The sequence below is a fragment of the Ammospiza caudacuta genome, chromosome 13 (assembly GCF_027887145.1).
Source record: "Ammospiza caudacuta isolate bAmmCau1 chromosome 13, bAmmCau1.pri, whole genome shotgun sequence".
NCBI lineage: Eukaryota > Metazoa > Chordata > Aves > Passeriformes > Passerellidae > Ammospiza > Ammospiza caudacuta.
The window spans coordinates 19,923,954-19,982,195 of NC_080605.1; the positions used below are offsets into that span (position 1 = coordinate 19,923,954).

At 52.5% G+C, this 58,242-nt stretch overlaps 4 protein-coding genes and 1 long non-coding RNA gene across 5 annotated transcripts; 3 read left to right on the forward strand and 2 right to left on the reverse strand.

Moving 5' to 3' along the window:
- Window positions 1-4,809: 4,809 nt before the first annotated feature.
- LOC131563541 (dual specificity protein phosphatase 22-A-like) lies at window positions 4,810-22,302 on the reverse strand. The gene is made up of 8 exons (XM_058813633.1): window positions 22,271-22,302; window positions 22,076-22,151; window positions 20,653-20,686; window positions 19,730-19,812; window positions 15,472-15,521; window positions 10,973-11,047; window positions 9,638-9,809; window positions 4,810-4,929 (listed from the first exon to the last, which is right to left on the reverse strand). Exons 2-8 carry the CDS (start codon window positions 22,094-22,096, stop codon window positions 4,831-4,833), a joined length of 534 nt encoding a protein of 177 aa, XP_058669616.1. The 5' UTR covers window positions 22,097-22,151; window positions 22,271-22,302; the 3' UTR covers window positions 4,810-4,830.
- Window positions 22,303-23,312: 1,010 nt separating this feature from the next.
- Window positions 23,313-29,155, reverse strand: LOC131563530 (cytochrome c oxidase subunit 4 isoform 1, mitochondrial). The gene is made up of 5 exons (XM_058813621.1): window positions 29,088-29,155; window positions 28,320-28,399; window positions 26,304-26,468; window positions 24,714-24,845; window positions 23,313-23,578 (listed from the first exon to the last, which is right to left on the reverse strand). Exons 2-5 carry the CDS (start codon window positions 28,396-28,398, stop codon window positions 23,442-23,444), a joined length of 513 nt encoding a protein of 170 aa, XP_058669604.1. The 5' UTR covers window position 28,399; window positions 29,088-29,155; the 3' UTR covers window positions 23,313-23,441.
- Window positions 29,156-31,658: 2,503 nt separating this feature from the next.
- Window positions 31,659-39,735, forward strand: EMC8 (ER membrane protein complex subunit 8). Its single transcript, XM_058813611.1, has 5 exons — window positions 31,659-31,954; window positions 35,856-35,932; window positions 37,370-37,439; window positions 37,906-38,000; window positions 38,902-39,735. Exons 1-5 carry the CDS (start codon window positions 31,757-31,759, stop codon window positions 39,059-39,061), a joined length of 600 nt encoding a protein of 199 aa, XP_058669594.1. The 5' UTR covers window positions 31,659-31,756; the 3' UTR covers window positions 39,062-39,735.
- Window positions 39,736-46,161: 6,426 nt separating this feature from the next.
- Window positions 46,162-49,650, forward strand: LOC131563664 (uncharacterized). The gene is made up of 3 exons (XR_009275310.1): window positions 46,162-46,283; window positions 47,941-48,029; window positions 49,318-49,650. It is a non-coding gene; the product is annotated as an uncharacterized LOC131563664 (long non-coding RNA).
- A 1,917-nt stretch (window positions 49,651-51,567) lies between these two features.
- On the forward strand, window positions 51,568-56,898 carry GINS2 (GINS complex subunit 2). The gene is made up of 5 exons (XM_058813717.1): window positions 51,568-51,715; window positions 52,736-52,850; window positions 53,411-53,510; window positions 54,731-54,857; window positions 55,238-56,898. Exons 1-5 carry the CDS (start codon window positions 51,626-51,628, stop codon window positions 55,361-55,363), a joined length of 558 nt encoding a protein of 185 aa, XP_058669700.1. The 5' UTR covers window positions 51,568-51,625; the 3' UTR covers window positions 55,364-56,898.
- The last annotated feature ends 1,344 nt before the right edge of the window (window positions 56,899-58,242 follow it).

Genomic DNA, 58,242 nt, shown 5'->3' on the forward strand with positions numbered 1-58,242 from the left:
GGCATCCCGCGACACGGGGACATCCCGCGACATGCCGGTAACGGGGAAGGGCTCGGGACCTGCCCCAGCCTTTCCCCGAGCGGTGCCGGTGCCTTCCCGGTGTCCTCTCACCGAGGATGCCGGTACAGGACGCGGTCCATGCGGCAGGTCCCTGCCCTCCCACAGGTGATGCCGGTGCCGGTCCCTGCCTTCTCCCCGGGATGCCGGTGCCGGTATCGGTCCCCCGACCGGTCCCTGCCCTCCCACACGTGATGCCGGTGCCGGTCCCTGCCTTCTCCCCGGGATGCCGGTGCCGGTATCGGTCCCCCGACCGGTCCCTGCCCTCCCACACGTGATGCCGGTGCCGGTCCCTGCCCTCCCACGGGTGATGCCGGCGCCGGTATCGGTCCCCCGACCGGTCCCTGCCCTCCCACGGGAGATTCAGGTCCCTGTCCCCGGCCGGTCGCTGCCCACCCACAGGAGGTGCTGCTGCGGGGATGCCGGTACCTGTCTGTTCCCCCGGCCGGTACCGTTCCCGTTTCTGCGCTCCCGGTGCCGCGCCCGCGGTTTCGCTGAGCTCATTATATATACCAGAGAGATAATGAGGTCACGCCCACTGCCACGCCCCCTCCGCGCTCCACCAATCACCGGCTTCTCGCTGCTCCCGCTCTACCCAATGAGGAGGCGGGGCCGTGCGGCGCTGACCAATGAGAATCGTCCCGGCGGGGCGCGCGCCGCAGTTTCTCTTAAAGCGCGGCTTTCCCCGAAATCAGCTGACCTGGGGGGCGGGGCCTGAGCGGGAGGGGGCGGAGCCTGAGCGGGAGTGGGCGGAGCCTGAGCGGGAGTGGGCGGAGCCTGAGCGGGAGTGGGCGTGGTTAACCCGCCCCTGTCCCGGGTTTATCCCGGGTCTGTCCGGGGTCGGTTCGGTGCCGTCGTTCCCAATCCCAAATTAATCCATTCCCAGTTCTAACCCAGCTTCCCCAGACCCAGAGCATCTGCCCAGAGCCAGACTGGGCCATTACCAGTCCCAGCCCAGTCCATTCCCAGTCTTGGACCAAAATCCCAGTCCCAGCCCAGTCCATTCCCAGTCTCAGACCAAAATCCCAGTCCCAGCCCAGTCCATTCCCAGTCTCGGACCAATATTCCCAGTCCAAGACCAATCCATCAGTATATCCCCAAATAAACCTCCCCAATTCCAGACCAGTCTCCCCAGTTCCAGATCAATCTAGTCCCTGACCAGTTTCTCCAATCCCAGACCAGTGTCCCCATTCCCAGATCAGTTTCCCCAGTCCCAGACCAGTTTCCCCAGTCCATTCCCACTCCCAGGCCACTTTTCCCAGTCCTAGACTGTCCATCCCCAGTCCCAGACCAGTTTCCCCAGTGCCAGACCAGCGTCCCCAGTCCCACACTGGTCCACCCCCAGTCCCAGTTTAGTGCAGGCAGTTCCCAGTTCCTTTCTGGCTCAGCCCCAGTCCTGGATCGTTCCCTCCCAGCAGCTCCCACTGTTCCCAGTCCGGATTTGGTGTCCCAACCCAGCCAGACCCAGCAGAGCATGAAGGACCATGTGCAGCCTGACTTCAGAGGGGGATTTTTTTGGGATTACCAGATTACACACACATTTCTTGGAAGAAAACCATAATTACTCCCACGTGGGTAATACAGAGAAATGGGAAATGTATGGACAGATGGTTCAATAAAAATAACACTCTGAGGTGCACAACCTTTCCTGTCATGTCTAATAAAGGATGGCTGGAATGGCCCCTGTTTTTAAACACCCCACTGATCCTCATTGGATCCCCCCCAGGAGGTTTGGGGTGAGCCAAGAACCATCTTTTTTTAGAGGGATTCATTTTCTTTTTTGACCAGCAAATACAATTTTAAGCTTTGCAGGGGCTTTGCACCCTCCTGCTAGACAGAGACCCTCCTGTATAAACCTTTTTGCTTTGTTAAAATTCTGGGAAACTTGTGATATTTTAAAGGGTCTGCATCCCCTCTGGAGACCAAAAACCTGGAAATTCATCACAGTGGGACTTCATCATTCCCATCTTCATTTTGGCTCTGCATCTTCCTAGGCAAGGTGAAGGTAAAGGTGGAAAGGAAAATCCAAATTCCCTGGGGTGAGGAGGGATTTCCTCCTGTGGGGAGGATAAAAAATTAACCCAAATAAAATAGGGGGTTAAAATACAATTTTTAAGGGAAGGGAAGATGAGCAGCAGCAGGGCCAGGAATGTGTTGGGAACAATTTCCCCGTGTCTGCAGCATCCTGGGCAGCTCAGTCCTGCTGATGTGGGACACCCTGATGTGCTCTTGGCAATGTCCAAAAAGTGGAAAATCAGCCCAGTTTTACCTGTTTGGGGTTTGCCTCCCAGCTGCCAGAATTCCTGAAGCCACCTCAGGTCCCGCTGATGGAGGCCAGAGTAGAAAAATAGATAGAAAGATATATCTATTATATAAAATAATATAAAATAGACATGTATATTCACTTGGGATAGCCCTCAAATCCAGGAAAATTTGGGTTAGGAGCATGGTTGTGGCTGTGATGTCAGGCATGAGGGTTCTGCTGCTGCATTCCCTGTGATTCCCCAAACCTGGGGGATTTTCCCAGGTTTTGCTTTGGGGCCGTGGTTCCCAGGCAATGTTTGAAGCCCGGGCTGTGGAGCTTATCACACCTCCTGCACGTCTAATCTCTGCTTATCACCCATCTCCAATGACTTCCTATTAACTCCCACTTTCTTCTCTTTTCTCTTCCTGCCTGCAAGTTCCATTTTTCTGCTTCCGAAAATGAAAAACGAGGCTTTAAATCCAATATTGATTCCTGAGTTGATTGCTCAGCCTCCCCTCAGCCCACTCCATCAATTAATTGCTTTCCCATTACTTCCATGTGGAATAACAGCCACAGGGACCCTTTTCTCCATCTAAATAAATGGGAAAAAAACACATTTTTTTCCTCTGAAATTCTGTACATCATGGCTAAACACAGAATATTTAAAACTTTTTGTTTTGCTGGTGGTTCTCATCAAGAAAATGGGAAGCAGGGAGGTCATTTCAGTCCATTTCTGTATATTCCCACCAGGAACACCACAAATCAAGTCCAGGCACCCTCAGGATTTAATCACTTTTTGTCTTTATTAGGAGCTGGGTGAGTCACCCCTGGAGCTGTCACACGATGTGTACCCAAAAATCCTCATCCAGAGAATTCCTAGAAATGTTTTGAATCCCTTTTTTCTTAGAAGGAATTGCAGAACAGACATTTTTTTTTTTTTGAGTGGACAAACAGGGTAATTATGGTAAAAGGGTGAGATGGCACAGAAGGGTTGAAGGGCTGAATCCATGGGATGGGATGGGATGGATTGTAAGGGAGATGAGGGAATTCCTGCCAAAAAAAAGCTCTGGAAAAGCACAATCTGAGTTTGGGATGAAAAACTGGACATGGCCACATGGTTTAGGTACCAAAAAGGCTTTTGGAGAGGCACAGAGTTAAATTGGTCCATGGGATGAGTGAATCCAACCAAGCTTTTGGTTTCTTTGGCAAGCAGGGACATTCAGAGGGGCTCAGGGAAATCCCAAACCCACTCTGGCTGCAGGGATGGAGGCAGTGGGACAGGCACTGCTGGATTTCCCCTTATCCCTGGGGCTGGCATAAGGAAAATGCCAGATAAAAGCTAAATTTGGATTTTCCTTTCCCCTTTTTCCTGGGGTTGGGGTAAGGAAAATGCCAGGTAAAAGGTAAAATTTGTATTTTCCTTTCCCCTCATCCCTGAGGTTGGGATAAAGAAAATGCCAGATAAAAGCTAAATTTGGGTTTACCTTTCCCCTCATCCCTGGGGTTGGCATAAGGAAAATGCCAGATTAAAGGTAAATTTGGGTTTTCCTTTCCCTTTATCCCTGGGGTTGGGATAAAGAAAATTCCAGATAAAAGGTAAATTTGGATTCACTTTTCCCCTTATCCCTGAGGTTGGGAAAAGGAAAATGTCAGAAAAAAGGTAAATTTGGGTTTTCCTTTCCCCTTACTCCTGGGGCTGGGATAAGGAAAGCCCCAGAGCCCAAGACCCCTGTGCCTTTGATCTAACCCCTGAAAAAAACAATTACCAACCTTTATACAAAGGATTACAAGCCACGAAAGTTTAAGTAGAATGATAGTGAATTTATCAGAGGGTGAAAAATAGATTTTTGGGATTTTTACAATGAGGGTTCGTTCAAGGGGCAAGATGGAGGAATCTGGGTATGTTCTTCTTCTTCTTGGCCTCCATCTTCTGCTCTGATGTTGGCACTTTTATATTGGTTTAGAGTAGAAGCTCACTGTCTAACATAGGTGATTGGGAAGTAATTGTAAATATTGTACACATAGTTTTTAGTATAAAAAGATAACACTGCTCCTGGGGGAGGCAGAGTGTCTCTGACAGTCTCGGCTGGACAGGAGAAAAAATTTTATAGATAAGAAACAATAAACAACCTTGAGAACAAGAACTGAAGAAAAGAAAGGAAAGAAAAGAAAAGAAAAGAAAGGAAGAAAGAAAGAAAGAAACTGCCAGGCTGGGAAAAGAGATTTTCTAACACATCTTGGGGGTCACTGTGACCAGCAGAGATCCCAAGAGCCCCCCATCCATGGAGCTGGCAGCTGCCAGGGGCTCTGTGCTCCTGTCCCCTGCTCCACCCTGCTGCTGGCAGCTTTGTGCCCTACACACCAATCCCTGCAGGCGCTTGGCAAAGGGAAAACTGAATTTTCCAAGCCCCAGGAACAGCCTGGCTGCTTTATCTGCTCATCCACCTGCTGCCACCGTCAGTGCCACCAGCGGTGCCACCTGCACGGCACGGAGGGGACAAGGTGGGAGCTGAGGAGGAGAGCCAGGATCAATCCCTGTCCCCAGGCTGCTGCCCCAGCAGGCGCTGCAGCTCCTCCTGGTCCTGGAAGGGGTTCCTGCCGTACTCCCGGCGGATCCAGGCGCGGTACTGCCGGGAAAAGAGGCACGAGAGGTTCCAGGGCGAGCTGGAAAGGTGAGAAACCCCAGAGAGAGAGAGAGAGCAGGGGGAAAGCAGCGAGCAAAGCAATTCCTGCAGCACCCCAGGCACAGCAAGCATGCAGGAAAGTCCCAATCCTATGGGAGCTCACACTCAGAACCCCACAGATGCAGTGGATGCCCCGTCCCAGCACAGCCAGCATGCAGGAGGGTCCCATCCCACAGGATGGAGGGATGAAGAAGTAAGGAAGGGACCAAGAGCAGCAGCAGGATGATGATGGGTAGGGTTAGAAAAGGAAGCCAGTGTAGATGAATCTCCCCACAGATGCAGTGGAATCCCCATCCCAGCACTCCCCACATCCCCAGCACACCCTCCATGCAGGAAGGTCCCAATCCCATGGGAGCTCACACTCAGGCTGGAGGGAAGAAGAAGGATTGAAGGGACCAAGAGCAGCAGCAGGATGATGGGTAGGGTTAGGAAAGGAAATCAGTGTGGATGGATGTCCCCACAGATGCAGTGGATGCCCCATCCCAGCACCCCCACATCCCCAGGCATGCAGGAAGGTCCCATCCCACAGGAGCTCACACTCAGGCTGGAGGGATGAAGAAGGAATGAAGGGACCAAGAGCAGCAGCAGGATGATGAGTAGGGTTAGAAAAGGGAGTCAGTGTGGATGGATGTCCCCACAGATGCAGTGGAACCCCCATCCCAGCACTAGGATGATGGGTAGGGTTAGAAAAGGAAGTCAGTGGATGGATGTCCCCACAGATGCAGTGGATGCCCCATCCCAGCACTCCCCACATCCCCAGCCCAGAGCTGGCAGCACCCTCAGCTTCCCACACTGCCTGCAGCTGGGACAGCAGCTTTATTTACTCCTCCTTGCCAAGAAGCTGCTGCTGCTCCTCATGTGCCAGAATTCCTGTAAGGAATTATTCCCAAAGCTGGTTTTTCCCCCCTCAAGCAGTTGGTCCTGACAAGGTGGGGCAGGTTTGATGTCAGAGCACCTCGGGAGGTTGTGGGGAACTTCTCACCCCACTTGTCACAGATATCTTTTCATGAAAAATCCTTTCCTTAAGGTTTTTTGCTCCTGAGAAGCTGAGAGGCCTCAGGAACGGAGTGTGGGCAATGATTATCTGCTGCTGTGGAATGCAACAGGTGCATCTGTGATTGGTCTCATGTGGTTGTTTGTAATTAATGGCCAATCGCAGTCAGCTGGTTTGGACACAGGGCCCGAGCCACAAGCCTTTGTTATCATTCTTTCCTATGCTATTCTTAGCCAGCCTTCTGATGAAACCTTTTCTTCTATTCTTTTAGTATAGTTTTAATATAATATATATCATAAAATAATAAATCAAGCCTTCTGAAACATGGAGTCAGATGCTCGTCTCTCCCCTCATCCAAAAACCCCTGTGAACAGCATCACACTCCTCCTCCTCCTCCTCCTCCTCTTCCTCTTCCTCCTCCTCCTCCCAGCCTGAAACCACAGCAGTGGGGCTGGAGCATCTTCCCCATTCCCTCCTCCCATCTGAGCTCCCTGGAGCGAAGGAAACTGAGGCACCACAGCCCCAGAGGGTCCCCAGAAGGTCCAGGATGTTCCTCACAGGTTTGAGCCAGCCAGGATTGAGGTTTCCCACCCACCAGGGCCATTCCAGGGCTGACATCACACACGAGTGGGAGTTTCAAGGAAAAGGCAGCTCTTGCTAAATCCCACAGACAGGAAAACACGTCCCAGCACCTCCACCCTCGGTTGTGCTCCAGGGAAAGGGCTGCAAAGCCACTGGCAAAGCTGTGAGGTGGCGGGGAAAGCAGCTTGGAAGGGAAAAGGAGGAGATTGCGGTGTCCAGGGTGGGTTTTGGGAGCAGGAGGAATGGCTGGGATGGAGGGAGGCCCAGCACGGCCCAGCCCAGGCCTGTGGGAAGGGCTGGGCAGAGCTGGCCCTGCCAGGGGAAGCCCTGCAGGGGATCCCCAGCACCGGGGGTGGTTTGTAATGCCCTGGAGCATCTGCCAGCCTCCTCCAGGGGCGTTTCTGGCAGTGGCGACAACAGGGCAGGGCCACATCCCCCGTGTGACAGCACCCGAGGACAGGGCTGGCCTTGGGGACAGTGTCACCGGAACTTGGCCTTGGGGACAGTGCCACAGGAACCTGGCCTTGGGGACAGTGTCACTGGCTGTCCCTGCTCCCTCCTGCCAGGACAGGAATCCCCCAAGGGCTCAGGGGAGAACAGGGACCCCCTGTTTGCCATGGGAACCCCCCCAGGGACCCCCTGTTTGCCACAGGGACCCCTTGTTTGCCATGGGAATCCCCAAAGAGCTCAGAGGGACAACAGCGACCTCCTGTTTGCCATGGGAACCCCCCCAGGGACTCAGGGGGAGCAGAGGAATTCCCTGTTTGCCACAGGGACCCCCTATTTGCCATAGGAACCCCCCCAGGGACCCCCTGTTTGCCACAGGGACCCCCTGTTTGCCTGGGGAATCCCTCCTGTAGGGCCTCAGGGGGAGCACAAGGACCCCCTGTTTGCCATGGGAACACCCCCAAAAGCTCAGGGGGACCCCCTATTTGCCATGGGAATCCCCCCAGGTATCCCCTGTTTGCCTTGGGAACCCCCCCAAGGACCCCCTGTTTGCCATGGGAACCCCCCCAAGGGGAGCACAGGGATCCCCTCTTTGCCATGGGAATACCCCAAGGGATTCCCATGGATTTAGGGGTGACGGGAGCTGTGACACCCCTTGCTCACATCATTTCCAGGGTTTCCCTTCCCTTGCAGAGCTGTCTGTGCCCCATGGGAGGTTTGGGATGGGTGAAGGAGCAGAGTCCAGAGTGGGAGGCTGGAGGCAGCCACAGAGCCAGGTGGGAGCTGTGCTTTAAAATCCTTTTATTTTGCTTTTTAAGGTCTTTCCCTCTGCTTTTTAAGGTTTTCCCCTTTGCTTTTTAAGGTTTTTCTCTCTGCTTTTTAAGGTTTTCTTTTCCTTTGCTTTTTAAGGTTTTTCTCTCTGCTTTTTAAGTTGTTTTTTTTTTCCCTTTGCTTTTTAAGGTCTTTCCCTTTGCTTTTTAAGGTTTTTTTCCTTTGCTTTTTAAGGATTTCCCCTTTGCTTTTTAAGGTCTTTCCCTTTTAAGGTCTCTCACTTTGCTTTTTAAGGTTTTTCTCTTTGCTTTTTAAGGTTTTTTCCTTTGCTTTTTAAGGTCTTTCCTTTTTAAGGTTTTTTCCCTTTGCTTTTTAAGGTTTTCCCTCTGCTTTTTAAGTTTTTTTTTTTCCTTTGTGTTTGAAGGTTTTTCCCTCTGCTTTCGAAGGCTTTCCAGGTCAAACGTGCAGCCCTGACCCCTGCACTGAGTGCTCTCCCTGGAATGCAGCTGGGCTCTGCTCCATCCTCCCTTCCGTGCTGGGACCCAGCCAGACTCAGCTCCTGCTCTCCCAAAGCCTCATTTTGGGGAGAAAATGGGAGATTTCTCCTCTCCTGCCTTCCACCTGCCCCTAGAGCAGGGCTCTTGTGGCAGAGGGCGCCCAGACATCCCAAAACTCCTCACGAGAGCCTTCCTCCCCTCCCACTCCTCCTCTCCCTGCTGCATTCCCAGCTCCTTCCTGAGCTTCCCAAGGGACAAACTGCTCTCCCATCCTTCCTGCTGCATCCCAACGCCAGAAAACAAGTTTGGGGTTTTTAAGGGCTTTTTAAAGTGCACTCACACAATACCAAGGCAATTTCTTAAAATTTCTGTTTGTTTTTGCACACAACCCCCAAATCCAGCTGGGGCAAAGAGCTGCATGCAGAGGAGCCGTGCCTGGTTGCAAACCCCTCCAAAAGCATCCAAGAGTTTCAAGTTTGGGGCTTTCAAGTTTGGGGTTTTTAAGTTTGGGGTTTTCAAGTTTGGAGTTTACCCCTCCAAAATGTACACAAAGGTTTCAAGTTTGGGGTTTTTTAGTTTGGGGTTTTTTAGTTTTAGGTTTTTAAGTTTAGGGGTTTAAAGAGCTTTTTAAAGTGCACCCACACAATACAAAGGCAATTTTTTAAAATTTCTTTTTGTTTTTGCACACAAATCCCCAAAACCTCAGGTGATAGACGACATTCCCAAATCCAGCTGGGGCAAACAGCTGCATGCAGAGGAGCCGTGCCTGGTTGCAAACCCCTCCAAAAGCACCCAAGGGTTTCAAATTTGAGGTTTTCAAGTTTGGAGAGTTTGGAGTTTACCCCTCCAAAATGTACCCAAGGGTTTCAAATTTGGGGTTTTCAAGTCTGGGGTTTGGGGTTTTTAAATTTGGGTTAAGAACTTTTTTAAGTGCACTCACACAATATCAAGGCAATTTTTAATTTGTTTTTGCACACAGCCCCCAAATCCTCAGGTGATGAATGACATCCCCAAATCCAGCTGGGGCAAAGAGCTGCATGCAGAGGAGCTGTGCCTGGTTGCAAACCCCTCCAAAGCACCCAAGGATTTCAAGTTTGGGGTTTACCCCTCCAAGATGTACTCAAGGGTTTTAAGCTTGGGGTTTTTAAGTTTGGGGTTTTCAAGTTTAGGGTTTTTCTAAAGCGCACTCACACATTATCAAGGCAATTTTGTTTTTAAAATTTCTTTTTGTTTTTGCACACAAATCCCCAAAACCTCAGGAGATAGACGACATCCCCAAATCCAACTGGGGCAAAGAGCTGCATGCAGAGGAGCCGTGCCTGGTTGCAAACCCCTCCAAAACCCCCCGAGGGTGCCTCACCTCGTGGAGCAGGGTGCTCTCGTACTCCTGCAGCTGCTGCTGGAAGCCGGGGTTGGGGCTGGCGTAGGAGCGGACGGCCCTGGTGGCAGCCAGGCAGCTCTGCCAGCCCAGCTCTGTCACTGTCATCAGGTATGCCACCAGCAGGGTGCTGCTGCGGGACACCCCGGCCAGGCTGGGCCGGGAGGAGCCCGTCAGGGAGGGGATCCCGCAGGAATCACCCCTGGGATGCAGATCCCCCTGGGATGTGGGCTGGAGGGGATGAGGAGCTCTCCTGGCACTCTCACTGCTGCTGTCACCTGCCTGTCCCCTCCTCAAGACACATTTTGGATGCTCAGGGGGTCAGTGATGTTCAACACCCAAGGACACTTTTTGGGAGCCCGTGCCTGATGCCTCAGGTTTTGGCTTTTGTATTTTTCACATTCTGTGCTGCTTTAGTGTGTGGGTCTGGGCTCACATCAGGGCACAGAGCAGGGACACAAAACAATTCCTGCTCCAGCTGGGCACCAAGGACAAATGATCCAAATCTCAGCCCAGGAGCACAAACACCGTGGGCTGGAGAGAGAAAAACAAGCAGGGTGGGACTGCAGGGGCTAAAGCTGCAATGGGACAATGAACTGCAAGGTGCAAATGGAGCAGAGCTGATCCCAGGGAGAGACCCCGGGAGCGCTCGAGCATTTTGGGGCCATTTTGGTTCATCCTGGGTTCATTTTGGGGCCATTTTGGTTCATCTTGGGTTCATTTTGGGACCATTTTGGTTCATCTTGGGTTCATTTTGGGATGATCATTTTGGTTCATCTTGGGTTCATTTTGGGACCATTTTGGGTTCATTTTGGGACCATTTTGGTTCATCTTGGGTTCATTTTGGGATGATCATTTTGGTTCATCTTGGGTTCATTTTGGGACCATTTTGGGTTCATTTTGGGACCATTTTGGTTCATCTTGGGTTCATTTTGGGATGATCATTTTGGTTCATCTTGGGTTCATTTTGGGACCATTTTGGGTTCATTTTGGGACCATTTTGGTTCATCTTGGGTTCATTTTGGGATGATCATTTTGGTTCATCTTGGGTTCATTTTGGGATGATCATTTTGGTTCATCTTGGGTTCATTTTGGGACCATTTTGGGTTCATTTTGGGACCATTTTGGTTCACCTTGGGTGCAGCCCTGGCTGGGCTCTTGTGCTGCCCAAAGTGGATCCATTGAGGAGATCCTTTCAATAAATCCCTGCTTTATTCTGTAACTCTGCCCAGCCTCTGTTCCAGCTCAGCCTTCCCAGGGCACCATCCCCAGCTCCCAGAGTCTGGCTGGGCTCTGAGGGCTCCCAGCTGCTCTCACCAGTGCACCAGGCAGCCTCCCCCTGCGAGCCGGCACTCGTGGATGAACTGGATGCTCTCCTTGAAGTGCTGCAGCCTGCAGGGGGAGAGGCAGAGGTGAGGAGGGAAGGGCTGCCTGTCCCTGCAGGCACCTTGCAAACACCAGCACTGTCACTCCCAAGGGTTTTCCGCCACCCCGGGGCCACCAGAGTGGGTGGGAGCAGCGATCCTTCCTCTGCCAGCTGAAGGTGATGCCTCAGGTTTGAGCTTTTCTGTCTTTCAGGTTCTGTGCTGCTTTAGTGGGTGGGTCTGAGCTTCATACTAGGGGATGGTGAGCTCTCTTCACAAAGTTATTAAGTTAAAAATTAGTCAAGTATTAAGTTATTAAGTTAAAAATTAGCTATTAAGTTATTAAGTTAAAAATTAGTTATTAAGTTAAAAAATAGGTATTATCTCAGTTATTAAGTTAAAAAACAGGTATTAAGCAGGTATTAAATTGTTAAGTTAAAAATTGGTTATAAGTTAAAAATTAGTTATTAAGTTATTAAGCTAAAAATTAGTTATTAAGTTAAAAAATAGTCATTAAGTTAAATGATAGTTATTAAGTATTAAGTTATCAAGTGAAAAATTAGCTATTAAGTTAAAAAACAGTTATTAAGTCGTTAAGTTAAAAAATAGTCATTAAGTTAAAAAATAGTTTTTAAGTATTAAGTTATCAAGTGAAAAATTAGCTATTAAGTTAAAAAACAGTTATTAAGTCGTTAAGTTAAAAATTAGTTATTAAGTTAAAAAATAGTTTTTAAGTATTAAGTTATCAAGTTAAAAATTAGCTATTAAGTTAAAAAACAGTTATTAAGTCGTTAAGTTAAAAATTAGTTATTAAGTTAAAAAATAGTTTTTAAGTATTAAGTTATCAAGTTAGAAATTAGCTATTAAGTTAAAAAACAGTTATTAAGTCGTTAAGTTAAAAATTAGTTAAGTTAAAAAATAGTTTTTAAGTATTAAGTTATCAAGTTAAAAATTAGTTATTAAGTTAAAAATTAGTTATTACATTAAAAATTACTTATAAAATAGCTATTAAGTTAAAATATAAATAATTTAAGTATCATTTCTTAATTAAACAGTTTATGCTTAAAAAATCTTATAGAAATAGAGAGATACAACTCCATTCTTAACTTATTAAAGCACTATAAAACTCACAATCTGTGAAATATCTGTAATATAAATAAAGTAACCTGTAATATAAATAATATAAATAAAATAATCTGTAATATAAATAAAAACCAATGAACACCTAAACCCAAACAAAAAATAACATGTCACACATTTAGCCCAACCTTAACAAAAAAACCCCTGTAATATAAATAAAAACCAATAAGCATCTAAATCGAAATAAAAAATACCATCTCACATATTTAATCCCAGCCTTCTCAAAAAAAAATAATTTAAATAAAAACCAATAAACATCTAAATTAAAAAAAAAAAATACCATGCCACACATTTAATCCCAACCTTAACAAAAAAAAGAAAACAAAAAAATTCCACTTAGAAGAGTGGATTTTGGCAGACCCCCTGCACAATGCTGGACTTCCTCCGCTGCGCGTGACGGGGCGGGCGTGAGCCCTCGCTGCCTTCCTGATTTCTCAGAAGCCAAAGCTTGACCTCCCGCAGTCATTCCCACTGCCAAGGGAGCTGCTGTCCCTCTGGGAGCCCTCCAGGAGCTCCTCCATCCCTGCTGGCCCATGGGGAGGGTGTTTGTTCTTCACCCTGCCCTGCAGTGCCCGGCTCGGTGCTGTCTGAGCAGCCAAAATGAATTTATTCAGGAATTGCAGGGGGGTTCTGCTCCCCAGGAACAGGAGGGGAGGTGAGGGAGGGTCTGACATTGTGAGCAGCTAAAAATACTGAGCCTCTCATTCCTGGAAGGAGATGTCAGGCCAAGGATGATCCAGCAAATGGAGCATCACCATCTGGGAGGGTTTTCCCTGCCCAAAGTGATGCCTCACAGTTAAACTTTTCTGTTTTTCCCATTCTGTGCTGCTTTAGTGTGTGGGTCTGGGCTCACATCAGGGGATGCTGAGCTCTGTGCACAGAGCAGGGACACAAAACAATTCCTGCTCCAGCTGGACACCAAGGACAAATGATCCAAATCTCAGCCCCAGAGCACAAACACCGTGGGCTGGAGAGAGAAAAACAAGCAGGGTGGGACTGCAGGGGCTAAAGCTGCAATGGGACAATGAACTGCAAGGTGCAAATGGAGCAGAGCTGATCCCAGGGAGAGACCCCGGGAGCGCTCGAGCATTTTGGGGCCATTTTGGTTCATCCTGGGTTCATTTTGGGGCCATTTTGGTTCATCTTGGGTTTATTTTAGGACCATTTTGGTTCATCTTGGGTTCATTTTGGGACCAGTTTGATTCACCGTGGGTTCATTTTAGGACCATTTTGGTTCATCTTGGGTTCATTTTGGGACCATTTTGGTTCATCTTGGGCTCATTTTTGGACCAGTTTGGTTCACCTTGGGTTCATTTTGGGGCCATTTTGGTTCACCTTGGGTTCATTTTGGATTCATTTTGGTTCATCTTGGGCTCATTTTGGGGCCATTTTGGTTCATCTTAGGTTCATTTTGGGGCCATTTTGGTTCATCTTGGGTTCATTTTGGGGCCATTTTGGTTCATCTTGGGTTCATTTTGGGGCCATTTTGGTTCATCTTGGGTTCATTTTAGGACCATTTTGGTTCATCTTGGGTTCATTTTGGGACCAGTTTGATTCACCGTGGGTTCATTTTGGGTTCATTTTGGTTCATCTTGGGCTCATTTTGGGGCCATTTTGGTTCATCCTGGGTTCATTTTGGGGCCATTTTGGTTCATCTTGGCTTCATTTTAGGACCATTTTGGTTCATCTTGGGTTCATTTTGGGACCATTTTGGTTCATCTTGGGCTCATTTTTGGACCAGTTTGGTTCACCTTGGGTTCATTTTGGGACCATTTTGGTTCACCTTGGGTTCATTTTGGGTTCATTTTGGTTCATCTTGGGCTCATTTTGGGGCCATTTTGGTTCATCTTGGGTTCATTTTGGGGCCATTTTGGTTCACCTTGGGTTCATTTTGGGGCCATTTTGGTTCATCTTGGGTTCTTTTTGGGACCATTTTGGTTCATTTTGGGTGCAGCTCTGGCTGGGCTCTTGTGCTGCCCAGGGTGGATCCATTGAGGAGATCCTTTCAATAAATCCCTGCTTTATTCTGTAGCTCTGTCCAGCCTCTGTTCCAGCTCAGCCTTCCCAGGGCATCAAAATCTCATCCCAGGGGATTTCCCTGCTTGTCCTGCTGCTCTTCACAGAGCACACAACATCCCCCAGGGCCTGCAGGTGCTGCCCATTGAGCTCCAAACTCTACAGATCCCAGTGCTCCCCTCCAGCCCCTTGGCAGGACCAGCAGGGACTTTCTCTGCTTGCAAGGACACCATGCTCATGCCTCCATCCCTGTCCCATATCCCAAAGGATTTATCCCCTCCATCCATCCTCACCTCCACGGGTGTTTTTCCCACAGGGAAAGCTCTGCCTGTGCTTTTCCAAGCGTGGGATCAGGCAGTGGAATTAGTGCTGAGCCCCCCAATCACACTAAGCAGCACACAAAGTTCACCAGGATTGTGAAATCCAAGGCATAAACTGACAAGCAGAAAATAGTTTCTTGAATAACTCTTCCTTCCTGCAGGCAGCCTTATCTTCTTTTTTTTTTTTTTTTTCCCCTTTTTTTAAAATATTTTTTTTCCCTTTCGTAGACACGCCACGAGCGCAAAGAAATGAGCGAAGGGGGAAAAAATAACAACCAAAAACTCCCAGTTCTTGCTGAGGCAGGGTTTTCTTGTAAAGCTTCTCTTTCCGCTCAGCCAGAGCATGAGCAAGCAAGATTCCACCACCCCCAGGCACGGCTGCTGCCAAGGATGCTGGAAAAAACAGCACCTCCCTTGGAATTTAAGTTTTGATGCTGTTTAGGGTTTGATTGGAGGGAAAATCCCCTGGATTTGCCAATTTGCTGGTGCAAATTGATGATTTATTGGTGGAAATTGATGATTTATTAGTGCTCATCACCCAAAGCAGCAGCATCCCAAAAAATCCTGGGAATTCATCCCAGCTCTTCTCAGCAGCTTCATCTCCCAAGCAGCATTCCAAGAGTTATGAGCATGGGTCATTGCTTTAAATGGCAAAAATAATTTATATTTTAATAAATTTCTCTTAAAAAAAATGCCCTGAGTACTGACACAAATCATCTTTCTAACACTCCAGCTTTCAATCCTGCCCAGTGGAATAGCTCTGAAACTTGACAAAAAAATCACATTTCCTGACTGCAAGCACACATTAAAAATGGATTTTAAGCCCTAAAATGTTATTTACCACACAAAAATGAACCCCAGCTTCTGAGAAGCTCGGGGATTATGAGAAATTTCACAGCATGAATGGACTAAACCTTCATCCTGCACAACCTGAGCTTTTATTGACCAACAGGAAAAAGGATGAGAAATTACTTACAGGTTTTGACTGGATGAATCCGAGGCTGGGATACACAGATAGGTCATGTCCTGCAATACAAAATAAAACAGTCATGAAACACCTCCAAGAATCACAAAATCCTCCATTCCTCTCTCTTTTTTTTCCTTCCTCAGTTGACCTTGAGGGGAGATAAAGCTGAAAACCACTTTGGGGTTTGCTCCACTGCAATGGATGAGTGCATCCATCCCACCCCACTGATTTCCTCTCAATCCCACAGCACAGGCCAGGCGGGGGGACAACTCAGATATTCAGGAGCCCCCCAAAACGGAGCCAGGGAGCCCCAAACTCCACCAGGAAGACGTGCACTGACAAAGCCACTCTCATCAATGAGTTATTTCCTCCCTGTCCTTTTAATACCCCGTAAATCATCTGCTGCCTGCTGGCCTGGGTCAGATTACTTTCCTCCCCTTAAAACATCGCTTCCTCGATCCTCCCTGCTTGGGGCTAAATTTAGATCCTTTTCATCTGGGGGTTGGGGTGGCTTTTTAAATCCTTTCTTAGCGAAATATAGGGGGAAATCCTGCAGCCAGAGCGCCAGGGATTGCCCCATCTCCATCAGCTTCACCTGGACCACCCTCCTGCCCAGGAGGCTGAAAATTTGGATTATTTAAGGAAGGAGGGGGCAGAGCAGGAATGGGCACAGGGGTAATTCTGTGCTGGGGTGACCCACAGGATTTCCACCCACAGCTCCACGCCTGGTGCATCCCAACGTGTCCCCAGGCTGGGAAGAGGCACCAAATCCATAGTGGAGAAGCCAAAAGGATTTTGACCCACCCCAAAACTCAACCCGCAGCCCTAGGCCAGGATGAACCCCAGGGCTGCTCCTGGGGCTGGGTGTCCCTGTCCCTGTCCCCATCCCTGTCCCCGTCCCCATCCCCATCCCACCATGGTAGCAGCGCTGGGGTTTGCGGTCACCGCTGGGGCCGTGATTGACACATTGCAAAACCCCCCCGGGCCTTCCGCTTCCCCTCCGCGGGCTCTGCTCCGTGGTGTAAGCGCTGTGTGCGCTCTGCTCCGTGGTGTAAGCGCTGTGTGCGCTCTGCTCCGTGGTGTAAGCGCTGTGTGCACTCTGCTCCGTGGTGTAAGCACTGTGTGCACTCTGCTCCGTGGTGTAAGCGCTGTGTGCACTCTGCTCCATGGTGTAAGCATTCTGAGCGCTCTGCTCCATGGTGTAAGCGCTGTGTGCACTCTGCTCCATGGTGTAAGCGCTGTGTGCGCTCTGCTCCATGGTGTAAGCATTCTGAGCGCTCTGCTCCATGGTGTAAGCGCTGTGTGCACTCTGCTCCGTGGTGTAAGCGCTGTGTGCGCTCTGCTCCGTGGTGTAAGCATTCTGAGCGCTCTGCTCCGTGGTGTAAGCACTGTGTGCACTCTGCTCCGTGGTGTAAGCGCTGTGTGTGCTCTGCTCCGTGGTGTAAGGGCTGCGGGCTCTTTGTTCCATGGTGTAAGCATTCTGAGTGCTTTGCTTTGTGGTGTAAGGGCTGCATGCACTTTGCTCCATTATGTAAGAGCTGCGAGCGCTTTGTTCCCCACTGTAAGCATTCTGAGTGCTTTGCTCCCTGGTGTAAGCGTTCTGAGTGATTTGCTCCATGGTGTAAGGGCTGTGTGCGCTTTGCTCCATGGTGTAAGCACTCTGAGCACTTGGCTCCATGGTGTAAGGGCTGCGTGCGCTCTGCTCCGTGGTGTAAGGGCTGCGTGCGCTCTGCTCCATGGTGTAAGTGCTGTGTGCACTTTGTTCCCCATTGTAAGCATTCTGAGAGCTTTGCTCCGTGGTGTAAGGGCTGCATGTGCTTTGCTCCCTGGTGTAAGCACCCTGTGCTTTGCTCCATGGTGTAAGCGCTGTGTGCGCTCTGCTCCGTGGTGTAAGGGCTGTGTGCGCTTTGCTCCATGGGATAAGCACTCTGTATGCTTTGCTTCGTTGTGTAAGGGCTGCGTGCTGTTTGCTCCCTGGTGTAAACATTCTGAGCACTTTGCTCCATGGTGTAAGTGCTGTGTGCGCTTTGCTCCATGGTGTAAGGGCTGCGTGTGCTCTGCTCCGTGGTGTAAGTGCTCCATGCACTTTGCTCCATAGTGTAAGCATTCTGAGCGCTTTGCTCCATGGTTTAAGTGCTCTGAGTGCTTTGCTCCGTGGTGTAAGCGCTCCAAGCACTTTGCTCCATGGTGTAAGTGCTGCGTGCGCTTTGCTCCATGGGGTAAGCACTCTGTACGCTTTGCTCCGTGGTGTAAGTGCTCTGAGCGCTTTGCTCTGTGTTGTAAGCACCCCATGCACTTTGCTCTCCGTTGTAAGCTCTCCGTGTGCTTTGCTCCGTGGTGTAAGTGCTTTGTGTGCTTTGCTCCATAGTGTAAGTGCTCCAAGCGCTTTGCTCTCTGTTGTAAGCGCTCTGTGTGCTTTTCTCCCCGTCTGGCCCAGCCCCACGCTCACCAGCCCCAGGCCCGGTCCGTTTGTCCTTCCCCGGGCTCTGTCCCACTCCCAGTAGTCAAGGCCTCAGCAGGAGAAAGGGCCCGGGTTTTGCTGGGGATCCCAAAAGGATGAGGGGTCCTGGTGGTCCCGTTCCCTTTCTGCAGCACCCCAACACTGGGGTGAAGCACCCCCAGCACCAGGAGGATGTGGAGCTGCTGGAGAGAGCCAGGGAGCTGCTCCAAAAGCTGGGAAAAATCTGCTCTGGAGACAGGCTGGGACACCTGGGGGGGCTCACCTGGAGAGGAGAAGCTCCAGGGAGAGCTCAGAGCCCCTAAAGGGGCTCCAGGAGAGCTGGAGAGGGACTGGGGACAGGGATGGAGGGACAGGACACAGGGAATGGCTCCCACTGCCACAGGGCAGGCATGGATGGGATATTGGGAATAGGAATTGTTCCCTGGCAGGGTGGGGAGGTGCCCAGAGCAGCTGTGGCTGCCCCTGGATCCCTGGCAGTGCCCAAGGCCAGGCTGGGCATTGGAGCTGCAGCAACCTGGGATGGTGCAAGGTGTCCCTGTCCCCCAGCAGGTCCCCAGCACCCCATGGCCGTGCCCCTCACTGCTCTGGGAGCCGAACCTGCAGCTGCTCCTCACACTTGGAACCATCGGGGCAGGATTTGTGCAGGAGAGACCCGTCCCACCGCTCTGCCACCAGCCCAGCTCCCTCCTGCCTCAGTTTCCCCAGCCAGCATCCCGCAGCGAGCCCGGAGGAGCGGGGACACCGAGTAGGGGACAACGGGCAAGGACACGGAGCCGGGGACACGGGGCGGGGGACACCGAGTAGGGACACAGAGCGGGGACTCCGAGCAGGGCACACCGGGCAGGGCACACCGGGCAGGGCACACCGATGCCAGCTCCGGCTGCGGTCCCGCCGTGTCCCCTCCCAGCCGGGGCTCCATTCGCGGGGCGCCGCCGCCCTCTCGTGGGGACCCGAGGGGCACCGGGCACCCTCCGGGCACGGCCCCGCAGCGCTGCGGGTGCTGCCTGGCCCCAAAACCACCCAAACACCCCAGTGCGCCCCAAAAACCACACTGCCCCCCCAAAAACCACCCAAGAATCCCGGTGTCCCCCAAAAACCACACAAACACCCCACTGCCCCCCAAAAACCACTCAAACACCCTGCTGCACTCCAGAGAACCACCCAAACACTCCACTGCCCCCCAAAAAACACCCAAACACCCCATAGAACCCCACTGCCCCCCAAAAACCACTCAAACACCCTGCTGCACTCCAGAGAACCACCCAAACACTCCACTGCCCCCCAAAAAACACCCAAACACCCCATAGAACCCCACTGCCCCCCAAAAACCACTCAAACACCCTGCTGCACTCCAGAGAACCACCCAAACACTCCACTGCCCCCCAAAAAACACCCAAACACCCTGCTGCCCCCCAAAAACCCCGCTGCCCCCCAAGCACCCCGCTGCACCCCAAAAACCACCCAAGGACCCTGCTGCCCCCCAAAAACCCCACTGCCCCCCAAAATCCACCCAAACACCCCCCTGCCCCCTCCCCACATCCATCACTGAGCCCCTTTGGGCAGCATCGCCTGGTGCCAATTGGCGCAAATTGTAAACCAGTATAAATTGGTGTAAATCTGTGTAAATCAGTACAAATTGGTGTAAATCAGTGTAAACCAGTATAAATTGGTGCAACTCCATGTAAATCGGTGTAAATTGGTTTAAATCGGTGCAAACCCAGCGTTTCTTCTCCCCAGGCCAGGAGGAGCCCCCGGGTGTCCCTTCCCAGCTCCTGCTGCCCCGGGTGTCCCCAGCCAGGCTCTCACCTCCAGCACGGGCTTGGCGCCGCTGTGGACGGACAGGATGTGGGTCACCCCCTTGCTCTGCAGGTTCTCGTGGTCCTCTGAGTCTGGAAACGGGAGCCACGTGGGAATTACCTGCCCTGCTGGGACCCCTGATCCCCGTTCCAGCCCTGCCCCTCATCCCACATGCTGCAGGGAGGAGGTTGGATACCCCTGGGATGCACTGGGTGCTCAGCAGGTTCCTAAAGCCGTCCCTAAAATCAGAAATCACCCTGAGAACTCAGACAAGGCTGTTGTGTCCTTGCTGTTGAGGAGGTTTCAGATATGCCATGAATTTCCTGGGGTTCCAACATGGTTGGTGAGCACAGCTGTCACAGGTATGTTTTATGAAAAACCCCTTCCTTAGGATTTTTTCCTCCTGAGAAGCTGAGAGGCCTCAGGAACAAAATGTAAACAATGGTTATCTGCTGCTGTGGAATGCAACAGGTGCATCTGTGGTGATTAGTCTATGTTAGATGTTTGTAATTAATGGCCAATCACAGTCAGCTGGCACAGACACAGAGCCTGAGCCACAAACCTTTGTTATCATTCTTTCTTTTTCTATTCTTAGCCAGCCTTCTAATGAAACCTCTTCTTCTATTCTTTTAGTATAGTTTTAATGTAATATATATCATAAAATAATAAATCAATCCTTCTGAAACATGGAGTCAGATCCTCATCTCTTCCCTCAACATGTGAGCACCATCACACACAGCTCCCAGGGGACAGATCCCTTTCCTGGGCTGGACTGGCATCACTGGAAATTGGGATGAGGATTTGGGGCAGCTCTGGAAGATGCTGAGGTTCCCAGTTGGGAGCACATGGAGTTGCCAAGGAGAGGAATCCTCCAGCCCTGCCAGCTGCCCAAGGACCCCACAGCACCAGGGAGGGGCAGGGAATTCACTCACCACGAATATTCCCCAGGTAGAGGCCGGTGACAATCTGGGAGGTGACAAAAAGGAGAGAGAGAATTCAGACGGCACCAGGAACGTGGTACATCTGATGTGGTGGGCATGATCTCCAGCAGGTTCCAGGATGGACACCTGGCACCAAACTGCCCAGGCCATGCCAAACCAAGCACCCAAATCCATGGATCATCCCCATAAATGAGCAGGAAAGGCTGAGCCCAAACCCCTCAGGAGAGCAGAGCTCAGGAACAACTCAGCACAAGCATGGGAGGAGTTTGGATGTGATCCTGTGGAGCTCCAAAGGTTGTGTCTGCCAGCTGGGGATGGATGGATGCTATTTATAGCAGGATTTCTATTTATTGCAGTTTAAGAGATGTCAAGGCTGCAGATTTGGTCTCCAACTCGCTGCTGCAGGGTTATGAAGGAGAAAAGGGACAGCTGAGAGTGTTTAAGGGGTGTGAGAACCTGCCAGAGCATTTCCAGAGGCACAGAAAAACAGAGCTGTTATCAGCTGGACTTGCTGGTGCCCATCTAGTCAAAGAACCCTGGTTTGAGGAGCTTTAGGGTTTTCAGCAGCACTGGGTCACATCCAGCTGAACCCCAGCCCATTGCTGGGTGCAAACACCTGGATTCAGCACAGCACAAACTGTGAAGGGGAATGCAGAGCCCTGCATGTCATGGGAATCCAAAATTGGATCCTACAGAAGGGTCTGCACCAATCCAGCCCTTGACAACAACAGCGTGGGCTCCCCAAAGGGTTTGGTGGCACTGGGGGCTGTGAAAGGCACTTTGGGGGCTGTGAAAGGTACTTTGGGGGCTGTGAAAGGCACTTTGGGGGCTGTGAAAGGCACTTTGGGGGCTGTAAAAGGCACTTTGCCTGTCAGGCTGAGTTCACAGGGGGTGAATCCCCAGTGTTAAACCACATCAGAGCCATGCAGAGGGAGTTTGCCCCGATCTGATCTCCCTGTTGTTGTCCCAGAGTCTAATTTTAAACTGGAGGACTCACATTCCAAGTGGTTATTTAAGGACAGCGACAGAAATTGATCCCCTCCTCCAGCCCTGGAGGAAAAAGCAGCATTGAAACCACACTTCCCCCATTGCTGGAGCACACCCCGAGGGTGGGAAGGGGGGATTTTCCCTGTTATCCCTGGGGATGAAAATACCAAGGTTTTACCACACCAGGGATGACATTTAATGCCAGCTGTCACTTTTCTGCCACCTGCACACACTGAGGTTTCACCCTGGGTATAAAGCTCAGATTTAAATCCCTGTTTGTTTTCCTAATTCTCTTGAAGCGCTTGGAACTCCAAAGGGCTGTGGGAAAGGGGAGGGTGCAGACAGCTGTATTTAGGGACCTGGGAAGGGCATCCATGGGCTGCAGAAGGAGAGAACGTGCTGGCCACCATCCCACTGTCCCCTGTACCTTGCTCATTCCAGTCCCCATGGGTTTTCTCTCCCCAGGATCAGGATTTGGGTGGTTTCTCAGTCTCCAAGGCTACCTGCAAACAAACACCCCAAATTCCCAGTGAGGATGATGAGGTCTGACCCCCTCCCAGGGCAGGAGGAAGGGGAACACACCAGGAGGGGAGCAAGCAGAGCCCTGGCACACTCAGCTCACCTGAGGCTGCTCCAGCACGTCCTGCTGCCGCTCTGGAGGGAAGGGAGCAGAGAGTGGCTGGGGCCCAAAAGGGAGGATGAAATAAAGATCTGGGATCATGGCAAGGCTCAGGTTTCTCTCCTGGCCTCCCTGGGTTCCACAGCTTTTTGGGAAGGACAGACCCAGGAGGAACAACTGCCTTAACCCAGCAGCACTGAAATTCCAGTATTTGCTCCAAAATAAATCATTTTTCCAGGCACAAACCCCATTTGCTCCAAAATAAATCAATTCTACAGGCACAAAACCCTGGCAGCTCCATGTCACTCACCCAGGTCAGTACCACAGCAGGAGCTGTGCAAAAAGCAGGGAAAAAAGCAGAATTCCAGCCATCACCAGCCTGGAATTGTCACCCTCATCCTTCTCAGCACCTCAGAGATAAATTTAGTGCAAAAAGCAGGGAAAAGCAGAATTCCAGCCATCACCAGCCTGGGATTGTCACCCTCATCCTTCTCAGCACCCCAGAAATAAATTTATCACTTAACAGATTTTTCAGCTGTAGGAAGGGGAGCTCATTGCTTAATTCCCACCAGGTTACCTCACCTTAAAAAACCTTCCCAAATTTCTGAGTGGAAGGGAAAGAGGGGCAGCAACAGCCCTGCACAGCTCCTAAACCACATCAATAATTTCCTGATGGTTTCCTGTCCCATCAGGAAAAGAGCAAACTTCAGTCCAAGCTTGGTTTAGGCTTCAGAAGGGCAGGGATCAGAGGGACCAAAGATTTTGGGAATATAAACCATGGATGCCCATGTGTGGGCACACAAGGAGCTCCATTGTAATTCAGAAAATTCTTTCATGGATCAGCTCTGCTCACAGAGACACTGGGAAAACAGGGATTAAGAGTTGTTAAAAACCCGCAGGGTCCAGGAGACACCAGCTCAGCTAAGGGAGAAATTTGGCAGCAGCTTTCTTAGCCCTGAAAACATTAATCCAGGCAGCAAATCTTGTTCAGGAACCCAATGTCCCACCCCAAGAAACCCATGCAGAGACCAGCAACAGGCAGCTGTCAAGTTAACCAGACATTTATTAGCATTTCTGGAGGTGGAGAGGGTGTTCCAGTACAACAAGCAACGAGGTCACACACGGGTGATGGAATCATTTCATATTCAAGCAGAGCAGGTTCCACTGAGTTGCTTTATTTCTTCCATTCGTTCTTGTCAAAATCCCACTGGGCTGTGATGCCCTGCACGGGGTTCACCCTCATGTCCAACATCCTCTTGGTCTGAGCTGACAGCCACTCGTCAGAGAAGGTGTGAGGGACAGGGCCGTACACTGCAGGATAGGAGAGAATTATGGAATTATGGAGTTATGGAGTTAGTAATGGAGTTAGTTATGAAGTTAGTTAGTTATGGAGTTAGTTAGTTATGGAGTTAGTTATGGAGTTATGGAGTTAGTTATGGAGTTATGGAGTTATGGAGTTATGGAGTTAGTTATGGAGTTATGGAGTTAGTTATGGAGTTAGTTATGAAGTTAGTTAGTTATGGAGTTAGTTAGTTATGGAGTTAGTTATGGAGTTATGGAGTTAGTTATGGAGTTATGGAGTTAGTTATGGAGTTATGGAGTTAGTTATGGAGTTATGGAGTTAGTTATGGAGTTAGTTATGAAGTTAGTTAGTTATGGAGTTATGGAGTTAGTTATGGAGTTAGTTATGGAGTTATGTCCTCATGCCACATCAGCAAGTTGGGAATTTTGGGCTCAGTTTTGCTAATAAAAGGGCTTTTTCCCCCCCTGCAGCCATCCCACTCGTTGTCCAGAGAAGCTGTGGCTGCCTCATCCTTGCAAGTGTCCAAGGCCAGGTTGGATGGGGTTTGGAGAAACCTGGGACAGTGGGAAGTGTCCCTGGCCAGGGATGGAGGTGAAATGGGATCATCTTCAGAATCCCTTCCAACCCAAACCTGTGAATCCGTGATCTGTTCAAACCTCCACTCCCTGCATGCAGCATCCAGCTCAAGCCACACTCCACACGGATTCTCCAGTGGTTTCCTCCATCACCAAGATAACAGCTTCCTGCTCTCCTATTTTTGGGAGCCTCAAGGCAGGGAGCAGCTCCTTTAACTGCTGCTCTGCCTGCTGGCAGCTGGAGGTTGAATCCTTAGCTGGGAAGGCAGCCAAACGTGGCAGGAACCCAAATGTTCACTACCCAAGGCAGCAAAAGAGGGGAAGCTCTGGGATCAGCAATCTCACCGCTCACTCCCTTCCATTTCCTGTGCTCCCAGATTTCTCTGAGTCAGCTTCCTGATTATTTCTGTTCCATCCCCACAAGAGACAGCTCCAGGATGGAGCTTTCAGGGACTAACAGACAGCTCCTGCTGCAATCCCTGTTCTGGCTGCTCCCCAAACCATCCTGGCCCCACAGAATTCCCATCAGGCATCTCCTGATCCTGCTCTCCATGGAACAGTTACTTACTGAAGTTCTTCTGCCAGATGAGGATGACTCCAGTGAGCCCAAGGAAGAACAGAATTCCCCCCAGGATGGTTTTCCACTCGTTTGTCCCTTTCTTCATCTCTGCGTAGGACTCGTTGAACTTTATCCGATACACTGGGGAAAAAACATCAAATCCTCTCTTTTAACTTTTCCTGGGGTTTGCAGGTGACCAGAACTCTGCAGAGGGAGGTGAACGAAGGCTGAGGCTGCCCAAAGGGGATGGATGTTAAATTAGGCTTGGCACACACCAAAGCAAATCAGTTCTTTCACCCCCACATCAATTTTAGTCTCCATTTTACAGATTATCCTAAAGTTGGGCACAAGTTACAGTGTAGACCTGAAAGGGGGAAAACTCTGAATTCTCCTTCCTTCCCTCCAATTCCCAGTGTGGTTACTGGCCCCAAAGCTTCCTAGCACCAATAATTCCAACAGGAATGTTTGGAGCTCAGCTGCCCTGAAATCCACAGGAATTTAAAATCCAAAACAACAAAAAATCTGAAGCAATTCCTCAAAAAGTTTTAAACCTTTCCCAGACCAGGTTCTCCCTTCATAACATGAAAACAGAAAAGATGAGGCAATTTTATTTGCAAAACACCCATGGGGAGCCTTCATTAGCTGGAATTTGGTTCATGCCAAGGTCAGTGGTTATTAACAATCAAATCCACATTTGTGTTTGGGGCTCACTTCACCCAGCTGGACTAACAATGGCATGGTGTTGTACTGAAGGGATTTTTCTCCTGGTTGGTTGAAAATAGATGGGAATCAAGAAATAAATCTAATTATTATTATTTGGTTTCTGGAAGAGGAAGGAATGGCTGAATGTGACCTCAGATATGGAACAGAAGCCACAGCAGGGGCACTGCATGTTCTGTAACAGCACCAAAGATCTTGGGAATAAAAACCATGGAGCAAAGAAGGAGTTCCATCATAATTAAGATAGTTCCTCCATGGATCAGTTCTGCTCACAGACACAGGGAAAAAAACAAGGATTAGGAGCTGTTCCAAGCATGGCCTGGAACAAAAAGCTGTCCAAAGACTTGACAAGGGCCTGGAGTGCCAGGACAAAGGGAATGGCTTTGAGTTGAGGGGTTTACATGGGATTTTGGGAAGGAATTCCTGCCTGTGAGGGTGGGCAGGCCCTGGCACAGGTTGCCCAGAGATCCCTGGATCCCTGACAGTGCCCAAGGCCAGGATGGACAGGGCTTGGAGCATAATAATAGAATAGTAATATTCATAATACATAGAATAACAACAAATTTCTATTCAAATTTCCGTTTAGATTTTGGTTAAAAATGGTCAAGGTGAAATTAAAGAAGTTTGATAGAATAATAAAGTTTGACAGAATCACCAGCATCCCCCTGCAAGCTGCTTTCCCAGCATTCCCCAGTCTGTACTGGCACACGGAGTTATCCCTTTCTGCTCCAAGCACTTGGGCACTTTCCTTTCCCGAACGCCAGGAGATGCCCATTTCCCTGGCGGCGGAAGGAGAAGATGCCCAGGCTCCCTCCGCGCCCAACGGGACGCACGGAGGTGGGCAGGGCGCCGCGGGGTCCCCGAGAGCCCCCCACGTACGTTCCACCTTCTCCTCGGCAGACAGGGCGCTCCAGGACGCCTTCTCCTTCTCCTTGAGCGCGCGCTGCTGCGCCGACAGGTCCCGCACAAACGCCACCTCGGGCAGCGGCACGTCCCGCCGGTCCACGTACACGGGCAGCGTGTAATCCTCGGCCTTCACCACGCCTGCGGGACACGGGGACGCACGGGGGGACACACGGGGGGACAGGGACGCACATGGGTGACACACACAGGGACACGGGGACATGGGTGACACATGGAAACACACAGAGGGACACACGGGGACATGGGTGACACATGGGGACATACACAGGGACACAGAAAGGGACACAGGGATGGACACAGGGACATGGGGACACAGAGAGACACACACACAGGGACACACACACAGGGACACACACACACAGGGACACAGGGATGGACACAGGGACACCCACAGGGATATGGAGACACACACAGGGACACAGGGATGGACACAGGGACATGGGGACACACACAGGGACACACACACACAGGGACACACAAAGGGACACAGGGATGGACATAGGGATGGACACAGGGACATGGGGACACAGAGAGACACACACACACAGGGACACACACACAGGGACACAGGGACACCCACAGGGACATGGGGACACACACAGGGACACACACACACAGGGACACAGGGACACCCACAGGGACATGGGGACGCACAGGGACACACACGGGGACACGGGTGACACATGGAAACACACAGAGGGACACACAGGGACATGGGTGACACATGGGGACATACACAGGGACACACAAAGGGACACAGGGATGGACACAGGGACATGGGGACACAGAGAGACACACACACAGGGACACACACACAGGGACACAGGAACACACACAGGGACACACACACACAGGGACACAGGGATGGACACAGGGACACCCACAGGGATATGGGGACACAGAGGGACACACACACAGGGACACACACAGGGACACACACAGGGACACACACAGGGACACACACAGGGACACCAACGGGGACACAAAGGGACACACAGGGACATGAGTGACACACACAGGGACATGGGACACACACAGGGACACACATGGAGACACAGGGACACACACACACACACGAGGACATGGGTGACACAGAGGGACACACACAGGGACACGGGTCACCCATAGGGACATGGGGACACACACAGGGACATAGGCGACACACAGGGACACACACGGGGACAAAGAGATGGACACAGGGACACACACAGGAACATGGTGACACACAGGGGGACACAGGGACACACACAGGGGGACAGGGACACAGGGACACGGGTCACAATCAGCTCAGACGGGTCCCCAGTCCCAGCCCAGCAGGGCACAAGCACGGCGGTGCAGGGAGGGGTGGAAGGGCTCAGGAGCAATGCAGAAAATGCAGAACTTGAGACCTTTTGTGCTCTACCAGCACAAACGGGGCATTACAGGAGGGTTTGGGGTGGATGGGAAGGGCCCTAAAGCCCGTCCCCCTGCAGGCCCTGCCGCGGGCAGCGACAGCTCTCAGTGTCCCAGGACTGCCTTGGGCACTGCCAGGGATCCTGGGGCAGCTGAGGGAGCAAAGGAGGCTCAGGGGGGCCCTCCTGGCTCTGCACAGCTCCTGCCAGGAGGGGACAGCAACAGGGACAGGGACAGGAGCAGAGGGAACAGCTCAGGCTGGGCCAGGGCAGGCTCAGCTCGGACAGCAGCAGGAATTTCCCATGGAAAGGGGGGTCAGGGATGGGAACTGCCCAGGGAGGGCTGCAGTGCCCATCCCTGGAGGTGTCCCAGCAATTCCTGAGCTGGCACTCGGTGCTCTGGGTGGGGATGGGGCACAGCTGGGACTCGGTGACCTTGCAGCTTTCCCCCACCTGGATGATGCCATGATTGTCCCTCCTGCCACCTCCCCAGGCTCCCTCCATCCCCACCCTCCCCTCACCCAGGGCAGATTCCTGCGCTCCCCCCTCCAGGCTGTGCTTTATTGCCCCCCTGACCCACCGTGTCCATGTGCCCTGAGGCACAGGGAGGTGGAGATGGATCTCCTCCCGACCAGGCTGAACACTCTGGAAGCCAACATCCTGCAGGGCAGGCAGCAACAGTCAGTGCCCGCGGTGACATAACAATTCCCACGAGTTTATATATATATATAAAATATATAGCCTAAAGATTTCCTGCTCCTTCTCCAGAGGGCAGCACAGCACTCCATGCTGGAGAGGAGATTTTGCCGGATATTCTCCCACTAAACCGATCTGGATGAGCCTTTCTCTCCCTGTTTTTAACCCGAGCCTCCTGCACTGAAAGCAGAGGACACTGCCTTATTTAAACCACCCTTCTAGGACGCTGTAATTGCAAAATAAACCATTCCTGGAGCGCCATGCACATCCCAGAGCCACTGCAGAGACCCCATTCAGAGACCCCTGAGCACGGAGCATCCCAGGGAAGGGCGGGATCCCCACAAGGGATTCGGGATCCTCCGCTGACCCCAGCGCAGCCCAAACCCGCCCAAGCTCCCGCCAGGACCCGCTGTCTGTCCCTGACCTTGCCCTCCCTGCCTGTCACCTCAGTCGCGTCCCGGTGTCGGAACCCCTCACGGACCCTGCGGGCGGGGTCGCGCCGCTGCCCCCTCACAGCCCTCCCCGCACCCCCCAACCCGCGCCGCCCCGCCAGCCCGGCCGTGCATAGGGATGCCGGGGGGGCTCCGTTCTCGCTCCCAGCCCGCTCCCCGCCCGTCCCCGCGCTCCGCCCGGCCCGGCCCGGCCCCGCGACCTGGCGACCGTCCTCTACGGCTGGCGGGACCGGAAGGAGCCGCGGGCGGAAGCGCGGGGCACGCCGGGAGCGCGGGGCAGCGAGCGGGGAGGGCCGGAGCGGCCGGCGCGGGGGATGATGGGATGCGGGCGGACCGTGGCTGGAGGTTTATCCAGGATTCTCAAAATCCCGGCGTGTCTGAGGGTGGGTGTGAAAAACGGCGATCATTTGGTTTTTTTTTTTTTTAATTTTAAAAGTTTAATAGTAATGAAATGGTTATAAAAATAGTAATACAATTAGAGTAATAATAATTTGGATAATTTGGATTAGGACAATATGAGACAATGGAAACAGAGTTACGGACGTCTGGGTACATTTTTCTGGGCAGCATAAGCCTGAAAAAAAAAACCCACGTTAACAAAGGATTCACGCTTAAAAGCAACAGCCTGTTGCATATTCATACATCTCATACGATGCATAAATTCCATTCAAACACAGGATTCTGTCTGGTTAGTGTCAACTTCTCTGAATCCTAACAGTGCCTTCAAGGAGGGAAGTTCCTTTCTTCTGATAAGAGGGCAATAAATCGTTTTGCTCTGAAAGATTCAGGTGTCCTGTGGCTGCTATCTTGCTGCGAGTCCTTTCTTTAAAAAAAGTATCCTGCATAGCATAGTTCCTATTTTAACATTTTTTAATAACCTAAAAGTATATTTAACACACTACTTAAGAGAATTAATACAGCATTACTTTCTAACACAACACATGTAATATTCATTTTAATATTTGCAAAAAGCCAATCATAAAATACATGCATTTTTGCCATCCGGCATCATCGAGCCCAGCTGTGCCCCATCCCCACCTTGTCCCCAGCCCAGAGCACCGAGTGCCAGCTCAGGAATTGCTGGGACACCTCCAGGGATGGGCACTGCAGCCCTCCCTGGGCACTTCCCATCCCTGACCCCCCTTTCCATGGGAAATTCCTGCTGCTGTCCGAGCTGAGCCTGCCCTGGCCCAGCCTGAGCTGTTCCCTCTGCTCCTGTCCCTGTCCCTGTTGCTGTCCCCTCCTGGCAGGAGCTGTGCAGAGCCAGGAGGGCCCCCCTGAGCCTCCTTTGCTCCAGGCTGAGCCTCCTGAGCTCCCTCAGGGTTCTCCATTCCCTTCCCAGCTCCCTCAGGATTCTCCATTCCTTTCCCATTTCCCTCAGGGTTCTCCATTCCTTTCCAGCTCCCTCAGGGTTCTCCATTCCCTTCCCAGCCCCCTCAGGATTCTCCATTCCCTTTCCAGCTCCCTCAGGCTTCTCCATTCCCTTCCCATTTCCCTCAGGATTCTCCATTCCCTTCCCAGCTCCCTCAGGATTCTCCATTCCCTTTCCCAGCTCCCTCAGGATTCTCCATTCCCTTCCCATTTCCCTCAGGATTCTCCACTCCCTTTCCCAGCTCCCTCAGGATTCTCCAGCCATTTCCCAGCTCCCTCAGGATTCTCCAGCCCTTCCCAGCTCCCTCAGGATTCTCCAGCCCTTTCCCAGCTCCTTTCCCTTCCCTGGACACGCTCCAGCCCCTCAGGGTCCTGTGAGGAGCCCAGAATTTGGCACAGGGTTCAAGGTTTGGAGCCCAGGATGGGAAAGCACCATGAGGGGGATCCGTGTGCCAGCTGGGAACAGACGTGGCTGAGGCATCACTGAAGTAATTTTTTACACATAAACCCCTTTTCCTTTATTATTTGGGATTTCCTTTATTATTTAGGCACTTCCCTGGAAGTGCCCAAGGCCAGGCTTGGAGCAGCCTGGGACAGGGAAAGGTGTCGGGATGGGAGTGGAGGATCTTTAAGGCCCTTCCAATCTGAACCATCCTCTAATTCACCATGACATGGAGGTGATGAGCCACAGGCTGGGCAGGATCATCCCAGAAATCCCTTCCAACCTGACAGTCCCAGAGATCTTTTCCTACATGATGATCCCAGAGATCTTTTCCCACACAATGATGCCACAGGTTTTCCCTACACAATGATCTCAGAGATCTTTTCCCGGAGGTTTTTCCTACATGATGATCCCAGAGGTTTTTCCCACCCCACAATCCTAGAGATCTTTTCCAACCATATGATCCCAGAGATCATTTCCCAGAGATCTTTTCCAATCCGACAATCCCAGAGATCTTTTCCCAGAGGTTTTTCCCACATGATGATTCCAGAGATCTTTTCCCAGAGGTTTTTCCCACACGATGATTCCAGAGATCTTTTCCCAGAGGTTTTTCCCACATGATGATCCCAGAGATCTTTTCCAGATGTTTTTCCCACACGATGATCCCAGAGATCTTTTCCCAGAGGTTTTTTCCCACTCCACGATCCCAGAGCTTTCCCCGGTGCGGTCCCGCAGCACCGCCGGCACCGATCTCCCCCATCCCTCCCGCTCTCCGCGCCCCTCACCCTGCTCACCCCACACCCCACAGACTTTTGGGACCCTCTCGCATTTTCAGCATCCTCTCCACACCCCAAATTCTCCCAAATCCCCCAAAATCCCCTCAAAATCGCTGTCGCAAAGCCGGCCGCGCTTGGCGGCGCTTGCCGACAGCCGGCGGCGCTGTGCGGCGGGCGGGGAGCGGCGCAGGGCGGGCAGCGGGGCCGCTCCGGGCCGAACCGGGCCGAACCGGGCCGAACCGGGCCGTACCGGGCCGTACCGGGGCCGGGGCTCGGCACCATGAAGCTGACCACCCAGGCTTACTGCAAGATGGTGCTGCACGGCGCCAAGTACCCGCACTGCGCCGTCAATGGGCTGCTGGTGGCCGAGCGGCCGCCGGCGCCGCGGCCGGCGCAGCCCGCGCTGTTCGTGGATTGCATCCCGCTCTTCCACGGCACGCTGGCGCTCGCCCCCATGCTGGAGGTGGCCCTGACCCTGGTGAGGTGATCCCGCAGGGGTGTGGGGTGTGGAGAGGGGTGCTGGAAGGGGTTTGGGGGGTGCTGGTTAGGGCACGGTGGGGAAATGGTCCAAATATTGGGGGAATTGTGGTGGGAGAGATAGGCGTGTTCACATGGAGAGGAGAAGGATCCAGGGAGAGCTCAGAGCCCCTAAAGGGGCTCCAGGAGAGTTGGAGAAGGACTGGGGACAAGGGATGGAGGGACAGGACACAGAGAATGGCTCCCACTGCCAGAGAGTGGATTTAGATGGGATTTTGGGAAGGAATTCTTCCCCATGAGGGTGGGGAGACCCTGGCACAGGTGCCCAGAGCAGCTGTGGCTGCCCCTGGATCCCTGGCAGTGCCCAAGGCCAGGCTGGACAGGGCTGGGAGCACCCTGGGACGGTGGATGATGGAATAGGATGAGCTAAAGGTTCCCTCCAACCCAAACCTTCCCATGATTGTGAGCAAAAGAAGATCCATCCCTTTTTGACACCATTAAAAAGAGTAAATTTCTGGTTGCTCCCATATTTGTGAGCAAAAGAATACCCATCTCTTCTTAATATTACTACAAAGAACAAATTTATGGTTCCTCCAGACTCTTCATTAATGTTTTCCTCAGTGTTTTTCATCCCAGTAAAGATTTCATTTGGAAACAAATTCCAATAACTCAGAAAGAAATTCCAGTTTTCTGCAGCTGAGATGATGCCATGGCAGTGTTGACATCTTTGTGGAGCCTGGAAATGATGAAATGCAGCCAGAGGCACAGGACAGGGGCTGAGCCTGAGCCCTGACCAGTTAGTTTTACCATTAAACACCCAAATGTATCATTTTAAATATATTCACAGCAGTGTGGGAGCAGCAGAGCACTGTGTGTTTTCATTAAATCAGGATTAAATGTCTTTCCACAGGGTTTGTGGCACTGAATTTTGGTAAACTTTAGGCCTTCAGTGCAGCTTTTTAGTGTAGATCTTGCAGCAGGATCAGATTATTAGGAAATAAATCCTGTTTCTTGCAACATCTGCAGGAAGAAAATTATCCCAGAGCCAAAGCAATGGCAGGATTTGACTTATTTACTCCCAGTTTTTAGTACAAAAAGTTAAAGATTGGAAACTCCTGGTGTTCCCCACAATAATTAGGGTTCTGTGTGGTTCACAGCCACTGCTGTGATCTTTTAAAAAACAGAATTTCACATGAGCCCAGAGCCTTTTGCTGCTGTTCTGGGTTTAAACAAAGGCAAAGGTGTCAGTAAATCCTGCCAGAGCAGCTGTGAAAATTAGATTTTCTCATGGAAAAGGTTGGAAGAGGTGCCTCCACATCTTCTGTACGAGCTGGCGTGTAGACCCAGAATAAATCAGGGGGATCAGGGTGCTTAAACTCCATTTTTGTAACAAAGCCGCTTCACTCCTAAAGGATTTCAGAGCTGTAGCAGGATTTGGTGGGATCTGCTTCTTTCCAAGCTCAGTTATTGCTGATTTTTGGTCAGGGTGGTCCTGTGGGAGGGGTTTAGAACCAACCCCATAAGTTCCACCTCCCCTTCCCTGCCCTGAGTCATCCCAGAATGGGATGGGAGGAAAAATACAGAAAATAGAGGAGGGACTTCCAAACTTTAAGGCTTTGCCTCCTCACACTTTAGGGGGAATGAATAAACCCCAAACAGCACCTCCAGAGGGTGGTTGGGCACTGAATTCCCCAGGGAATGTTCACATTCCCGAGGTCCCAGAGCTCCAGGAGCGTTTGGACAGCGCTGCCAGGCACAGGGAGAGATTTTGGGGTGTTGGATTGATGATCCTTGAGGTCCCTCCCAGCTCAGGACATTCCAGCATCCTCTGGTTTCCCCAGACTGGGAGCTCCAGTCCAAACACAGCAGCTCCTGTGTTTCGTTTGCACTCTGAGATCCTTTCCCAAGCCAGAGTCATGAAGGAAAAGTGAATTAAGTGGCACTCGGGCCTCTGAATTTCTCTGCTAATTGATGTGGTTTTAACAAGCACAGCTCCAAAAAGGAGAAACCGAGCAGCACTTCCCTCTCCTGGAACGGCACTCAGCTCCTCCTCCTCCTCATTTTCCTCCTCCTCCTCCTCCTCCCAGGATTTTCCAGCCCTGCTGGCTGCAGCAAACCAAAGCCACTTTGGAATTTTCCTTGGCAGGACTGGATGTGACTAAAAATATTTCTAATATTAAAAATATTTCTACCATTAAAAATATTTCTTAACATTAAAAATATTTCTACCATTAAAAATATCTCTGCCATTAAAAATATTTCTGCCATTAAAAATATTTCTTAACATTAAAAATATTTCCAACATTTTAAATATTCCTAATCCTAAATATATTTCTAACATTGAAACTATTTCTACCATTAAAAATATTTCTAATATTTCTAACAGGAGCTAATTGCTGTGTGATCGGTGCTGGGCTTGGAAATTACAGCTTGAAATAGCTTTCATTCCAAAATGAGATTGATTTTTTTTTTTCCTCCCCCCTCTGTTTTATGCAGAAGCAATTTTTAATTACCAGTTAGGAAAGTGAGAACTTAAAATCATTCTCTTCTTTCTTTTCAAGACAATTTTTGGTAGGGAGCAAAAATGGATTTAGGACTGCGGTTTTTAATTTTTAAATGGATGGAGTTGGTTTTTTTTTTTTAATAATTATTATTATTAATTTTACTGCCCGGGCTGCTGGCTCTAATGCCAAGCTTTCAAACCACTGACAATTAAAACCAGAGTCCTAAGCCCTCAAAATGGGTTTGGAATTGAAACAGCAGCTCTTGCAGGGCTGCACTGATTTTTTTTTTTCTATCACTTAAATCCGTGTCATGCCTTGGATTATTCACGTGGCTGCTTTGTTTGGTTGGTTCTGCAGTCTAATACAATAATTATTGCTGAAAATGAGATTGATTTGACTCCCAGGATGCCACAGGTCAGCACCAGATGTATTTTTGGAGGCCTTTTTAATAGAGCTGGGCAGGGTTTTTTGAGGCCGTGCTCTCTAGGGACGGCAAAGGAAAATTCGAGCTGCTTCCTCCCCTTCTGTCTTTGTATTTTGCTGACTTGATACCCTCAATTCTAATAAAAAGCATCATATATATATATAGATACCATGTATTTATATAGAGAGAGATATTTTCAAAGTCAGACTCAGCAGGAGGAATCCAGCTCCAGTTTAAAGCAGCAAGAATAGCAGTGTTTCAATTTATTTAATTAAAAAGCAACAACCAACAAAACTACCTAAGTGTAAATGAAAATTTGTCTAAATTATGTGCCAGAAGTACATTTGGTTAAGCATTTATATAGAAAGGTTAAATAAGGAAGAACTCTCAATGCAAAACAATTTTATCTCCCTTGAAAAGCTGCTAAATGGGACAAACTTCTGCCTCACATTCACCTTTCACCTCCAGCTTTGATTTTCTAATGAAGGCCCCAAATGGTGGCATTTTCCCCTAGAAATGGGACATTAGAGATAAAACCTTTCTGCAAGGACAGGGCAGCATTCTCTGAACTGCCTTGGCAGGTGAACACTGACAGAAAATTGTCCCAGCCCTTGGTGGGTGAGCCCCAAAGCCTCTCCGGGCTGAGTTTAATTGTCCTGTCACTGGGATTTAGGCCAGGCGTTGACTGAGACAGCTCCTTGCTCTCTTGCTCCATTTGGTTAATGCTTCCCATCATCCTCCAAATGCTCTGTTGGGTTTCTCCATCCCAGCTCCATCAGCCCAACTGTGAGCACTCCCACAAGCAGACAGAAATATGGATTTATTTCAAGAACCCCGTGGCAGAGATGGAGCAGCACCGCTTTATTTACAGGACAGCCATGAGATTTCCTTCATCCTGGGTTGCTTTATTTTTATTTTTTCTTGATCCTGTGGGGTTTTTTCCCTAGGATTCATTGTTGCCATTGCTTTTCCAGATTGATTCCTGGTGCAAGGAGAACAGCTACGTGATAGCTGGATATTACCAGGCGAACGAACGCGTGAAAGATGCCAGGTGTGTTGGGCCAATATTTCCTTCTGTTTGCTCTTTTAGCTCGTACCTTGGACTCTGCCAGCAGCAATCATCCCCATAAATCAGGCGTGTGTGATTCACTCTGACAACTGTCAGCTGCTTCCACATTGTCTCCGTGGGGCTGCGGGATGTGGCCTTTGGTCAGGTGCAGAAAGTCCTGGCTTTGCACAGTCCCTGCTCTCCTCCCGTGGCTGCTATAAAAGGCCACTCTTTGAACCAGTGCCAGCTTCTTGAATTGCAGTTGTCAGGGAAAAAGCCAAAATCTGCAGAGTGTTTGCTCGTGCAGTATGGATCTTGGAAAGTCTGACAACTCCCAGGTTCTTATGGAAAGTCAGGAGTGACCTGATTCTTTCTAAATTTCTTCATCGTCGCTGAGTTTTGTCAGAGCAGTTTTTTACATGGTAAAGAAGTGGAAAATTATGTCAGTCAGGCAGTGATAGCTCTTATTTATCACTTCTTTTCCTCAGGATTAGCCATTTTTTTTCCCTGCTGGCTGACTCAGATTACTCACTAAACAATAAGGAACCTTCCTGTGGAGCCACAGTTTAATTTTAGATCTGTGTATTCCATGTTTTCCCCTCTATCTGTTGGACAAATCCAGGATTGGGACTAATTAGAATAAGAGCAACTTGTTTAAAGTATTATGCCCCATTCCTGGAAGTGTCCAAGTTTGGATGGGGTGTGGAGCAACCTGGGATGGTGGAAAATGTCCCACCCATGGCAGGGGATGGAATGAGAGGATCTTTAAGGTCTCTCCCAACCCAAACCATTCCATGATGCTCTGATTCCAGTTATTTCTTAATGTCTATTCAGATTTCATTATGTTTTTTAAGCAACACTAGTATTTTCTAAGGTGTCTGTCGGGGATAAAAGCATTATTTGTCATTTCCTTATAAATCTGCTGCACACATTTTAAAGAAGTTACAATTTTTTTCTCTTTGAGGTTTGAGAGAATGTCACAGGCTTGGTGGTTTTTTGAAAGTTCAGTTTGATTTCTGAAGATAACTGGCAACACACAGAGATTGTCAATGGCACCACATGAAGTGGCACCACATAGAGATTGTCACCTTTGTCACCTTTGAAACGTGGTGAAGGTTGTCACAGGTTATCTGATTTTGGACAAGTTTTCAGTGCAGACTGGGGAGAAAACTCAGTTTCTGTTTTAAATGCCTGCCAGGGCAGAGTCTTTGATCAGGGGGAAGAAGACAGGAGGCCACCAAATGTTGATTCCATGTCATTCCAAAGCCATTCCTAAACCCAGCTGAGCTGCCTTCTATCAGCTGTGCCATCGGCTCCTTTATCTTGTTCCTGTTTGCAAGCACCCAGAGTCACTCTCACATCTCCCTGAGCTCATTTCCTGCTGCTTTCAGCTGAAACTGGTGGCTCCCATCACTCAGTTCCTTTTCCTTTGTGCTCCAGCCCAAACCAGGTTGCAGAGAAAGTGGCCTCCCGGATTGCCGAGGGTTTCACGGACACCGCGCTCATCATGGTAAAAACTTCCTTCCCCTCACCCCGTGTGTGTGCTGACCCTGCTGCTGGACCAGGGAAATGCAGTTCTCTGGCTGCTTTCAGGAGGAATTCAGTTTCACTTCCTCTCCAGAATGCTCTGGGGAGGAGATGCAGTGAGCAGAGAAGTACAGTGTAAATCCACAGAGAGACTGTGGTGAGCTCTCTGCCACCTCAGAAGAACTTGAGGCTTTATCTACATGTTCAGGCAGCAATTTCTGGCTCCAGCCCACCTCCTGCAACTTAAATTCTTATATTTAATGTCACAAACAGGGCTTTGCCTCCTCACTGCTGTGACAAAGGACATTGGCAGCTTACGTTTGGCAGCTGGAGGGTAAAACAGTGGGTGGGTGTAAGATTCCCTGTTTTTACAAACTGATTTTGGGTTTATTTCCTCTCTTGGGATGCTGAGGAGGAGACTGAGGTGCTGTTTCCGTGTCCCACCCCAGGTTGACAACACCAAGTTCACCATGGAGTGTGTGGAGCCTGCCATCCACGTGTACGAGCTGCACGAGAACAAGTGGAGGTGCAAGGACCCCCACGTGTGAGTGAGGCAGGAATTCCATGGGCTGTGGGGAAAAACAGGCTGTCCTTGTGAGGGCACTGCAGCCTGGCTTAATTCAGAGTTTTTCTGGGGTGATTCCTATTGATTTCCCTGGGTCTGGATTGAAGGCACTTGAGATGACAGTTCATGTTCAGACTCAGGTGTTTATTATTTCTTATCAGCAAAATAGTCTCACAACCATGAGTTCTGCAGCTTTTCATTAGCAAGGCACAAAATGGCCAACTATCTCTTGTTACAATGTCTTTAAACTATCCAGTTAAGAACTGACACCTAAATTATTTGCCCTTTTAACCCAATAACTGATCCCTCAAACCCTGCAGTGTGGACTTTCCTGTCCAATTACAAAACATCACCCAAACCCATGAGGAAGGAGGAAGAAGAAGGTAAAGAACAACCAGCCTCCATCTCAAAACCTCCATCTTGCTTCATATTTATTTCTGTATTCCAAAACCCCAAACTTCAAGTTTTCTACCGTGTTCTATTACTGATAGCACAGTGTAGAAAACTTAAATAACTGATCCATCAAAGCCGATAACTGATCACTTGAAGTCTGCAATGTGGACTTTTCTGTCCAATTACGAAATGCCACCCAAACCCATGAAGAAGAAGGAAGAAGAAGGTAAAGAGGAACAACCAGCCTCCACCCTAAAACCTCCATCTCATTTCATATTTATTTCTATATTCTAAAACCCCAAACTTTAAGTTTTCTACCCTGTGCTATTACACACTTCTAACCGACTCCACACCCAGTACTACCAGTTAATTTTGGAAGCCTGTTCCACAGCCTCAGGTCAAACGCAGCGTTCTCTTGTAAGCACAGAAAGTTGAAAATTCTCAGCATCCAAGATTCCAACTGCTGCCTGCTTCTTTTCCATCCTAGTGACTTCTGTGAAGACTGGACCGAAGCCCAGCGCATCGCTGCCTCCCTGCTGGACAGCAAATCCTACGAGACCCTGGTGGATTTCGATAATCACCTGGACGACATCCGCAACGACTGGACAAACCCCGAGATCAACAAAGCTGTGCTGCACCTGTGCTAGGAGGGATCCTCCTGACTAATCCATGGGCATTCCCACTCTGTACTGAGGAGAGAAAAATGCTATTTTTGAATGTAAATAGAATTCATATTCAGTACCTTGTGTGGAAAGCCGACTGATTAAAGAGGAGTGGCGTGTCCGTGGCGCGGTGCTGTGTCCGTAAAGCCACGGGACGATGTTGGTGGTGACATTCTCTGGAAGAGCTGCCAGCTGTCACTCCCAGCTGTCCTCGTGGACACCATCCCACTTGTAGTGAATGTTGCTATTCCTTGGAAAGCAGAACTGCTTCTGCTTGGCCCCCACTGTTCCTATTCCAAAGTTTTTCAGCTTTTCTAATCTTTAGAGTGGTTACTTTTTAACGATTTCTGGAAATACCTTTCCAAAAAAAAAAAAAAAATCAATCCTGTCCTCAGGTGAGAGATGTTAAGGGCAAATAGATCATATGGGAGGTGAATGTTTTTTTCTGGCCTGGGTTGGAATTGTAACTCTCTTGGCACAGTAAAATGCAAACTGCTGAGGATGTTCCATGCTCATGTGTCACCTGTTTTGCAGTGCTTTAGCATGACAGAGAGTTTTAAAACAGTATTTCCAAATAATCTGGTGATTCCTGCTCTCCATGGGCTTGGCAAGCACAGTTACTGCTTGAATGTGTTAAACCCAAAGTAAATGATTTATAAAAAGGACTGGAAGCACACTGCTGAGTTTGAATCTGCAGTTGGAGTCTACAGTGAAATACTTTATTAATTTCTTGTATTTGTGGGGGGAGTTAATCACAGATGTTGTTTTCCACATCATCCAAGTACATGGAATCAGGGAGCCTGGGTACAGCCTTGTTCAGCTTGCCTTGTCTTTCCCATTAATATTCATTTCCAAGGAGAAGTTTCCTGGACAATTGCAGCTTTATACCAGCCTAGAAAACTCTTTGTTGCCTCTCTTCTAACTAGTTAAACACAGCCTCAACCTGCAACAATTCCTCCAGATTTCCTTCCCTTCCTGCCCAGAAACGTTGTTACAAGAAGATTCAAATATCCACAAAATCTCTGCCTGTCTCCAATCTTAGTGTTGAAATCATAGCAAAATTTGGGCTGGAAGGGACTCAAAGATCACCTCATTCCATGGGCAGGGACACCTTCCCCATGAGCAGGTGCTCCAAGCCCCATCCAACCTGGGCCTGTTTCAAAATGGAATTGTCAGAACCTCAGGATTTTGAGTCAATAAGCCCAAGTTTTCCTCCTGTTTTTTGAGAGGGATGGGGCAAGGCTAAAATCCCATTTGCAGCAGGGAATAGACCCTGGATGCCCCCAGGCTGTGGAGTTCACTCCAGGTGAGATGATTCCACAGGGCCATGGAGTGAGTTGGAGGGAGGAGAGGAAGCTTTGGGCACTTTGGTTTTTATCTCCCTGCTGTGCAGGGTGAGGTGTGATTACCAAAGAGCTTGGCACCGAGTCAAGAACCTTCCCTAGGCTGAGTCAGGCTTGCAGGAGAGGGAAATGTTTTCACTTGTTGACTGAAAACAAGTATTTAGCTCCCAAACCAGTGAGATAACACATTCCAGTGGCTGCTCCACTCCATATCTGTAGGAAAAGATTTCCCTGGAGCAGAATGCAAAGCACCCAGGCTGCAGGAAGAGGACTTTGTACAAACAGCCAGCGAAATCCAAGGTATTGTTGCAGAGGCAGATCCTTATCTTAGGCAGATTCCTCGTGTGGGGTTGTCAGAAGGAGCTGCTGGGTCTCCTGAGCCACAGGAAATGTGTTTCTTGTTCTTTGTAACAGCATCTCCTAATCAAGCTTTGATCATAAATATGCAAATTCAGGCTGATCCTGCTCCCCTGTTAGGCAGTTTGTCTCCTCAGTGTGTAACCTGCTGGAATATTCCCTGTGACTAACCTAGGACACACTGCTGGAAGGGGAGCAGCTTTTAGTGCTTTGTCTTCCCCTTTTTTAAATCTCTTTGCTTTCAAATGAGGATTTTTTGCCACCAGCAGAAGCCCAGGCTGGCTTTAAGCAAAGAGGACAAACCTGCAGATCTTATCTCCCCTGGCCTATTTGCATTGAAGGCTGGACAAAAGCAGCAATTCCATAAATCCAGGCAGCCACCGCGGCTCTCCTGGAAGAATGAGGAAGCTGCAGGGCTCAGGGCAGGCTGTGTTCCCTCTCCTGCTGATGTGCCCCGGGCAAATGCTGCTTTCCTGGCTGGGGGATCCTCTGCATTCAGGGCAGGAATTCAAGGTAATTCCTTTTAAAACTTCAGGGGGAGGAAATCTTGGGGAAGGCATTTCTTGCTGAGAGTGGGAAGGCAGCACTGGGAATGTGTGTCCTACTATTTTTTTTTGTTTGTTAGTACTTAACTTCCAGGATTAACTATTCTTCTCCCTATCCACCAAAATTTGGAGATTTGGCATTTACCTGCCCAGATGTTTTAACTCCTAACTTTTTACCTCATCCACACAACCTGAAGCACTTGGAAAAAAGAATCCCTGAATAGTTTGGGTGGGAAAAGATCTTAAAATCATCTCATTCCATCCACTGCCATGGGCAGGGACACCTTCCACTGTCCCAGGTTGCTCCAAGCCCTGGAGTGGAAAACTGGCTTTGGGCACTGCCAGGGATCCAGGGGCAGCCACAGCTGCTGTGGGCACCTATGCCAGGGTCTCCCCACCCTCACGGGGAAGAATTCCTTCCCAAAATCCCATCTAAATCCACTCCTGGCATTCCCTGTGTCCTGTCCCTCCATCCCTTGTCCCTCTCCAGCTCTCCTGGAGCCCCTTTAGGCCCCCCAGCTCTCCCTGGAGCCTTCTCTTCCCCATGTGAGCACCCCCAGCTCTCCCAGCCTGTGGGATTCTCTTTTCCCCACTCAGCCCAATTTTCCAGAGCAGTGACAAACATCCCCACAGGCAGATGGGTGGCAGGAGCCACAGAATCCCTGAGCAGCTGCTCTGGGGCACTCACAAGTGAGGTCCCTGCTCCCAGGGAATGCTCCCTGCTCCCGTTTTCCCTGAGCTCATCACTCTGTGTGTCCATACAAGGATTTGGGGAAATTTTCCCCCATCCAGCAAGCAAAGCAGCCTGCTGCTGGCATTTCCCCTCTCCCCATCTGCTCCTGGGATGTTCCCTCCCCGAGGAAAGCCAGCAGAGATGTAACAGCTCCAGCTCTTGGAGCCGAAACGGGAGCAGGTGAGCGGTTCAGAGATCACCTGGCACAGCTGGAGCCAGCAGCAAACAGATGTGCAGATGTGCAGAGCCCACCCCAGCCGTGAGGAGGAGCCCCCTGCCCCCAGGAATTCCTGCAGCGAGTGGCAGGCGAGGCGAGGTGACGGTGACAGATGCAGGAGCAGTGCCCGGGCTCTGCTCCCTGGCTCCCGGCCTAATCGCTGCACTCCGGGCTGGAGATGCCGGAGGAGGAGGAGGAGGAGGAGGAGGGCACTGCCAGGGAGAGCCGCGCTGATGCTAATGGAGGAGGCTGTTAGCGGGGTGGGCTTGCGGCTGAGTGCAGCCTGGAAAATGGCCTCGAGGGGAAAAGTGCTCGGTCTGTGAGCTCTGCTGCTCGTTCGGGAGGAATTCAGCTCCTGGAGCCGGGCTGGGGTCCCTGTGGGGCTGCTCCCCTCCCATCCTGCCCAGGCTCTGCTATTCCCAGCTGGACTTGAGCACCTCCACACATCCCAATGCTGCAGCACAGCCCCCTGAGCCCTGAGCCAGCCCTCCCGCAGCCGGCAGCGCTCTCTGTGTGCCCAAGGAGCCGCTGAGGGCTTTATCGATTTCCCTCTTTTATTTTTTTCACTGTCGCTTTTAGACCACATTTTCACCCAGCCTTCTCCTTCGAAAGTGCACCCCAGCTGCATCCCTCCCGCAGCTGCATCCTTGCCTCGGCTGCATCCCTCCCTCAGCTGCATCCCTGCCTCAGCTGCATCCCTTCCTCTTGGTTTCCAGAGCAGAGGACGGACACGGGGACACAGCTGGCAGGGGGGACAGCGCTCCTGCCTGTGGCACTTCCATCCTGCCGGAGCTGGGATGAGGGAATCAGGGAATTCTGCCCTTAGGAACACCCGGTAGGTGCCCTGGGGGTGAGGGCTCACTCCAGAGTGTTCCAGGCAGGGCTGCTGGGCTGCAGCTCCAGCGGGATGCGGGCAGGACCCGTGCCAGGCACGGCTCTGCGCACGGCCAGGCCAGGCAGAACGCCGCCGCCCTTCCTAGAAATGCACCCTGGAGCTTAAGAGATGGACCTAATTGAAAAACTCTATCGAGGTTGTAGCAGCAGGGGATAAAAGGGAAAGCTGGGCCCAGATTAACCTGGAGCTCGGCGAGCCGGGAAGCGCGGCAGCCGTGGCCAGGTCCCTAAGCCAATTCCCAGGGTGGCCTGTTCCCGGCTGGATCCATGCTGGGGGAGAGGTGCTTTGTCCTGGATGCAGGAGCTCTGTGCCTCAGGTATGTCCTCGCTCCCCCTTCCCTCCTGACCCCCTCTCCTGCCCCATCCCGCTGGGTTTTCTCTGGGGGTTTTTCCAGCCCACGCGGTTCCTGCTGCTGTCTTGCTCTGCTGGTCCTGCCAAGAGCCCGTGCTTGGGGAGAGCTGGAGCTGCTCCAGCTCCCCCAGAGCCTGCATCTTCAGCTGCCTCCTCGTGACATCCTCCTCCTCCCTCCTTCCCTCCCTCCCCATGCCTGGCATCCCCTCCGGGTGCTGCTCGCCAGCCCTGGTGACTCTGGATCTCTGGGGAGGGAATTTCTTCTCCACTCCTAGCACTGGTTGCCACTTCCAGCTCTGGCAAGGACCTTTCAGGAGCCCCTTTCTGGGGCAGCCCCCGAGCCAGGCTGGGAGCAGCCCTTTCTCTCCCAGAAGGGCCGGGGGCAGGAGGGGACAGGTGGCCTCGCTGCTCCATTAGCACGGGGGTGACGTGTCACCTGCGTTAGCACACCCTGGCTCACACTCTGTGACCCAGAAAGCTGCTTCCTCCCCCTCCCTGCTGGAAGGAGAGCCCAGCTGGTGTTTGCAGAGCAGCTCCTGAAGGCAGCCAGCAGCTCCGGGCTCTCCAGCCAAAGCTTTTCTTGTGGCCAATGCTTGCACAAGGCGTCCCTTGTCCTTGCGGTTCCGCTGGCGCCTGGGAAGCAGCAGCAGTTCTCCCTGCCCTTCCTTCCCCCCAGAGGGGATTTGGGAGGCTGCCCTCCATCCTCATCCCCCAGCAGGGCTTCAGCCCCTGGCCAGGACGGAGCAGGAGGGGAGAGGAGCACCCAGTATCAAAGGGACACAGGCAGGACTGGAAAGCAGCCAGTGACCGCCTGAGGGGACAGCCAGGCTCTGGCCAGCCCTGCAAGGACAATCTTCCCTCCAAACCCACCCGCCCCCTGAGCCCATCCTCTTCCTCCCCTGGCCAGTTGGCTCCTGGTGGGCTTTGGCCACTCGCCCTGACTTGATGCTCAGCAGGTCACAGCTCAGAGCCTTGTGACAGGAACCAGGAGCTCCTGGAAGGGAGGTGCTGAGCCCACTGGCACTCAGCTCTCCCTAACCCCGCTCATCCAGCAGTGACCAGGACCCCACACCAGAGGGGCTCCAGGCCATTCCCAGTCACCTCAAGGTGGACAACCCCCACTTTATAAACCTTCACAAAGGTTTTTTGCTTTGTTCACCAGCCCTGGGGAGGGCAGGAAGGGGTGTTTGATGCTGTGTTTGTTCCTATCAGGTGTCAGCAGAGCAGCTGGAGCTGTGCTGCGCCCGCAGAGCTAACCACAGGTATTTTAGCAGCCTGGTGTTTATGTTTCCCATCCCTGCTGCAGCAAGACAATTGCTTTTTGTCACTGTTGTAGCAACAACTGCCGCTCCAGGCCAGGCTAATTCCAGCCCTCGTGGGTTTGGGGCTGTTTGTTCTCACCCAGCAGCAGCAAACAGGTTGTTTTGGGGACAGGCAGTAAAACAGCTCGAGGTGGAGGCAGGATTTGTGCTGCTCTGACTGGATTTGTGCTACCAGGGAGCGATCCCTGGCTCCATGGGATGCTGCCTGCTCTGAGTTTGGGATGGAATCTTGAAAGATTAAGTTTGCCAGGCTCTGCTTCAGGATTTGTCTCTAAGTCTTAGACTTTGCAGGTGAACAGGTAGAAAAAAATCCACATAAACCAAATAATTTGTCAGTTTTCTGTGGGGAAAAAAGGGAGCTTTGCATTCCAAACATCTCTGCCCAGGACTGTGCCCACAGCTGGAGCTGCAGCCTTGCGCTGTGCCACCCTCCCCTCTCCTGGAGCTCTGCAATATCTCAGTTATTTGACAAATCAGAGGAGTCAGATCGGGAAGGAAATCAGCTCTCCCCAGGTTTCTGACTTTCATCAGACATGGCAGGACCAAGCCAGCAGAAAGTGGAGCAAAACCACCCCTTTGCTGCCCTTCACCCCCATCCCAGCCGGGCTTGGTGGGGCTCTGATCCCTCAGGATCCCTCCCAAACCCTGAGATTGGCTCTCTCCTGATCCCAGGGTGAAGTTCCGAGCTCCTTTTCCCTTCCTTTCCTTTCCCTTCCTTTCCCTTCTGCCTTCCTGCCTTGCCCAGCCAGGGGTGTTTAATGTGCGGCCAGCGTGCCCTGCATTGGAACCACTGAAAAGGAGCCTGGAAGGAGCCTGGAAGGCTCGGGGCCTCTTAATTGCAGAGGAGGGGGAGCATGGAAAAGCCTCTGGCTGCTGCTGCTGCAGGAGAAGGGGCTGCTCGGGAGGCACAGCCTTGCCCCGGGCTGGGACCCAACCCCAGGAACAGCGAGGAGCCCTTCCCGTGCCAGGCTTTGGGGCTGGGAAGGGGAAAAGAGCCTTCCTGGAAGGTGGAGAAGGTGGAGCTGTTCCCAGAGGTTGATGGCTCATCAGGACCTCAGGGATGCTGCTGTCCTTGGGTGTGGGCACTGTTGGGGCGCTTGGTACCCCTCAGGCTGCTCGTAGGGGTGTTGGACACCCGGGGGCTTTGCTGGCACTCCTTCCTCTGTCTCTCTCATCTCTGAGCTGCCTTGTGCAGCGGGGTGAGAGTAAACCCGCGCTCCCCCATCACCCAAGGGCTTTGCTGGGCACGGATGGGGGCTCGGAGCGGGGCTGGATGGGAGGAGGAGCCGGGGCTCCGCTCTCCTCACTCATTCACCGCGTTCCAACCAACCCCACCAAGCCCAAAGGCGCCCGGCTGGCACCTCCTGCCCAGGCATCCCCCGTGCCAGCCTGCGGCACCCGGGAGCTGGGATGCGACCGCGGGCATCGCCGCTGCGGGCACCGGGTAAGTGCCACCCCCTCGGCGCCCCGGCTTTGTCCCTTTGTCCCTTTCCCTTTTCTCCGAGGGTCCCCCCTGGCCCGGCAGCTCGGTCCCTGCTCCGGTGACACCTGCCATGAGCGTCTGGGGCTTTTTGGAGCGTGAACTCGCCGGGATGCAAACGTTCCTTTGGCCTGGTGCTGGCACACGGGAGCCCAGCTGGAGCCCCAGCAGCAGGAATCCAGCTGGAATGATGGAAAGGGGAATCCTCCACCCCAGTTCTGGAGCTGGAATCTGGCCCTTATCCATTGGGAGGGGGCTGCTGTGTGCTCTGCAAGGGTTTGCCACAGGGGGTCATCCGTGAGGATCAGATCCCAGAGGATGGAGACCCCCTGTGCACAGAGCTGGGTGTCCCCATCCCAGAGGATGAGATTCCAGAGGATCAAACCCCAGAGGATCAGATCCCAGAGGATGGAGATCCCCTGTGCAGGGAGCTGGGTGTCCCCATCACAGAGAATCAGATCCCAGAGGATGAGATTCCAGAGGATGAAATCCCAGGGAATCAGATCCCAGAGGATGGAGACCCCCCTGTGCACAGAGCTGTGTGTCCCCAGCACGACCCTCCTCTGTCCCAGAGCCACCAGCAGGTGCCAAACCCCACAGGATTTGCCTCAAAACAGATTTGTTGATCTTTGGGCAGACTCCAGGAGAGCTGCAAAGTGAGGTCCTGGGGAGGACTCCGCTCCCCCAGCCCTGTGGGGCTGGGTCACAGCTCAGGCTGCACCTGGGGAACTGATAAAAATACAGAATTAAAAGCAGAGACAGCGAATTTTCACTTCCCCTTGCGGGCTGCTGCCAACCCATTTCAGAGCTTCTTGGAAAGGCAGAGGTCAGGCACGGGGGGAGAGGCTTTCCTTGGCTCTCTGTGTGGCCCAGAGCTTGGAAGAGCCAAAATGAGTCACTGACCCTCATCCCAATGAGCTTTTCCCAGCAGCTGCGGGAGGAGGGGTGAAGATTTCCCAATAAAGGGAATTTTTTTTGCAGAAAATTTTTCAGCATTTTGAAAGAACAGTGTCCCACAGTGGGAATTACCCATCCAAAAGCTCTGGGGATATCAGGGATGCCCGAGAGGAGCAGTGGATGATGTGGATTCCAGCAGTGCATCCCAGCAGCTGCTCTGTCTCAGCCTGAGGGAGGCAGCTCTGGGATCACACAGGGGAAACAGAGAAATTGTGGGGTTTTCTCAGCAAGAAACAACCTAGAACCAACCCAGTTCCTCATCCTGAAATATTTTCAGGGGTGGAGAAGCTGGGATGGGATCACACAGGGGAAACAGAGAAATTGTGGGGTTTTCTCTGTAAGAAACAACCTAAAACCAACCCAATTCCTCCTGCTCCCAAACTTCTCATCCTGAAATACTTTCAGGGGTGTAGAAGCTGGGATGGGACCACTCATCCAGCACCAGGCTCCTTCTCCGCCCTCCCAAAAAGTTCTTCCTGGGCCCCGTTGGGCCGGGTTGAGTCACCGCGGTGCCGTGACATCAGCGGTGGTTTCGCGAGCGAGCAGCCGCGTTTCCTGTGGCTCCCGTAGGCACAGACACGCAGGGAGGGATGTGAGCTCCGAGCTCCTGCTCCTTCCTGCCCCAGCATCGCCTCCCTGAGCCTCTCTCCCCTCTCTCCCCCAGCGCCTGCAGCGAGGGCCGGCGGCGGGGCTGGAGGGCCGGATGCCGCTGAGAGGATGAGAACATGGGGCTCAGGTTATCCTGCCTGAAAGGTGAGCTTGGGCTCAGGGTTTGGGGTGCTGCTGCTGCTCCCTGAAGGGATGGTTGTACCCACAGGAGGCTCAGGTGTGGGCGGGTTTGGGTGGAGTTTGGGAATGTGGCGGAATTTCTCAAGTCCCACCTGTTGCGCGTGAATCACCCCAAAGAGGATTTTCCCAGCTTTGTTTTCCCAGTTTTGTTTTCCCAGCTTTGTTTTCCCAGCTTTGTTTTCTCATTCCCGTGCTTGCCCTGCACCTTTTGCTCTGGAGAACCCATGGGTTCAGTAAATCAGGTGGGTTTTGCTCAGAGGCAGGAAAGGCTGCTCAGGGACACGTGGGTGGGATGGAGGATGCTGGCCCCAAGCATCCCTCGCTGCTCCACCCTCCCCAGGGACACTCCAACCAGGAGCTTCTTCCCCAAGTTGAATTTTCTTAATGGATTCAGGCTGGGAATGGCGTCAGGGATGTCTGCACAGGGGCAGAGCTTTTAGTGCCGCTGGCCTGGGCTGGATATGGCATCTCCCATTAGCTCTGCATCCCTCTGACTCCTGCTAATCGCCCTTGGCCTCGTTAGGGATGGGGCTTAATGAGGATCCTTCTCCAGGATGCAGGGCTGCATCTTCCCTGGCCGTTCCCAAGCCCACATTCTGTGGGATTCTGCTTGTGATGGGCACAGAGTTGGATGCATCACCCAAAAATGAGCTCTGCCCCCTCTCTACATCAGGGATGTTGGGAGGGAGTGGTCAGGGGGGTTTGGGCTCTCACAACCCCCCCTGTCCAACAAGGAATAACTGAAGCAGCCAAGGAATCCCAATCCTGCCCCAAATCCAGAACAAAGCCCCAAAGTATTCCCCCATGCTTCCAGACCCCTGTGATGAGCTTGGAGCCTGGAATAAAAGAAAAGACCCTCCCCCTTTTCCAGCTCCCTTACATAAGGCAGGGCTTTATCCTTAATTAAAAAGAGATTAAAAATATCAGTGTCTGTCCCCTCCGGGCATTTCCTTGCTTGGGAAGAGCTGAAACCTCCCTGGATGCCGCCTGTGCCACACAGGGCTTTTCTCCTGATTAAAAAAAAAAAGCAGATTAAAGCGATCTGCTCCCCCCTAAGGAGGGGTGGGCTGGGCAGGTGGTCCAGGGAGGGAGGGGGATCCACCTCTGAAGCCCCCCAAAAATCCAAGGTGGAATAAGGGCGAGGAGATGTGAGGATGCTGTGGCTCGTTAAGGGTTGGCACAGAGGAGGGTGGCGAGCTGGAGGATTCTGATGCCTGATCTCCTTGTTTCATCCCCAAAATGTCCCCCCCAGGCCTGAAGATGTGTGTGAGCAGCGGCAACGGCAGCGAGGGGACCCCGAGGGCGGCACAGAAGCACCTCCACGTGCCCTCCATCATCGTCACACCGCCCACGCCCACGGGCACCGCGCTGGCCCGCCGTGGGGAGGGTCCCTCACCCTGCAGCCCCTGCTGAGAGAGGGGACACCGGGGACACCCACGTCGGGATGGAGCCACAGCCCCCAGGGCACGGCTGCTGCTGCCAGGGACGCGCGGGGCACCCACACGGGTGGGTTTGGACACCTGGGATTGGGGTTTGTCCCTTTTCCTGACAGCGACGGGGAGGGGGATCCTCCCCATGGTGAATAAAACCCCCTGGGCTCTGCACCCCAAGCTTGGCTGTGTCAGTACGGGGAGGGCGGGCTGTGCACCCCAAAAACACCCCAGCACCACTAAACAGCCCAGGAACACCCCTTGTGCCTGTTGGGGGCCAAAATTGGTGTCCTCACCTCTCCAGGAAGGATTTTTGCCCCCCAGCACCACACCCCTGTGCCTCTTGGGGGCCAAAATTGGTGTCCTCACCTCTCCAGGAAGGATTTTTGCTCCCAAAAACAGCCCAGGACCACCCCCCTCTGTCTGTTGGGGGCCAAAATTGGTGTTCCCACCTCTCCAGGAGGGATTGAAGGATCCAATTCGGCAAACAGCAGCAGGAAAATGGAACTCAGCAGTGTCACCTGCACCCCCAGCTTGGCTGTGTCAGCATGGGGAGGGTGGGTTGTGCACCCTAAAAACACCCCAGCACCCAGAAACACCCCAGGACCACCCCCCTCTGTCTGTTGGGGGGCAAAATTGGTGTCCCCACCTCTCCAGGAGGGACTGAAGGATCCATTTCAGCAAACAGCAGCGGGAAAATGAACTCGGCGGTGTCACCTGCATCCCACCAGTGTCACCTGCATCCCGCGGGATCGGGATCGGGATCGGGATCGGGATCGGGATCGGGATCGGGATCCATCCTGGCCCGGAGCCGGGGGCGATGCTTCCCGGGGAGCGGCGGCACCGGAGCCGGCGGGAGAGGCGGGAGTGTGAAAGCAGATGGAAATTTAATTTTTTAATGACAGCAGCAGATGGCAAAAGACACGCGAGGGGAGCGCAGTGTGGGGGAGAGGCTCCCGGAGCGCCCAGAACGTGCTGGCGGCACCAGGGGCTGCTCTGGGAACGGAGCTTGGGGACCTTCCTTGTGCCACCCATGGGGACGGTGGGCTGGGGGTGCCCAGGGCCTGGATCCCACACCAGGATGGGGGTAACGCTCATCCCAAGGGTGGTGGATGATCCATGAGTGGTCCCAGGGCTGAGCCCGAGGTGGTTTGGGAGAGGGACTGGGAGAGGTGGATTTGGACTTGCAAATGGGATGCAACCCCCACCCCAAAATCATCCAGAAACCACTTGGCTGAGCTGGGTGTGGGTGTAGGGATGGATGATGGATGGATGGATGATGGATGGATGGATGGATGGGGATGGATGGATGGATGGATGGATGGATGGATGGATGGATGGATGGATGGATGGATGGATGGATGATGGATGGATGATGGATGGATGGGTGGATGGATGATGGATGGATGGATGGATGGATGGATGGATGGATGGATGGATGGATGGATGGATGGATGGATGGATGGATGGATGGATGGATGGATGGGGAGCAGAGGAAAGGGACAGGCGAGTGATGGCAGGTGCCTAAGCATGAGTGTCTGCACAGGGGCCACTGAACAGACAGACAGACGGACACTGCTGCTGGTGCCTGCACAGGAGGGAGGATGCTGGGGCCTGGGCACCAGGGACAGCCCAGGGACAGCCACACACGGCCCGGGTCACCCATCACAATCCGTGTCACCTATCACAGTCGGTGTCACTCATCGCAGCCTCGGGGTCGATGCCGCTCCCGGCCGCCAGAGGGCGACAGCAGCGGGCTCCGCCACTCCCTCGGCGCCCCGGCAACAAGTGCCGAGCGCTGATTGGCCGAGCGCCCGCGGAGAGCGCCGCGATTGGTCCCCGTGCTCCCATCCGGACCTCCCCCCGCGGGGCCGCGGCCAGAGCGCGCCGCGCGCAGGACAGCCAATCAGAGAGGCGTGCGCCACGGCAATAGACGGGGACAGCCAATCAGCGTGCTCCGCGCCGCGCCAGGTTCCGCCTTCCCTGAAAACCGCGAAAACGCGCCGGGCGGCAGGAGCGGGAAGCGGTGGGCGGGGCCTGGGGGCTGCGCAGCCAATAGGGAGCGAGGGCGGGCTCGGCCCCGGTTCGATCCCGGTTCCGCTCCGATCGCGGCTGGGCCGGCCCGGGCCCATGGAGCCGGCCGAGGTGGAGTTCCTGGCCGAGAAGGAGCTGGTGACGATCGTGCCCAACTTCAGCCTCGATCGGATTCACCTCATCGGGGTTGGCAGGGCCGGGCTGGGCTGGGCTGAGGGGGCTGGAACGGGCCTGGGGCCTTGGGAACACGGCCTGGGGTGACCGTGAACGGGTCTGGGTGGGTCTGGGTGGGTCTTGGGGGCAAGGTTTGGGTCTGGGGAATGGGGTTTGAGGGACTGGGATTGAGGTGCTGGAGCTGGGGGCGTGAGGGAGAGGAGCTGGGGGGATTGGGGTGGGTCTGAGGGGATGAGGGTGGGTCTGGGGGGATTGGGGTGGGTCTGAGGGGATTGGGGTGGGTCTGGGGGGATTGGGGTGGGGGTGAGGGGATGAGGGTGGGTCTGGGGGGATTGGGGTGGGTCTGAGAGGATTGGGGTGGGTCTGAGGGGATTGGGGTGGGTCTGGGGGTATTGGGGTGGGTCTGAGGTGATGAGGGTGGGTCTGGGGGTATTGGGGTGGGGGTGAGGGGATGAGGGTGGGTCTGGGGGTATTGGGGTGGGGGTGAGGGGATGAGGGTGGGTCTGAGGGGTTTGGGGTGGGGGTGAGGGGATGAGGGTGGGTCTGAGGGGATTAAGATGGGTCTGTGAGGATGAGGGTGGGTCTGGGGTGTTTGGGAACAGGGGGAGGAGATGGGGGATGGATTTGGGATGGAGGGATTCAGGAATGACAGGCAGAGGGTTGTGAGAAGAGGCAGAGGAGCAGCCCCCAGGAGGTTTGGAGGGAGCTGTGCTGTCCCTCACATCTCAGGGGGGACCTGGGGATGTCTGACTGTCCTGGGGCTGACCAGAACCTGGGGAGCCTCTGGGAACTGCATGTCCAGGGAGATGGAGTTTGAACTCCTCTGAAACACCTTGGAATAGAAAATGTACTGGAAACAGTTATTCCTTCTCAAGGGAGATGAGAGCAAAAATTCTGAGAGGAGGAAATGCGGGATCAAATGTTTGACTCCGGCTTTTCCAGATCCTCTGGAAACTCTCACCACATTAGCAGAGTTCTGTGCAGTCCAAGCCCTGGTTGTTGCCTGCCTCTCATCCTTAATTTGTTTTCCAGGGAGATCTGGGTCCCTTCAATCCAGGCTTGCCAGTGGAAGTGCCTGTGTGGTTGGCCATTAATCTGAAGCAGAGGCAGAAGTGTCGGCTCATTCCCCCAGAGTGGATGGATGTTGGTGAGGATGGAGGCTCTGGCTCCAGCTCTGGCCTTCAGTGGGTGCAGTGCAAACATGAAATTAAAAATAATCTGTTTTTCACCATTAGTGGGGAGCTTAATTCAAAAACACAAAGCAGCTGAGACAGAAGGATCTCATGTCCCACCACTGGAATTTTTTGTTTACTCTGAGGGTGGTGAGACTTGCTCAGAAGAAGTTTTAGGGACTTTGGGTCACAGAATCCCAGATTATTTTAGGTTGGAAAATACCTCCAACCTCATCAACTTGTGCCCATCTTGTCACCAGCTCCAGGGATGGAGACTTCAGACCTCCCTGGGCAGCCCCTCCCAGTGTTTAACCACCCTTTCAGTCCAGGAATTCTGATGTCCAGCCTAAACCTGAGGCTGTTTCCTCTCATCCTATCACCAATTCTTGGGCAAATCTCTGTGAGGAGGGAGACCTTGGAGGCATCCATGTCCTGATCCTACAGAAACAAGCGTGGATTTTCCTGGGGAGGAGGGAAAACACCCCTGGAGCATTGAAAGCCTGGCAAGAGCTGAGCATCCCTGGTTGTATTTTAGGGAAACTGGAGGAAATCCGGGATCAGGAGCGGAAGGAGGACACCTTCACCCCAATGCCCAGCCCCTACTACATGGAGCTCACCAAGCTGCTGCTGAACTAGTGAGTAGGAGCTGGGCTGGGCCATTTTCCACCCCACTTGGTGTGAGCAGGGAGCATTTTTCAAGCTTTGCTTGGCAGCAGCCCCGCAGGGCGGTGGGGAAAGGGAGAGTTGGGGGAGCTTTCATCCCTCAGCCTGCCAAGATTTCGCAGCAGCACTTCCCTGCTGGTGACTCTGCCTCTCAGGAACTCGGGGATGGCTCCTCCATGGCCTCATAATTGGGGCTGTGCTGCTTTATTGAGCAGCAGCTCAGCGTGGAGGCCTGGAGGAGCCGCCACACGCTCCGTGCTGCAATCTGTTCAGCAGCCTCCAGGCTCCTTGCTTGGCTCTCCTTCAGGAGGAAAGCTCCTCTTGCCTCAGCCTGGGAAGCAGGAGGCCGGGGATATTCCGAGCCTGAGCTCCTGCCTGCTGAGGCATTTCACTTGTGAAATCTGCTGGCTGGGATTTGTCTCGGTGAGGGCTCTGCTGACTTTTTAAGCCCTCCATTAAGCAGGGTGGGCATTCCAGCTCTGGCTTTTCCCCCTGGAGAGGAGGCTCCTGGCGTGCTGCTCCTTCCCAGCACGCTGCAGCAGCCCTGACAGCTCTGTCCCTGTGCATCCATCCTGTCTTCCAGCTTAAATCTCCCTGATGGAGCCCCAGGAGCCCCGAGGTGGGGATTTCATCCTGCCTGAGCCCTTGGGTTCCCCAGTTTTGGGGCCCTCTGTGTGCCTTGTACCAGCTGGGCAATTAAAGAGCAGAAGGATTCCAGTGACAGCCAGCTGCTGCATTGGAGCTGAGCATTCCTGGGGAAAGAACCCATCCCAGAAACGCCAGCAGGACAAGGGGCAGAGAGGGTTTTAGTGTGGAGTTGCAGACAAGGAGCAGAGGGGGTTTTAGTGTGGAGTTGCAGACAAGGAGCAGAGAGGGTTTTAGTGTGGAGTTGCAGACAAGGAGCAGAGGGGGTTTTAGTGTGGAGTTGCAGACAAGGAGCAGAGGGGGTTTTAGTGTGGAGTTGCAGACAAGGAGCAGAGGGGGTTTTAGTGTGGAGTTGCAGGCAAGGAGCAGAGGGGGTTTTAGTGTGGAGTCTCAGGTTTTTAGCAAACTGTCCTACAGGCTCAGGGTGGGGTGAGGTGGTGACAACGCCGCACAGTGACACAACCACTGGGTGACATAACCCCTCAGTGGCACAACCACACCCCCCTCAGAGCCTGCCCTGACCCTGCACTCCCTTTCCCTGCCCCAGTGCCTCTGACAACATCCCCAGGGCGGACGAGATCCGGACGCTGGTGAAGGACACGTGGGACACGCGCATGGCCAAGCTGCGCCTGTCCGCCGACAGCTTCGTGCGGCAGCAGGAGGCTCACGCCAAGGTGGGCCAGGCAGGAGCCCCCCAGGAGGGATCTGGGGTGCTGAGGGAAAAGGGGAATGCTTGGCCTGGGTTGAGGGCGTGTCACTGAGGAGCTGGAGGTGGGTATTGAACCTTTTGAGGAGTCATGGGATGGTTTGGGTTGGCTCTTAAAGATCTCGTTCCACCCCTTTCCACACTTTGCGGTAGACCAGGGAGCTGCAAGCCCCATCCAGCTCGTCCTTGAGCGCTTCCAGGCATGGAGAGCGCTCCTGAAATGGTGCTTGGGTGCTTCTCTTGCCCAGGGCTGGCAGCTGGGTCAGTCCCTTGGGGTGTTACCAAAGGGAGCTGTGAGCTGCTTCACAAGTACCTTGTCTTCTCCAATCCTGTTGTTTCCCTTTCCAGCTGGATAACTTAACCCTGATGGAGATCAACAGCACTGGGACTTTCCTCACCCAGGCCTTGGATCACATGTACAAGCTCCGGACCAACCTCCAGCCTGGCGAGGGCTCCCACTCCCAGGACTTCTGACGGGGAGCTGGGAAGGAGCTGCCTCACCTGGTCAGCCCCCACCTCCCTGCAGGGACTGCCAGCCCTCAAACCTCCCCTCAGGCCTGGGGGGGAATTGCTCCAGAGCTGCTGCAGCATCCCCAGAGCCTGGTGCAGGGGCTTTTTGCCCTCCCTCCCCCAGGGGTTTTTACTCTCCATCCTGGGGTTGTCCTCACCCCCTTCTGGGGCACTTTTACGCCCTCCCTACCTTTTTGTCATCCCCTAAAACACAACTTTGTTCAGGGCCCGGCCCTGTCCATGTCCCTTTCCCTATTTACAGCTCTGGGATGTGGCACTGAGGGTGATGCAGGGCACAGGGTGAGCTTGGGGACATCAGCTCTTTGTCACTCTGTCCTGTCTGTCTTCCCCCTTGGAGTCACCATGTCCTGTCCTTGTCCCAGTCCAGGTGCCTCTCAGTTTGGTGTCACCACATCCCCTTACCTGTGGCACAACTCGTGTGACCCCAGCTCTGTCGCCACATCCTGCCCATTAAACACTCCCTGTGTCCCCTGGCATGGTGGCACCATGTCCCCACAGGGCACCAACAGAGCATTGTCCAAGTGTCCCCACTGCAGTGTCCCTGCAGGGCATGAAGATCCCAGTGCCACTGTCCCTGTGTGCCTCAGAGCACGAAAAGAGGACAATGCCACTGTCCCCATGTCCCCTCAGGGCACGAAGAGAGGACAGTGGCACTGTCCCCATGTCCCCTCAGAGCACGAAAAGAGGACGATGCCACTGTCCCCATGTCCCCTCAGGGCACGAAGAGAGGGCGGTGCCACTGTCCCCGTGTCCCCTTAGGGTGGTGCCAATGTCCCCATGTCTCCTTGGAGTGGTGCCACTGTCTCTGTGTCCCCTCAGGGCAGTGCCACTGTTCTGTGTCCCCTCAGGAGAAGAAAAGTGGTGCCACTGTCCCCATGTCTGAGCAGGCAGTGCCATTGTCCCTGTGTCCCCTCAGGGCAAGAAGAGCGTTGCCACTGTCCCCTTGTCCCCTCGAGGTAGTGCCACTGTCCCCATGTCCCCTCAGGGCACAAAGAGAAGGCAGTGCCATTGTCCCTGTGTCCCCTCAGGGCATGAGAGCAGGCAGTGCCACTGTCCCCATGTCCCCTGGGGTGGTGCCACTGTCCCCGTGTCCCCTCGAGGCACAAAGAGCAGGCGGTGCCACTGTCCTCATGTCCCCTGGGGCGGTGCCACTGTCCCCGTGTCCCCTCGGGGCCCCGGGCAGGGTGGCAGCTGTGCAGCCTCTCCCCGGTGACTCTGGGCGGATCTCTCGGGTTGTACTTCAGCGAGGGAACTTCTGAGGGCAGCACAGGCCACACACTGCCTTGAAAGGCATAAATTTCGGGGCGGTGCTTCCATGGATTTCCTCAGAGCCTTGGGGAAAAAATAAAAAAAAAAAAAAAAAAGGAGAAAGAAGGGAAGATGTGGCGGCAATGAGGTGTCTGCTGGGGAGATCAGCCGGGAAGCAGATCCATCTGCTCTTTGGAGAAGGACAAAAGAAAATGCTTTTCCCTCTCAGATGCCAGGCTGTGGGGAAATACCAGAATATCAACCAGCTTTATTTTTGTAATATTTGGGGTTTTAATCTGAAGCTGTCTGTGAAAAAAAGATATTAATAAAATAATTGCAGCTGAAGAAAGGCATCAGATGAATCCTGGGCTGTGTCACAAACAATGCTCGGAAAATCCCGCAGCTCCCCTTTGGCTCCGGGCCCGTTTCCCTGCGGCAGAGGGACAGGCAAGGGCAGCATCCAGGGCAGGATCCAGGGCAGGATCCTGGAGGGAGTCAGGGCAGAATCCAGGTAGGATTTGGGGCAGGATTCAGGCAGGACTTAGACAGGATCCAGGCAGAATCCTGACAGGATCCAGGGCAGGATTCAGACAGGATCCTGGCAGGTCCAGGGCAGAATCCAGGCAGGATCCTTACAGGATCTAGGGCAGGATCCAGGCAGAATCCAGAGCAGGATTCAGGTGGGATTCGGACAGGATCCAGGGCAGGATCCTGACAGGGTCCAGGGCAGGATTCAGACAGGATCTAGGGCAGGATCCAGGCAAGATTCAAGCAGGATCTAGGGCAGGATTCAAGCAGGATCCAGGCAGGATCTGGGGGAGGATTTGAGCAGGATCCAGGACAGGATTTGAGCAGGATCCAGGCAGGATTCAGCCAGGATCTAGAGCAGGATTCAAGCAGGATCCAGGCAGGATTTGGGGCAGGATCCAGGGCAAGATTCAAACAGGATCCAGCGCAAGATCCAAGCAGGATTCAGGGCAGGATCTGGGGCAGGATACAGACAGGATCTAGGGCAGGACCCAGGCGGAACCTAGGCCAGGATTCAAGCAGGATCCAGGCAGAATCCAGAGCAGGATTCAAGCAGAATCCAGACAAGATCTAGGGCAAGATCCAGGGCAAGACTCAAGCAGGATTTACACAGGATCCAGGGCACGATCCAGGCAGGATCTGGAACAGGATCCAGGCAGGATTCAAGCAGGATCCAGGCGGGCTCTGGCCGCAGCAGGGCCGTGCTGTTGGCAGCTCTCGTTATTCCCAGTGGTGCCCCGGGGTGCCAGGCTGCCAGCGCTGCCCTTCCCGAGCACCTGGGCCGGGCTCCCGCTGCCATCTGTGCCATTCCTGTGCCATTCCTGTGCCATTCCTGTGCCATTCCTGCCCACCCGGGGGCTGGCATGGCGGGAGGATGGCAGGAATGACGGCAGGAGCTGTGCTCGGAGCAGGGCTGCCTTCCCCAGGGAGAAAGGATTCCTTGCCATCGTTGTGGAAGAGTTTATTTGGGGTTTTTTTTGGGGGGATGTTTTCAGGAATTACAGCAATAAATTCATAAATACCTATTTACTACAGTCAACAAATAA

Bases quoted from the DNA above. Each gene is read 5' to 3' on its own strand.
- LOC131563541 (XM_058813633.1), bottom strand. From the start codon at position 22,096: ATGGGGACTGGAATGAGCAAG. The intron at 15,522-19,729 runs GTGAGAGCCTGG...TTTGTATTGCAG, and splicing joins GCGCCAAGCCCGTGCTGGAG to GACATGACCTATCTGTGTAT. The intron at 4,930-9,637 runs GTGAGGCACCCT...TTTTCCCGGCAG, and splicing joins AGAGCACCCTGCTCCACGAG to TACCGCGCCTGGATCCGCCG.
- LOC131563530 (XM_058813621.1), bottom strand. From the start codon at position 28,398: ATGTTGGCTTCCAGAGTGTTCAGCCTGGTCGGGAGGAGATCCATCTCC. The intron at 24,846-26,303 runs GTACGTGGGGGG...TTTTTTCCCCAG, and splicing joins TGCCGAGGAGAAGGTGGAAC to TGTATCGGATAAAGTTCAAC. The intron at 23,579-24,713 runs GTAAGTAACTGT...CCTATCCTGCAG, and splicing joins CATCTGGCAGAAGAACTTCA to TGTACGGCCCTGTCCCTCAC.
- EMC8 (XM_058813611.1), top strand. From the start codon at position 31,757: ATGAAGCTGACCACCCAGGCTTACTGCAAGATGGTGCTGCACGGCGCC. The intron at 31,955-35,855 runs GTGAGGTGATCC...TTGCTTTTCCAG, and splicing joins TGGAGGTGGCCCTGACCCTG to ATTGATTCCTGGTGCAAGGA. The intron at 35,933-37,369 runs GTGTGTTGGGCC...TTTGTGCTCCAG, and splicing joins GAACGCGTGAAAGATGCCAG to CCCAAACCAGGTTGCAGAGA.
- GINS2 (XM_058813717.1), top strand. From the start codon at position 51,626: ATGGAGCCGGCCGAGGTGGAGTTCCTGGCCGAGAAGGAGCTGGTGACG. The intron at 51,716-52,735 runs GTTGGCAGGGCC...TTTGTTTTCCAG, and splicing joins ATCGGATTCACCTCATCGGG to GGAGATCTGGGTCCCTTCAA. The intron at 52,851-53,410 runs GTGAGGATGGAG...GTTGTATTTTAG, and splicing joins CCCAGAGTGGATGGATGTTG to GGAAACTGGAGGAAATCCGG.